Below are 72089 nucleotides of genomic sequence, written 5' to 3'. Positions count from 1 at the left end.
TTCTACAAATCCATTCTAATTCAGTGTGTAAGGTGCAGTAAGATGCCTCTTAATACCTCTCTTGCTACAAAAACTCTCAAATTCATTGGAGACATATTCTCCACCATTATGAGTCCTCAAGATTTTGATCTTCTTGCAGACTGATTCTCTAGCAATGCTAAGAAATTTCTAAAAATAAAAAAATACTTGGTCCATATGATGCAAAGAATAAACCCACATCTTCTTAGAGGAATCATCTATGAAAGTCACAAAATAGCTAGCTGCCCCTAGAGACTTGGTTGGCATAGGACCACAAAGTCAATCTCTAGTGGTTGCAACCGCTTCTTATTCAATGGCGATGAGGTGTTCCTAGTTTGTTTACCATAGATGCAATTCTCACATATAGAAAAATTGAAATAACTTAATATACAAAAGTAACCAAAATGAGCCAGTGTTTTCTTTTCATTTTGCCTCATATGGCCTAGCCAACTATGCCACAACTCAGTACACATCAACTCGTCCATGTATTTTTAATCATCTTTTACACACGAGAGAAACATAGAGTAAAGCATTCCATGCTTTTGACCCCTAAAAATCATAAGATTTCCCTTCTTGATTGAGCATGAATCATTCCCAAAGGTGTTCATGTAACCCAAGTCTTCAAGTTGATCAACGAATATCAAACTCTTCGGTAGCTTGGGGACATGTCTGACATTTTTGACAGTGAATTCCATGTCATTATGCATAACTAACTTGATGTCTCAGATACCATGTATCTCAAGCTCATAGACATCATCAAGTGCCACTTTACCTCAAAATATGTGCATACGTAGAGAACCATTCTCTATGAGGTGTCACATGGAAGCTGTCTCTAGAATCTATGATCCAATTCTAATCAAAGCTAGCATCTTGTGTGATAAGAGCATAGATCTACTATAATGACTAGAATATTTGAAGAATTTTAGACCTCATGCATATCTACAATCTAAGGAGACTCTAGCACATTGAGCTCCTCGACTTCTTCACTTTGCCCTTGGGGTTGCCGCTGTCCTTGGGGGGGGTCACTATTTATACATTGTGTATATCACTTACGTTCAAGGACTATTTATAAAAGGCCTTATCTTGAATTTTTGTTAAATAAACTACACGTTTTCCTATTCAATCTGTAATTTTTTTCCCTAATTCCATTTTACAAGACCCTCCTGTATGTGAAAATGTGAGAAAATATTAAATTTCATAATCCCTTCTACTGCACTCACGTGATAGTCATATAATTATTAAGTGACCCCCACGAGCCTCCGTCATTGTCAGGCTTCTCGTTGTCTTGATACTTTTTCTTTAAATGTCCTTTCTTGTGTCAATGATAGCACTTGACATTGCACAAGAAACTTCTAGATTTGCTACGAGAATATTTGCAATCCTACTTTGGCCCCAGTTATGAGTCTGACCTCTTTGACCTTTACCATCTTGCCTTGTAGGCTCCAGAGACTTCCCGTGCATATCTCTTCTGATAGACTACAAACTACATCATAGGCCAATTTGTCCTTAGGTGCAGAGTTTCTAATTGCTATGAAAAATTACATTGTGGTGACTTTCTCAACCCACATCCTGTGTTCTCTCTCTCTCTCTCTCTCTCTCTCTCTCTCTCTCCCCCCCCCCCCCCCCTCTCTCTCTCTCTCTCTCTCTCTCTCTCTCTCTCTCTCTCTCTCTCTCTCTCTCTCTCTCTCTCTCTCTCTTCGCACATGCACTGCATTTGCACGCTATGATACCAATTGTTAGGATCTAGGCCAATTGGTTGGACACCCATCAGAATGATGGTACTAACCTTATTTATTGTTTGGTTAAGTATGTTGGAAATATGGTTGTAGGGAAACACACATATCTTGGAGAAGACAAAGGAAGCTCAAGGCACACAAAAGAGAGTGTATTGCTTAGGGCACAAATGAAAGATAAATTAACCCTAGAATGATGGGCGTTTATACAATGCACGGGGAAAAAAACCTCCTAGTGTTAACCCTCACGGCTCACGGACACCATATCACTTACGAAAAACGTTGTATTATTTACTTGGTAGAGTCAGGTACCGGGCTTGTCGGTCCAATAGGAAAAGGGTAAGAGTGATCGCCGATGAGAGGCGCACTCTAACTGGAACATTCAAGGGATTAGTTGGCTAAGCATGGGCGCCTAAGTGTGAATGGGGTGAGCTCATATAAAAGTCAACTAAATTTAAAATTCACCCATTCTCTCATTTGTGCAATTGAAGAGTGCTCTTGCTCCATCTCCTTCTTCTTCTTCTTCATCTCCTTGTGTGTGTGTGTATGCATGAGAGAGAGAGAGAGAGAGAGAGAGAGAGAGAGAGCATTGCGGCGGCACGACGGCGGCGAGGCGGTTGAGCACAGCATAGCGGCGTCTCCCTCTTCTTCGCGGCGAGGAATCCTCCACGAAAGCAAGCGTAGAGCGGTGAGTGACACACCAACACCATCTTTGAGCTTACTAGTTTAGGCTTGTTGTGTGCTTGGAGCCATTTGTGGCTCGTACGCGGTGTATCAGCAAGTTCCTTGCATTGACACGTGCGACATACGCGCACATTTTTGGCGCCGTTGCCGGGGAATGCCATACACTAAGCTTGAATGGCACTCTGTGCTTCTTTTCTGGTGCAATTTCAATTGTAGGAAAGGTAAGGAAGGAGGGTGTGTGTGTTGAGAAGAGGGATTTGGTGTTATACTGTGTGTTTTTTTTGTCAATGGAGTTTTCAAAGGTACTGTGTTTATTCTCTGTGTATTAAGGTTGTTAGTTTTCTTTGTTAATGGAGTTTTCAAAGGTACTGTGTTTATTCTCTGTGTACTAAGGTTGTTAGTTTTTTGTGTACAGTAAGTAGGAAGTAGATCTGTGAGAGTTAATAGAGTGTGTTAGTGTGTAACAATAGGTGTATTAGTTAAGAGTAGGTAGATAGAGTGTGTGTATGCCTCTCGCGCAGGCCGCGACGACCTTATCCTTTAAAAAAATATAAAATTTAAAATAAATAAATAAATAAAAAATTTAAAGGTAGGACCGGGATCGGGAATATCTCCCAGACCCAAGCCCAAGCTCACGCTCAGGCCTAGGCTTAGTCGCCTTTTAAAATTACGAATTTTAGCTTCACGCTTAGCTAAAAATTGATTTTTTGAGGACCAACGGAACTTCAGATGCCCGAAAACTGTGCTGTAAAGCACACGGCGACCCTCTATGTGATACGGTCGTTTCGAGCTATCACACACTTTAATAAAAAAATCAAACATTAAAAAACATTAAAAACGTAAAAACCACGAGTGAAAACAGACGCTTAAAAAAGTAAGCGATTAACCTTCGAGGTCATTGGCCGACGCTTGAAGGGTGCCAAAGGCACATGCATCTGCGCTCTAATCATGTGCTAGAGACGGAGCAACTAGAGAGAATTTCGACTTACGGGAGTTCTCAATATCCATCTACTTTAGGTTCCGGGCACTCGGCGGGGACCCAAGGTAGTAAAAACCAAGACCCGAACATAGCGGCTAGTGAATCTTCCTCTGACTACGACGTCATGAAGGGTTTCTCGATGCCTAATCCCGATAGCTCAAGCCAAGACATGCATGCCATGGGCCCACGGTCCGGGCCGAGTGTGCTTAGCTGCCTAAAGAAAACCTTTAGTAGAGCCACTCGCTCCGAACATGGAGCTAATGATGTAAATGAGGGGGGTGGGGAAGTAAATTCTCCATTTTCGTGACCAACGTAGATCCTATACCGTTAGAGAATGTGCACGTGAATACTTCATTCACTGCACTCCTGACTCTTGAGAGTTATTTCCCTCCGAGGTCATATTACCCGATGGTAGAAGCCTTGCCGAAGTTGAAGAGGTTGACCGATATATCCTTGCAACAAGGGAAAAGGAAGTTGAGAGCTTACGTAAGGCGGAGCAAGGAAGAGAGTTAAAAGTGAAAGCCCCTATGTCAATAGCCTTGCTAAGAGAGCAATCGAGTGCTCCTGACTTAGCAACCGCTAAGGGCCAACCCCTAGAAAGCAACATTGCATCTAGCTCAAAGGACACCCCTAGCACCTCAATCCTAGATGGAGCGTTCCTAAATGAGAACTGGGAGTACGAACTACAAACAGAGACTCTGACCGACCTATACACACGTCACACCTATCACGTGGGTTGGTTAGATGTCCTACAATCCACAACGGGTGCTACTAGTGTGGAGGATCAACAACAAAGCGTTTGTGAGGTCATCCATAGGGTTATCGAGTTAGAGAGACAGAACAAGGGGATCAACATGCCTTCAATAGGTCTCATGAGATTCTTAGATACAGGAAAGGCTAAACAACCGACCTTATCGCAAATGGAGACTCCCTCGGTAAGTCCGATGGATCCTCCATATGTTGTTTCTCCAGGGGTCTCAATGCAATCTGAGCCCACAAGTGATAGCTTCACCTTTCCAAGTCTACCTCATCTTTCCCTTGATGACGCCACGGCTACCATGCCTACCCCAATGATGGGCACGTCGAGAAACACGCCATGGACCTCATTTGTTAGTAAAGCACCGCTACATGGTAGCTCAATGCCTGCAACAGTACCTACAAGTGTGTACCAATCGTATGCACCTATGGATCCTCGTACTCATGTAGTCCCTACCCCTCCCATTGTCTCAACTACCTATGCTCCACAACCACAACACCCAAGTTCTTATTTTCATGGGACTTTACCGGCTAGCATTAGCATGTCACATCTGACGTCTGCTATGCCTAGGGCCACACATATGAACTTTGGACCACCACATTGCACAACATCGTACCCAACGTGTAACCCAAGGGCTTCCTATGCGCCAAGCCCGATGCCAATACCTACTCCACATGTAGTCTCTGGAGCACCTCCACCCACGGTACCTGCTCACTTAGGTGACTTGGCAACATTTGCTCAAGCTATCGGTCGATCTATTGCTGAGAATATGCGTAATGCGCCTGATAGAGAGCCTAGAAGTAAGGCAGTACAAATAGCCAAGCTCACAAAAAAATTTAGTGGAGACGGGGATGTGAGAAAGCATATCGAAGTGTTTGAACAAATATGCGATTCTCTAGGAGAACACAATGACCTACATAAGAGCAATGCTTTAAGCCTAACCTTAAGTAGAAAGGCTGGGGATTGGTATAGAACCCTAAGGGTGGAAGAAAAAACAATTTACCCTACTCTTAGGAGACTGTTCTTAAAAGAATACATACGAGAGGGAGTACTTTGGGGTGTAGCCTCTCAGCTCTAGAAAGCCCAACGAGAGGAAGGAGAGTCGGTGAGAGACTTTATAAGTCGCTTGAAGCATTTGAATTCTTGTTGTAATACAAATGAGCGCTTCAACAATAACCAAATGCTTGATAGATTCATTAGGGGATTACGACATGAAGATATCTAAAATGGCCTAGTCATTAGAGGTATCACCACTTGGGAAGCAGTCACCACCAATGCGATATTGGAGGATAACTTAATGATTCAAGGAGAAAGAGTGTCTGTTGAGTCTAAATCTATTAGCTCACAAGCATCGGGGCATCAGCCAATGACCCTAAAGCCTATTGCTAAGGAGCCAAAGATATCTGAGTTGACTTTAGCAGATCTCGCCAAGGATATTCAAGAGAGTCTTAGAGAAAGTCGTGCTCCACAAAACAATCATATGTATCCAAGAAGGGAGCAACAATGGTGCTAAGTATGCTATGGACAGCATAGTACCAGTGAATGTTCTACTTTTAGAGTAAAATTCAATGGGAATTGCAATGCCTGTGGGAGGTATGGTCATCAAGCTAAGGATTGCGTAGTATTTAAGCGCGCGATGGCCAATAGACCAACCTTAGCATGGACAGACACATCTCGAGTGCCTGCATTGATGCCGGCCCCACTCTTGAACAAACAACACAACACATGGTCCCTAGGGTCCAAAATATTGTTCAAACAACACCTTTACCACCTCAAGTGCTAGGACCGCAACCACCACATTCGAGAATCACTTCTGTGAATCAAGTGGGTTGTGAGTCATCTATTGCTTGTTTGGAAGGCTGTGAGGAAGATATAGATCCTAATATTGACTATGGGATGGATGTGCTTGAAGAAAGTCCACAATACTACTTGGAGGACTATTGGGGACAAGTCAAACCTGTATATCAAGTAGCTGCTCTTGCGGCAAGAGGTCAAAATATCAATTACACTGCTAAGAGACCACCTCTTCAATGCTATGAGTGTGGAGGCCCACATCGTGTAGGCGAGTGTCCTATTAGGCTACAAAAGAACGCCACACTAATGCAAACCAATCAAGCGAGCACGTCTACAATGCCGATACTCATGTGTAATCGATGTGGCATAGATCATTTGATTGCCCAATGTCCAAATAATCCAAATGCACCAAAGATCACACCATTAAACTTGATTGAAGTTTCCGAGGAGCCATCACAAAGTACACCTGTGGTACCAATAAACGTACTCACATGATCGATGCTCCAAAAACAAAATTATATTCTTGAGGAAAGAGACACGGCATCAATTGCCCAATCTCAGAAAAAGAAGAAAACACGAAGGAAGAGATCACAAAAAGCAGTGACATAGGGACTGGTGACGACCAACATAGGGACTGGTGACGACCCCGTATATATGAATGACGTTGAAGAGGATTTTGATTTAGGAGAAACCATGGAGACCAAAACCACCACTAAGATAGAAACCAACAAGGATGATCTTCATGAGCCACAATGGCCAGGATCCAAGAAGAAGATAGGAACTTATCCAAACCCTACATAGGAGATTGAGCGAGTGAAGCAATTAAGGAGTTTGGTAGAAGATACCCAGAGGGATCTAGAACCAACACCTAGGAAGATCCAGATTACAGACACCGTGTTCCCTACGCAACAACAACCTCACCAAGACCATAGACCCTTAGCCATACCTAGTGTCATCCAAGAAGAAAGTGACTTAAAGTCATGGGAAAGTGGGCGTACTCACTTCTTGATGGAAAGAATGTTTACAGAGGGACTACTTGATCCTATCGAAGAAATGGAGATCCCATCTTTCCCACGTCAAGGGACTGAAGTCCAAAAGGTGCCGTTAAACATTGCCAAATTGATGGATTTCATGTCTTCAGAAGTTAGAACCACCATCATGTCCAAACTATATAAAGACCCGGAGCTAGTCTCAGCTCTTCGAGCCTTCCTCAATGGAGAACTAAAGTTTGGGCTACCACAATTTGCACAGATGGCTGGAGTTGGGGAGATGCCAATAGAGGAGGAACACTTAGATCCACAACCCAACCTAGATGAGAACCTTGTTATAGAAATACCTGTTAACGAGTTGGGACAATACTTTGAGGGTGATGAATCCAATGCGACCATACCAATCACTACTAAGGGATTAACTGTGAAGGGAATCCTTGATGGTGGCGTTGGGGTTAGCATAGTGACTAAAATTGCTGGGAAACTATGGGAAGACCTCACCAACCATAGTAGTGAAGATGGCCAATGGGTCTATCGTTAAACCTATTGGGATGCTAGAAGATCTCAAGATCAAGGTCTTTGGACATAAAATAAGGATTACCTTCATTGTTATGGATTTCTCCAAGCACACTATGGCATCGGAGATGATCTTAGGACGTCCTTTCGTGAGGGAAGAAAAAATGGTGCATGACTGGTCTAAAAACCATGTTTACTTGCAGTTCCAAGATTCTGTCATTCGAGTGGATCTTGTTACTGGTCGAGCACATCCTCTAGGAAACAAGTTTATAATGGATCATAGATCTGACACCACAGTTCACTCGGCCCCATTGCAGTATTGTTATACGTGAAAAGAAGACACCGATGTTGGGGAAGATTCTCCTTATATGGATGCACTACCTAGAATGACTGAGTCGGACAATGTGGATTGGGTCCACCTAGCAGCAACCATAGACACTTGGGGAAATAGGGGGACGACCTGGGTAACACCTGAGGGGGATGAAATGCGACCACTTGTACCCTTAAATATGCTAGAAGCAATGCATATAGCTTCTCACAAGACTCATCCTAATATAACAAAGAAAACATACAAGTGGGTCCCTAAAGCTTCTTTAGCGACCATAGCTAGTGCTAAAAAACAGAAGCCTTATAAGAAACGTACCACTCGCTCCAAGAAAAATAAGAAAATGTTACGATGGATTCCTAAACGACTATTGGAAGCCCAAGGCTACTATGAAGGAAATGATCAAATCTGGGTGCCAAAACGTAGATTGTGTTCTTACTTATCACCGGGCCCATGTGAGCTTAATCCTGTGGCTCCAAAACAAATTGAAGATCGTGGAAAGAAAAAAATCACTGAATGCTACATACCCGCTCGAGAGCTAGTTTGGGTACCAAAGAAAGAACGATTTGTTCCACCTAGCTCAGGAAGGGGGAGTCCCATGAAGCTTCTAGCTCCTTATGTAATGCATCCATTGAGGTAAAAGCTTCTCCACAGCCTCCACCTACAATAGTGGACCTCCATGAAGCTACAAAGGAATCCACACCTCCCAGTGTTCAAGAATCACCTGATGAACCACTTCAAGTTCGATCCTGGGAGAGTACCTTACCACCCTTGCAACTCGACGAGGCACCTAAGGTAATAGAAAACTAATGGAAAAAATCCCCACCTATTACCAACTGGAACAATTGGTTTCAAAGGGTGATGAGCACATTTCAAACGGTATGATCTACCCAAGGAAGGGGGGAGTGTTTGCTGACAGTCATCATTCACTCATTCCCCTCTCAACCTTCCTCCCTGACCTCTCAATCTCCCAATCTTAGGGAATGTACATATAAAGCCTTATACTCACAAAAAAAAGAAGAAAAAGAGCAACAGCAATTAGCAAACGAGTATGCACAATAAAAGTCAAAACATTGACTCAGACCTACACATTTTCATCCGATACACTGAAACAAAAATCTATGCCATAAAACACCTTTGATCCTCATCACTCGAGTGATGGAGGGTAGGCAGGATTAGTACGATAGGAGTGTTTCTATTTTAGAGTTGAGTGATTAGCAAAGTTCTTTCTTCCCACTGATGTGCCTCCTAGAGGTATTGTTTGTGTTTCCTAGTGTGTACAGGAACGTGTTGCTGTGGTTAGGATTTGAACCTTCAGGGGATCTTTCTCTCGTTCACACTTCAAATCAAGCGCGACCATCAACACAAACAGGTGTTTCTTGTCCATTAGCATTGCCCCTTATCTTTTTTGCATCCATGTTTGTCTGCTTTGATTGTGATTGGTAGCATAATATTCAGCGCATTTGCTTAGTACCAAACATTAAATTCAATGTAATTTTTTGTCATAATCACTTGTCTAGGTTTAAAAATCAAGCAGTCCGACTAAGCTAGTTTGACCAAGCTAAGCGTTAGAGATCTTCTCTTAATACCATGGGGAATGCCTTCCTAATAATTAATGGTTACTTAGGTTCTTAATCCGATTTATGTAGCATTGTGTGAAATGTACTTGGGCTTTCTAGTGGGCTTAATCCCTATTGACCTTTAGCTTAAGTATTATAAAGGGAGTTTACTAGTGTGATGAGCCTGGGGAGGGTAATAGTGTTATATGACCCCCCAAAGTTACAAAGTTCAAATGTTGAAAATGTTTTTTAAAAAAAGAATAAACAAAAAAAATCAAAGTGCCACAATGTAAAATCTTAAGCTGGAAGAGAAATCTCAGCTTGATTTGGTACTTCACGCTCATAGCTCACCGAAAAAGATGCTGTCCCCTACAATAACGTGAAAACCATGGCAACTTAGTTGGACCATAATAGAATGTGAAAATTAATCACATCTAGGTACCAACGATACAACATGTTCATGAACTGAACATAACAGAAGTACATGTATAAACAACCATCTATATAAGTTGTTTAACAACATTTGTAAGCTTAACAAGTCTTGCTAGGTATCCGACAATTTTTGGCGCTGATATTGTTCCTAATACGATGTGCTCAAAATGGTCTAAGAAATGAATTTGACCAGCACATGGGGACTTTGTCATGAAACATAATTGAAATAATGAGCACTAGTGTTAGTGCTAGAGACTTATATTCTCCACATGTGGAATATGTCTCAGATAAAGATGTCCAAAAAAACAACATCCTTCAAGTACGAGATGTACTTGTGTGTGGAGGTAACTGTAAATACTCTACGATATGAGTGAGAGGGACACTCATTATCCTTGCTCCACATTGGCTAAACCAAACTCTATGAGTTCCTAGACCATGTTGCTCCTCTTGTGACAACATGTGCCAAACAAAACTCTATCATGTAGCTCCTTAGCTGCATAATGCAAAAATGTATCCAAGACACTACATCTGCCAAAGACTGGGTAGGGCAATTTACTTAGATGGGTATATATGCGACCCATTGCCCCCATTGTATTGCATCAATTATTCATTGCCAAGATTGATTGGTTTAGGATACTCTCTCTCTCTCTCTCTCTCTCTCTCACTCTTACTCTCTGTGGTCTCTACGCTTCCACATCATGAACTTTGATAAACATATGCTTAAACACATATGAGCCAAGTCATCGCTGAACCATCTTACGCATAGATTTGTATTGCTTGTCTAAATTTATATCATAAATGAGAACCTAGTCACCTTTGTAGATATCACTTGGCCTTAACCTATGCCGTTTTCCAAAAGCATCCTTGTTCATCAAACGAGCATTCTTCAAATTTTCCTTTATAAAATCCATGCAACCACCATCACCTCCTCTATAGGCATAATAGGCATCTAGCCATACATAAACTATGATGGAATAAAACATGTAAATGTGATGTGTATAGTGTGGTGCGGTCCCCTTTAACTCTTACCATTCCCTTCTGGATTGTATGCAATAGTAAGGACTAGCTTGATACCCATATGAGCATAAAAGACTCTTGCTTCATCGGCATCCAATTCACCCCTATCTGTACTAATTTTTTCAACATAGCCATACATGCATATTACATCATCAAGCAAAAACTTGCATATCGCACTTGTAGCTTTGGTTCACAAAGCCCACCCTTCAACCTGGTTTGTCAAATTTTTTTTGGCAAGCACGATATACCTCATTACCCATAAACCTATAGGCATGGTAACCAAATCGACAACCCCCTTGAAATGCATAGATAATGGATATGTTGGATGTAATCCATCATGACGCTTTACATTTGAGTGCATTTAACATACAACACAAGTTTCAACAAATTGCACCAAATCTTTTTATAAACCTTTCCAACAATATTTTTCTTTGATTTTGGAAAAAGTGACACAAACCCCCCTATGACCTACCCATAGTGATTCACAATTTTTTTAAAGTATGTGTAGCTACGTTGCCTATTCGTAAACCACTCACTAAGGTGTTCGCCTTTGCTTCTTTAGATGCTTTTACTGGAAACCCTCCTGTAGGAAATACCCATAAGCCTTCTTGTGGACGTGCTTGAACTCTAGTTTGCTTGATTCTTTAATGTACTCAAATATTCCCTACAATCATAGACGCACCAATGAAATAATCCTTGTTGCACCTCAGGGTAGTTGAAATGCCCCAAAGTTCTTTTTTCACCTACCACTCTACTCTTTTCAAAGAACTTAAGACCTTAGCACCATATCTAATAGCATATCTTTTTTCCTACTCATCATTTTGTGTAATATCCCATTGTCCAAAAACAACATATCTACTGATCTTGAAAAGATTTAGGTAATAGTTAATTTTCCTAGACCAACCACGATAATAGAGGTGCAAGCCTCATGGCCACTACAAATATTATCGGTGATTCATCCACATATATGCAATCATTGTGAACCCATTTAGTTGTTGATCACTAACCTTGATTGGATAGAAGATTGTGATGTATCTTTCTAAAGCTGAATAAATACCCCATCTCATCCCCTATCTTAAATTGCCCAGATTGACCAAAGATCCTTCGTGTCCTTAATCAATGCATCGGCTTACACTATTGGATGCATATTGGGTCAACCAAGAGAAGGAAACATGGAATTTATCGTTTGCTATGTCAGTTGAAACAACTAAACAATGAAGAGAAGACTATACCACCACTAAGAGAGAAGGATTGGGAATGATTTATACAGTAAAGAATTTTTGTCATTATTTATATGCCAATCATTTCACATTTTTTGTAGATCACCAACCTCTCTTATACTTGGTGAATAAACCTTGCAATAATACATATGATTTATTGTTCTACTAGAAGTTGACTTCATTGTAGTAGTCAAGAAGGGCGTCACCCATCAATGAGAGGACCATCATTTGCGGATGTTTCATGGAGAATCACGTGAAGGAATAGATGATGACTTTCTTGAATCATATCCATTCAACACTAAAATGGTGCCAAAATGAAGAACGCTTGATTCCTTGTTTAACTCAAGGAAATGAACTTCAAGAATACGGCCCACAAGAGATTGAGAAAAGCAGTCCTCTTCTTGTATTGGCAAGACATTTCTATAAGCAAGGGTACTGGCATCAAATCTTGTACTTATGCATTGAACCAGACGAACGACGAACCTATCTAAATCAAGCAGATATTCAAAGCATCAAATTTCACAATGACTCTAAACAAACACACCAACACAACTAGGAGTATACTGGCCAAATATGCAACTCTTCTTCTAGGCATTGTTGGTCCACTTGCATCTCATTGTTGGATGCAATCTGATCTTGTAGAGCTTGGTAGAAAGTTTTTTCTTCTCTTATTTTTTTTTGTTCAAGTTCAGCTTGTAAATTTATTTGGTCCTCTTGTAAGCACTCTATTTTCCTTTGTAGCCTTGCATTTTTTGCTTTTGTTGCATGTGCCTCATCTTTGGCATCTTGACCATAAGCTACGAAACTTCCCGCTGGCATTTGAACTGGAGTTTGATGCTTTCTAGATGTTGATCTAGGTCAAACTCTCGTATCAATCTATCTGCATATGCAATCATCACTCTTAAGTGTGGTGACAGTGGGCCTCTCTCTTGAGTGGTTTGTTGTTGGGAGGTCCTAGGCATTGACTCCTTTCTTTGTTGTTGATCAACTGCTTCCTCTTGTCCTACCTTCTTGTGGTTTTCATCAATTTTTACAGAGTCTTCTTTCTCAGTCTAAGCTTGTTCTTGGCTCTCTTGATTCTTTCTTGTCTCCTCGTTCCCTTCATTAGTAGAAAGTGGTGTTGCCAGCTTAGGTGAGACTTGTTGATCAGTCTCTATCTCAACTTCCTATTGTTGATGTGTACCAGATTCATCTCTTGGTGGTTATTCTTGCGTAGTGGCCTTTGGGAGAGTCCACCAAAGATTCTAGATCATCTAACTTTTGCCTCTTCCACTCGTGTGCTTCTCATTGCTCAGCTTTCCTCTTGAGCACATCATGGATGTGTTGTCTAAATGTTCCAGTCAGCTTTGCATCCTCAGTTGCTTTTCTTCGTCAATATTGCTTTATCTTCTCCAACTATTCCGGTTTCCTTTTCTCTAGCTTTTTATCAAGATCAAGATCGTTTTCATCATTCGCATCAGAGTCCGCTTCATCTATCTTCTTCTTTTCTTCTGCTATTTTTTTTAATCTCTCTTCCTGGGACCACTGATGTCATCCTCCTCCTCCTCATCTTTTGTAGATTGGAATTCTTATGGAATGTCTCTACTGCTGGGCTTTATCTTGATTCTTGCCACTAAACTCCACATCAAATCATGTAGCTTCGCTGTTAGGGGTCTTTTCCCTCTAGCTTTGCTCTCTTGTTTGTCTTTTGTTTGGTGTTGTTGATGAACTGCCAACCTAGCAGACTGAGTGCTTTGCTTTATGGAGCAATTCCAACTGCGATTGTGCTAGTGGTAGCTGATCAATCATACCAAGGGCTTGATATGCAATCTTGGTGAGCACAAGGCCTCTGTTCATGTATGTCTTGTTCTTTTCACTACCTTTCAAATGTGCTTCAACCGGATTTTGTAAGATGTAGTTTCTGAGGTCGCATTGGATGACCCTTTGTTCTACCAGTCCCATGGCCATGACCACCGACATGTGCAAGTTGGGCTCGATGTAGCAGGGTAGCTTGTGGACCTTGAGGTGCTGGGAGATCAATATCAATGGCAGCTCCATTTTTGTGTAGATCAAGTCCTTGTAGGTGAACTTGTGCCCTTGTTGCTTGTTAAAGGCTTTGTCATTGACGACGACCTTTGTTTTGTGCAACAGATTGTGGTTTCCAGTTGGTATGTGAAGTGCCTGATTGATCAGATCATCAGTGATTTTGACCTTGACTGTAGCACCATCTTTATCTGTCAATGTAGCTTCACCATTGTATTGTATGGTGCTCATGATCTCATGGGATCTCTAGAAGTTGGTACCCCAAGGCGGGAGTCAAAAAAATGTATCAAGTTGCAAACATCTAAAGCCTTCAAGGTGTAAGGTCCATAGTTCCCTTGGGAAGATGGTAGTATTGGCTTTTATGCCATATGCAACTTGGAACTTGCCAATAAATACATTTGATGGAATGTTTGCCAGCTCCTCTTCCGACACCTGTGTTTTCTCATTTGAGGATATGTCAATGACTTCAGAGGGAGCTGCTTCTCACTTTTTTTGAGCTCTTCTTTGAGGCATTTGGTATAAAAAAAACCAACTAATTAGCTCCTGAAATTTGTCAAAAAGTTGTTGAGAAAGTTTTTAAAAAAGCAAACTTGACCATAAAATGAAAAAATGAGCATAACTTGATCAAAACAAGCCCAAATTTGACCAAACTTCACCAGTGCATCTAAGACAACTACATGCGAGATTTGTGTCAGAGGTATATGGATTGTGATCCATGTTGAAACACTTTTTGAACTTCTGATGATACCATCTAAAAAAGAAGGATATGGGGATGCGATGGTCCAATTTTTTTTGGATTTGGATCACTGGTTTGAGATTTATGCCAATTCTTGGAAAATTTCCGCAGACTTAAAGAATTTTGGCACTTTGGTTAGGGTTTTGGAATCCAAATGACTTGATACTTTAGGGTTATGCTTTATTTGGAAATTAGGATTTGATGGTGAGGTTTTGGTCTAGAAAAGTAAAAAAGGTACATGACGATCCATGTTTGGCAATGTTTTGGGTTGAAACTTGGTACACATGTTCCTATAGCCTATCCTAGTACACTGGTGAAATCTTTTCAGATTTGGACAAGTTTTTCCTAAGTTTACCCATTTTCCTAGTTTATGGCCCAATTTGGTCCAACTTTGCCCTATTGGATTTTTTATCCCTTTGACCTCTCCTTGTGGTTGTATTGTTTGAGATTTTGCAAATGTGATGATTGAAAGTTGAAGTTCAACCTCTATCCTATCTATTTGTCCATTTTCACAACTGTTGGGGTTTGTTTGACCTTCCCAGTCTTGCTGGCAATTTTGGTCCATTTTGCAAGCATTTTTTGCAATATTTTTGATACACTGAGCATACCGTTTCCTCCAGTACATTAACTTTTGCCAGATTCACTGATTCTTGCACCTGCACTCTGAAACTGCTTAATTTTGACACATAACTCACTTTATGCACCAAAACATTGAAAAGTTGAAATGTTTCTTTATAGTTGACTTGTACCATCACTTTGCACTCAATTTTTGGCAATTCTGTTCTGAGGGTAGATGAATTGCGATCCATGTTTGGTGACTAATTTTGACCAAAATTTAAGGGATGGATGTAGGCATGTTCCCTATGCTATTGGTCAACAATTTTTTAATTTGGATCAAATTTACACTTCATGGATCAAAATGACCATTTGCAGACTGATTTTTTGTTTCCCCATGGTTTTTGGGTGATCATAGGTCCATTTTCTCTAAAATTTACACGGCACAATTCCCAAGGCCATATCCAGTTGTGTGTCCACTTTATACCACTATCTAGCAAGTTGCGGTACATGGATCACAATCCATGTTCAACAACATTTTTAGATTGTGATTTAAAAAGTGTTTAAGCACTTTCAAGGGGATAATTCTGCACAAGAAATTCTTTGGCTTTAGAGGTGGGGAGATATGGATTGCAATTCATGTTCCACCACCTTTTGCAATTGTGATCATATGGGTAGATTTTGCCCTGTAAGAGGAGTCCACTGGTGATTTTTTTTTGAGTTTTGACCCCATTTGGTGCCCCAATGGGCCTCTGAAAGTTTGAGAAATTCCTGTGTTTGATTTGATTGGTGCAATTGATGCGATGATGTTTGGGAAAATTTGACCATACACAATTCACCTTGCATAGATAAGGATCATACATGTGAAATTTGGTAGGGCAAGACAGTCCCGAGGGTTTGTAGCAAGTTGAAATTTGGCACAGAGCTCTCAGTCACACAAGCCCTCTCTCTCTCTCTCTCTCTCTCTCTCTCTCTCCTGACTGCATGCAAATGAGGTCTAACTTGCCCAGTTTTGCCTATATGTCCCCAAGCGCTGAGTGTATACTTACCTTGTTTGCACACATTTTCCATGGCATACCACTTGCAGCTCAGATGGCTCATCATTTAGATGCTCGATCAGTAGTTGCCCTCAATTTTGCAATTTTGGTCCGTAAGTTGGTCCGAATTTTGACTTGTGCCAAATCCTTTCAAACTTGACATACTCGAAGCTCTTGCTTTGTAGATTTGATGTTTGCTTACAAAGCTTGATTCTGACTTTTTTTGGCTTTGTTTATTAATTTTTTATTCTTATTAAGTTAAGAAGGAAAGAAAATTACTAAAAATATCAATACTTAGCCAAAAATTTACTAAAATTATTCTTTACACTCTTATGTACATACGCTCAGTCTAGGCATCATGCCCATCAAAATTTGTCATTATGGCTCCTTATTGTGCCTAATATGTCTTGAATTCTACTAAAAAGCAATAAAAAAGAAAAAATTTAAGCACAAAACACACTTAGTACATTGTTTTTGATGTCTTGCAGGTTTAGATATTGTAATAAGCTGCTCTAGCTACTCTTACTCCCCCCTTTTCATTTTGAGTCATCCCGGATGAAGGTTTGTGCAATGTACATGGGTGCGAACTGCATGTCTATGCAAGGCCGTGGAATTGTTGGAATTAGGGTTGCAAGAAAACACACATAGCTTGGAGACGACAAAGCAAGCTCAAGGCACACAACAAAGAGTGTGTATTACTTAGTGTGCAATGGAAAGACAGATAGCCCTAGAATGATGGGCGTATATACAATGCACGGTGGAAAAAACCTCTTAGTGAGGGAAAAAATTCCACGGTGGTCCTAAGTGTGTTCACACACATATCTACCACATATGTATAGTAACAAATCCCCCCCTGAGAGTCATGCGATGAATGAGAGTTGGCACACAGAATATAGGGAAGTGCCATGCCCTGAGTACATGATCAATCCACAAAGGGGAGTAAGCCCAAAGCTTTGCAAAAAGTTTTGAACTTCTCACGAGACAATGCCTTTGTGAAAAGACAAGGTTATCCTATGTTGGCACATAAGCCAAGCTGACCTCTCCTGCCGAAAGCCTCTCCTTGACATAGTGGTAATGCACCTCAATGTGCTTTGTGCGAGCATGAAAAACTGGGTTCCTTGCAACTGCCAACCAATGCACTCTGACTGTCAGTGTAGATAATGTTGGTAGTGTCTTGTCCAACACCCAAATCAACCATAAGGTGTCTGAGCCATACACACTCAACCGTAGCTGTGAAGACTGCCCTGTACTCAGCCTCACAACTAGAAGTGGCCATAGTAGGTTGCTTCTTGCTCAACTATGATATACATGAACTGCCAAGCATGAAACAAAAACCACTTGTGGACACTCGTGTGTCAAAACAACCAGCCCAATATGAGTCTACAAAAGCATGTAACTAAGGTGGCAATGATCCCCCCTTGGGATAAATCAAGCCAAATGTAAAGTGCCACTGAAATAACAAAAAATCCTCTTGACATCCTGCCAATGCTTAGACCTTGGGCTATGCATAAATCTGATGATCTGTGAGACTGCAAACAGAATATCTCGCCTCGTGTTGTATACATAAATGAGGCATCCAACAATAGTTCGGTAAAGAATGACATCTGCAAGATCACTAGCATCATGAAGACTCAATTTCAAACCTGTTTTTCCATGGGAGTGGCAATAGGTTTGCAATCCTCAAGTCCAAACTTACATAGCAATGTCCCTATGTAAGTTTTCTGACACAAGGCAATACCACCATCACACTGCTTAAACTGTATCCCCAAGTAATGATGCAACAGCCCCAAATATTTCATCTTGAAAGTAGCATTCAAATCAACCTTAAATTCAGCAACATGTCTCTCATTTGGTCGAGTGATCAACAAATAATCTACATAAAGAACCACAATGAGAAATACATCACCCTCATGCTTTACATACAATGTACTTTTCTGTTGGACTGTTACGAAAGCCTCGTTTGACCAAATGAGTGTTAGCCTTCTCATACCAAGCACGAGGAGATTGCTTCAACCCATACAAAGCTTTGTTACATTTGCACACCGTATCCTCTTGTCCTTTCTTGACAAAACCGCGAGGCTGCGTTACATAAACTTCCTCAAATATGTCACCATTCAAGAAAGCAGTAACAATGTCTGATTGATGTACATCCCAACCAAAATGAGCTTCCAATGTACATAGAAAACTCATAGTAGTCATACGACAAGTGGGAGAAAAAGTCTCTTCATAATCTATGCCTTTTTGGTGTGCATAACCCTTTGCAACAAGTCAAGCCTTATAGCGATCAATCTCACCATCCAGCTTGCGTTTCAACTTGTAAACCCACTTCGTACCAATGGCCTTTTTTCCAAGAGGCAAATCACATAAAGTCCATGTGTCATTTTCTATAAGTGTATCCTATTCAAATTGCATGGCAGCCATCCAATTTTTTGAATTCTGTGCTTCATCAAAAGACAGAGGTCCCTTAACACTACGCAAGCTAGACACAACCAAAGCATAACAATCTGATGCATAAGATGCATGGCAAGAGCCTGAACGAGTGTGACTAGACAAAGGTGCATCTAATTTACTGTCACACAATGTATGAACCAACCATTTTGGCATACCTCTTTGAGCCCTTTCCTCATCAAGTGCATCATGTACATCTGCATTAGTAATATGCTGATCTGTAACATTTTTAGAAACCCCCATAGGCGGTACATTTGCCTCATTGAAATTTACATTTCAACTTCAAAAAAAAGAAACCCGAGATTGGATTCCCTTAGGCTAAGCATAAGCCCTGGAAACACATCAATAGACATTCCACTAAAAAGAGGCAAGAAAGTGTCATAAATGTCCTGTGAGCTTACATTACTCTCTCTAGTACGTGACAACAAGGGATAAATAGAATCTTCCACGAACACAACATCTTGAGAAACCAGAATACACTTTGTTTGTGGATGATACAACCTGTAAACTTTGATCTCAGCACTATAACCAACAAAAATACATTTGACAGCCTTATCATCCAACTTTCTGTGCTGTGTTTGTGGCCACCAAAGCATATGCCAAACAACCAAAAACACGCATGTGCTCAATAGAAGGCTTTCTATCATGCCATGCTTCATATGGAGCAATAGACCACAAAGCTTTCATAGGACACATGTTCAGTACATAAGTGGCACACATGATGGCCTCAAGCCAAAAAGAACGCAACAAAGCTTGACTTTTGACCATACATCGTGCCATTTCCGTAAGTGACATGTTTTTCCTCTCAGCAACACCATTTTTCTGAGGCGTATAAGGCACTGTACATTGGTGTTTTATCCCACAACTAGCAAGAAATGCATTAGATTCATGAGACATATACTCCCCCCCCGATCAAAACGGAGGGTGCCCGTAGTACATTTCGGGACATTTTCAACCATAGCCAAAAATTGTTTGAAGCACATAAATACTTTGGACTTTGATTTAAGTTTAAATACCCATGCATTCCTAAAGTAATCATTAATGAAAGTCACGAAGTAAAGGTAATTGCCCAAGGACGAAGTTTGCATGGGCCCTCAAACATCACTATGCACAAGCTGCAACCTGCATGTGGCCCTAACTAGACCATCCTTTGGAAACTTAGAATGCTGCATCTTACCCAAAATACAGCGTTCACAAACATGTTTGACATGTGCTTCAAGAGACGGCAAAGAAGCAAGCATATCAGATTTTTGCAAACACAACAAATAGGAAAAATTTAGATGACCAAACTGTGCATGCCAAAGTTTTGCATCTGAAATACCTTATGATTCCACAATTGCATTTGAAAATTTTTGCCAACACTTGTTATATAAAGTGAGTTTATACAGCCCACGAATAAAACGGGTCGACCAAAGCAAGCTAGGGGTTGCTTAGGGGGGTATACTCTCCCACACACACTCACACACACTCTCATTATGCATTGTGAAAAGTGCAAGAGCTCCCTCTCCTTCTCCAAACAAGTAGATGTTGAGAGCCTACACCAACCACTCTTGGCTATGGAGTGCAAATCCAACCAAGAGCCATGCTTCAATGCTTAAGCTTGCCATCTTCTCCATCTTCATTACTATGCTATTATGTATGCTAGCAAGAAGAGTTATGATGAGTGAGGAACTAATTCTTTCCCCTATGAAATGTTTCTTCTTCCTCTTCCCTACCCTCATTCCCTGCTAGCTCTCTCCACCTTCAAAGGTGTTTGAGGTCTGGGAATGAGGCTTGGGATAGTTAAAGCTTTCTCCAAAGTTTATGTTATGCTTGTGATGCATGAAGCTTTCCATCTTCATTGCATCACCTAGGTTACAAGGACCACAAATATTGTATTATAACCAATCTCTTTTAATGGGAGAAATCATAATACAAATGCCTATTGGAGGGGGGACGGGCTCCACATAAATCCGGTCCTCAATTGTTGTCATGTTTTTAAAAACTCTCTCTTGCAAAAGTATTGTTCATTCCAAGTTAACTAAATGCTATGTTAATGTTGCTAATATCAATTATGTTCACCTGCTATGCTCACAAGGTAATTTCTCAAAATTACTCTCATTAATTTTTGCTACTCTCAAGTTAATAGGCCAATTACATTACAAGTTGTGATGTTTATAACCGCAGAAGCATAAGTGACCAAATCACAGCCTCCTATTAACATTTAGAAGACATGAAGTTAAATATGTGAGATATCATCTATTTTTAGGTGTCTCATTCCATGGGACTCAATTTTCTATGGAGGATGTGGCAAAATGCTTGACTTACTCATGAAACTGCTGTTTTGGGGGCACTTGAGAGACAATGTAAAGACCTACAATTCTAGGGGCCACACACAAATCTATGGTTGTTTACCACTTTGGTAACTCACACTCTTGTCTATGGAGGATATATATGAGGACCTAAAATATACTACTAAATGAGGACAACATTCGTTGGTTATGATAGTAGAGATAGAGGCTATTACGATGGATGGGAGCATCCAAGTCGTAATAGTTCAAAAGATTGCACATAAAATAAGATGTAATCCATCAATACCACATAAGATTTTTAGGAAAATGATGAGAGATGCTCTTTTTGTGGTCACTGAGGTGCTGCTAAAATTTGTCAGTTTTCTCCGTACACTATGAGAGTAAACAGAACAAAGATATCCTTGTTTAGCACTAGTATCCTCCGAGAAACTTGCTCATGGGGAAGACATCAATTGTTGGTATGCTCAAATGCACACATGGTTGCCATTACTTTTATTGAGTATTATACACTCCCCGAGATACCCATAAAAACATACCCTTGTTTTGAAAGTTTTGAAATTTTGGGTTAAATTTTTCAAGTTTAAGAGGTATATAGAAAAGTTTTGAGATTTGCAAGTTTCCCTCTTCCTCTTCCTCTCCACCACCCCCATCCCCCTCCATACAACCCCCCTCTACCTATACAATAAACATTGGGAAATAAGTGGGGTTTACCCCTATTGTATACGCTTATGGCACCCCTATTTAAAACCCACCTCCCTTACACTCAGGTGATACCATACGAAACTTCATAGTGAATCTCCCGGGATCGCAATAATGAATTCACCTTGTGCATTATTACTTTAGCTCTAAATAATTGATACCATACTAGGTGTCTAAATAATTGATTCCATATAATATATGTCCTTGTTTCTCCCATACTGGGTATCAATTTGAAGTTCTCAAGACCTATAAGATTACAATCCAATCGTTAATAAGCTAGGGAGCAAATTGCAACCAACTTGAAACTAACTTATCGTCCATATGCTAGGTCGTGGTTTGAAATTACTGCATTGTATAAAGATTGGAGCATGCAATGTGATATCTTTGCTCACAATCTAGAAATATGTCCCTCCTGCACAACGGCATATCTCACATATACAGTGATTTACGAGGTCGAGGGAAAAATAAAATAGACACTCTTGTTGCCCTCGTTTCTATATTATTGTTGGGCGCTTTGCCATCGTAGCAGCAACAACAACACTTAGAAACATTGCATCTATAGTCTATTAACAGTTCAAGATACCAACCACGAATCAACAGTGTAACATTTAATGGTTTAGTAACTTGTGTGTAGCGGAAAATAGCATGAACATAGTGAGCATTTCATTAGAATAGCTTCCTAATGAGAATAACAAGAGTGATTGGGTGGAGAGAGCAACAAAAAGTATAACACCTAGTTAGATAGCATGAACAATACTTCAAAAGAGAGAGAAATTAAGTAATTGACAACAGTTGAGTACCGGATTTGCATGGAGCCGGCGGTCCCCCCTCCAAAAGGCTTTGTATTATGGTTTCTCCCATCAAGAGAGACATTTTACAATACAATCCTTTGTGTTCCTTCAATACTATCTAGTGCAATGAAGATGGAAACTTCAAGCACTAAGCAAAAAACTTATCAAACACAACATGAATTCCCTCAGGGTCTCAGACCCAAGACCTCACACACCTTCGAAGATGGTGAGAGCTAGCGGGGCATGAGAGTAGATTGAGAGGAAGAAGGAGTATTCTACGAGAAAGATATACATCTCCTCACATAATCACTCATATTAGCTTAGCTTAGCTTAGTAATTAGCATGGTAGGGGAGATGAGCATGCATTGAAGCTTGGCTCTTGGTTGGATTTGCATCACAAAGCCAAGAGTTGTTGGTGTAGGCCTCCCTTCTCACAAGCTTGGAGTAGGTGGTAAGCTTTCTATTAAAGCTTGAGAAGGAGAGAGAGAGTCTTCTTGCTTCACACATCAGATTGTGTGAGTGTGTGTGTGATAATGCCTTCCAAAAATCAGCCCCCTCCCTCTCTTGGTCGACTCCCCTTGCTAAATGCTCATACTACAACCCTATTGGACCTCCCCAGGCCTAGCCAATGGAAATTAAGCAGCATAAGTGATAGCCTTCTGACATGTGTCCCCCTTTCCCCTTTTGTGAGAGCTTTAGGTAATTAATAAATGCAATTAAACTCTCACTGGACCCCTTTGTCTCCTGGCCAATAGGAATCAGGCAAGCCATTGGGCTGCTGAATGCTCGGGGAGACTGTCCAATAGTCTTTTAGAGAGCTTAATTATTATTGGTTCTTTTATTAAATGTTTTTAAATTGATTAAACTAGATTTACTCTAGCCTAATTCTCATTGGTCCACCTCCAAGGTCATCCAATAGGATTTGAGTACACCTTGTGGGCATCTGGGCTAGGGAGCTGACGTGTCTCCCTCATTCCCTTTGTGTAAAGGGAGCTTATGTGTGTGTGTGTGTGTTTGAGTTTCTCTCTCATCTCCTACAACTAGGGCTCGCCCCCTCCTATGTAGGGATGCATGAAGACTTTTGGGACACACACAAAGCATCCAATTCCCCTAATGTTTGACCTTTGGACACAACCTTTGAATTTTGGAACCTTAGCATTTTGGAAGTCTTAATGGGCTGAACCTTAGGGTCTTTTAAGCCCATTGTTGCACATTTCTCTTTGCAGATGGCCCCCCCTTTGGATCCCTATTTTCCCTCCTTCTGATCCCTACTGTGGCCGGTCTGCTAGCTTAACCAATATTCTAGCTTTTTCTCCCCTGGCACTTCCCCATATTAAATGATCAGTTTAACATGAGAAAATCATTTAGGAGAATTAGATATTGATTATTATGACAAACATTATCCCCTCTCTATTCATGAGAGTGATGAGTGATATTTGGACGTAAAAGAGGCAAATATTATAATTATGGACAAGCTCTCCATGTTAACCCAAACGACTTTTGACCTTATCAAAAGACAAAATGTGAACGTAACAAGCAGTATGTCCCTACGATTTTCAAAAAGTTCCTATAAAGGGAATCTTGCAAGATCCCGCTTGAATAGGCGCACATCAAGCTGAGTTGCGGGAGGTAGATGGCGACAGTGATGCGCAGCAGCAGGAGATGAGGATGTGCAAGTAGGTTGAGGTGCAGGAAGGAGATGACGCACAGGTAGGTTGAGCAGCTAGACGAGGTTTGCGACTTTTTTAATAAATAACACTCGCTTTGTAAGATGCGAACAAATGCGAGTGGTTAAACGAGGCGTAAATGTGTCAATTTTTTGCTTGTCTGTGTTCGAACATCGATGCTGCGTTTTGGAGAAACTTAAGAGCAAGGGGGTAGGCAGGGAAGCAAGGGAATATGCGGAGATTCCGCTAAATAAACGAAGAAGCTACCAGTATGTCCCTTCAACAAGAAATGTGTTCTCTTGCTCGATGATCTTGCCCAACTACCCCCCAGTTGTAGTCACGCATAGGAGCTTTGTAACACATGCCATAACACAAACTCGGTCTACTGGCTACATGCAACTTTGTACAGAATGTCATGCTATATAAGACATGCAACGGACCCTGAATTGCTTGAGTTCTTGACCATTATTCGTGAAAGAAAACCAGCCGTAATAGCTGAGATCAATTGTAACTTGGGTGCACGTATTATAGATGAGGCGCATGTGCATGACTACATCAACAACTCTACTACGATAATCTGTACTCATAGATCAGACGTTCAACACTATAACAACCTTGCCTTGAATAAGTTGTACAATCAAACTGACATTACAAAAGTTGAAATGAAGACGAACGCGGGTAACATAATTGTCCTTCATTAGTGGGTCCTAGATCCTAAGTTCAATAAGCTGGATTTGATCGTAATTGGCGTGCCAAAGTAGTCATTCTCTTGTTCCCTTCAGTTCTAGATGCTAACTGTCAATTTCCATATGTCTTGTTATATTCTATAGATGTTATGTAGCAAGGCCCACCTAGTTTTACGTTCATTGAGGTGACGCCTCCATCAACCCGTCCCTCTTTGTGGAACCCCTCTCTCCATCATAATAATTAGAAATTAGAAGATTAGATTAAATTAGACGTAGTCAACGCAATCTATCCATGCAAAGTACCGAATTGTGGGCACACGTGTCGACTTGTGGTGGGTGCGCACAAAATGAGCAGTCGATGCCGCGTGGGGGATGGGAGAGAGACGTGTCTGCTTCCCGTCTGCATGGCCCGCCCTTTATAATGCTTTCATTACAGCAGACTGCCATCGGATCAGTCACATTTCACTACTTCGACACTGCACGTTTTTGAGAGAGCTTGTTTAATCCGTCTACGATGGCCGACCACGCCCAGCACGCTCGTGATGCAACCGCTGAGAGGGCGGGGCAGGCCAAGGACACCACCGCCCAGAAGGCGCAAGAGACGAAGCAGCTCGGCGAGGAGAAGGCGGGAGAGGCGCAGCACCATGCCCAGGTACTACACGAACTTATTCAGAGAGAGAGAGAGAGAGGCTATACACGGAAGTTTGTGGTGTTTGTAGAGCATGACGGGAGCTGCCAAGGAGAAGGCATCGGGCGCAGCTCAGGCAACACAAGAGAAGGCTGCGCAGGCCAGGGATGGAGCTGGCAGCGCGCTGCAGCAGGCAGGTGATGCTGTGAAGGGTGCCTTCAATAAGGTCACTGGTGGTGGTGACGCTGGCAACCATTAATTGCGCCCCTCCAATGCACCTGTTTTCTTTCTGCGGGAGGAGAGTTCGAGAGATTTGTCACAATTGTACAAACCATGAGACTATTTTCCCCAATCAAATAATGAGGTTAATGGGCTGTTTGCTATCTGAAGTTTTGAGAGAGAGAGAGAGAGAGAGAGACCCTTTTCTTGACATGTATAATTTATTGGTGCAAGCTGTTCGATGGAGCCGCGAGGCTCTCTTGGCCCTCTGCATTTCAAGAGGGTCAAATAGTAGAACAGAAAATTTCCCTCGAATTGATTCCATGTACTTTCATCATGACTGATTTTTCTGAAAGTCAATTGTAATTTTGAGAGGTAGCACATTTGCCATACGATCTCTTGAAATATCGTGACTCCCATCATTCGTGTCTGGTGAGAGATGACACTCTTTGGTTTCAAACGTTGTGTCTGATACTGCGAATTGGGTGGCTCCACCAAGATATTATTCAAAGATGACTAGGCAAGAATCTTGATGTCTTTATGTTTTAATGCCCATCATCCATGTCTCTTGGCAAAAGTGTGCTCGTCTCTTGGCAAAAGTGTGCTCTCTCTCCCCCCCCCCTCTCTCTCTCTCAAGTGAAGGTGACTCATGACTATTGTACGGTGGTACAGCTATACCTTGCCTCCAAGCCTTTACGGGGATAAATAATCTCCCCCCCCCCCTCTCTCTCTCTCTCAAGTGAAGGTGACTCATGACTATTGTACGGTGGTACAGCTATACCTTGCCTCCAAGCCTTTACGGGGATAAATAATAGAGACAGTTGCTACCATTGCAAGCATGACAAGCAAGCTACAAGCCCACCAAGATGATGGTTGCAATTGTTGGGATTATTAGCTCAAATGGTAAGCTTACTACAATGCCTCTTATTAAGGGAAGGCGTGGATCATGCATCATCTTGATGTCTTTATGTTTTAATGCCCATCATCCATGTCTCTTGGCAAAAGTGTGCTACTCTCTCCCCCCCCCCCCCCCCCCCCCTCTCTCAAGTGAAGGTGACTCATGACTATTGTACGGTGGTACAGCTATACCTTGCCTCCAAGCCTTTACGGGGATAAATAATAGAGACAGTTGCTACCATTGCAAGCATGACAAGCAAGCTACAAGCCCACCAAGATGATGGTTGCAATTGTTGGGATTATTAGCTCAAATGGTAAGCTTACTACAATGCCTCTTATTAAGGGAAGGCGTGGATCATGCATCATTTGGTTGGTTGGTTGGTTTGTAGCGTGCTTTAACATTTCGAACATGATGTATTTCTTATGGATGCAAATTTTGATTGAACTTTGGTTAAGTTATCCATTTGTGGGAAGGGCCATGGGGAGGATCTCTCCTACTACTTTCCCAATGCTTGATTTAATTCAGCATGCACCCCCCTACCTGGTGCATAAGTTGCCCCAAAGATTCCCCAAAGGGGCATATCCTACAGTCTGTGCACTTCAAAATACGATATGTGCATGAAGCTCTACGGCCAATGAGATGCGCTACGGTGGACGTGGACTAGCTCACCTTGATGCCCAAAACAATCTTCATGCTAAGTCATGGGATATTGATTCTATTTTGAGCACAATGCTCAAGTCAGAATTGGAACTTGCATTGGCTCTCTACACCATAGCTGAGGACCGGCCTTTGGAGATTTTGCATGGAACATATTGGGCTCTTGTGCAGCTCGAGCCTAGAAAGTAAATATAGGCGCCATGGTCTCTCTGGTTCAATCTATGCAAAAATCTTTGCAACTATGAAGCAATGGCAAAAGGAGTTCTTCAAATGGCCCCTTGATCATCATGAGAGCGGGTGACACTAAAATGAAGGTGAAGAGTAGGTTTGTCATGGAGATGGTTTGCATTGCAAACATAGCCTTTGCATTGGATACATGCGATGGGCTTCCCTACGCTCTGCTCCCAATGGCATGGAAAAATAACTTCATGCTGTAATCTCGGCAATGGACTTGGAAGGTCCGATCGGGATGTTGAAAAATCAGCTTGTTGCACGATGAAAATAGCCTTGTCAATGCTTGTTGGCCCTATCCTTGTTGGGCTTGTCCTCCAATCAAAGCATGCATGCTCTCGACCAACAATGTCCTGCGGACACTTTCCCCCTTCGCCAGATATATCATCATGAATTTGGTTGCCCATGCTAGCTTCATGCATAATGTCGTGTGCCTTCAAGATGTAAGTATAGGTGATAGCTTCATGGGAGAAACCCTCACTCTGCACATGACTAAAGTGATGCCATTCTTTGCAAAGATCTACCTTTAATTGGCTACTGTGATATACATGTCAACCAAAGCAATGTCCAACATGTCCAAGATTGGTCATGTTGGACATATGTTGCAATAATATTAATTCGAGAGTTGATTCTCGTTACATGAACACAATTAGAGCATCCGTCGTCCCTGCGTATCAGATGACAATGACTTGTAGTTTATTTGTTGCAATGACTTGTAGTTTATTTGTTGCATCCCCACGTGTGATATACCCGTGAACCCGTTGTGCTTCAAAAGTAAACAATTTGAAATACATGACAACTTTTGCTTTGCCAAGCAAGATCTTGTCCCCAAATGTCCCTCACTATTAGTCTGTTCACAAAAAAATGTCAAATATAGAGATATTCGAGAAAAATTTGGGCTCAATTTAAGCACCAAAGTATACCCACGATACTTCTATGCTATGGGAACATGGACATGACCAATGCTTAAAAAATTAGCTTTTCATTTTGAGAAAAATTGGCATAAAGAAAAATATAAGATAAGAAAAAAAAAAGGAAAAGAGAACATAAGAATAAGGTGAGCAAGTAACTTGTTGAATTTTTTTTTTATAAGTAAGATAAGTTATCAAAGAAGTATAAGTTATCAAGATAAGGAAAATATAACCTATCAGGATGAATGAAAGCATTTATAAAAAATGTGCATAAAAAGAAGGTATTTTCACTTCTCTTCTCCATTTTTAGAATGCATCAGAGAGTAAGTTGTAGAGAAGCTTGAGGAACCCATAGCCAAGCCTCTTGAAATACACACGTACACACATACCTCCTACACACCTCCTCTACAAGAGAAGCCATGGCCAAAAAACCATAACCATGCTTCAATAACTTGATCTTGTTCTTCCTATTACACTCTTATAAACCCTAAGATTTTCGTAGCTTGAATCTCTCTTGCCTCTTTCCATTCTCTCCTTCTAAGTAGCGTAATTGGTGGCCTTGTAGAGGGGGAGAGTTGACTAATCAACACGCTTCTTCAATCACCCAAAGCAAGGAAAAGACTTATCTCACAAACCAAGGTAATGTTTTCTTGTCATCTTCTTGCATACCTTAAACATTGGGTTACTCTTCATTCTACATAAATTCACACTTAAGATCTCACGTTTACATAAGCAAACTTTCCTCTTTCTTAGAAGAACAAATTATTAATTTTTTCTTTGTTAACTAACAACGTTGTTAACCACTAACTACAATATTATTTCAAGTTTCGTTATTTCAAGTTCTTAAGAGTACCATATTAATATGGCTTAGAGAGAGTAGAAAACACTCTTTATCCATAGGTGTCTCGAGATCATAACTAAATAGTATGCATGATAAATGGTGACTAATATGTATAATTATCCCTAATTTTTCTCAAATATTTGGTTGATCAACTTTTAAGTTACTCTCTTACTCTTGTTCTTTAAAGTTACTCTTATTTAAATGATTGATAAAGATAAAATACCATAAATCAAAGGAAATTAAATATTGGAACTAACTTTAGTTTTCCAAAAGAGGCAATATAATTTCTCTAAAAGAAATGCTCTCATAAAAAGGCTCATAACTTTTTCTTCATGTATTAGTTAAATAAAGAAAGAATCGTTTTTGTTTCTCTATAAAATATTTTTGTTTCTCTCTATAAAATATGTGCATAGCTTTTTTGGCAATAATTATGTTAATATCTAATTCTCTCAAGAAGAAGTTGAGTCTTGAAGGATAACTCTATCATAAACAAGGGAGTTTTTTTTGTAAAAAGATTCTCATTGTAAGTAAGGTTATCCCTCACTTGCTAATTGAAAAATCCCAAACCCTTAAGCCTCTCCTAGAACTACATAATTAATCCTCTCAACGGTAGTAAGGTATGTCTAAACCCCTCCTTAAAGAATAATTTGTTAATCATTCATACACTATTACATGAGCATTTTTCATTACACTAGCATGTCGGAACATTGTAATTTTTTTTCACTTACACTACCATGCATGGAAGGGTTTCACTCTTGTATAAGCAACAATGCCCATGTTGCTTGAATATAAAACTCTCATCGCTTCCATGCAGATGTTCCATGGATGACAACTCATGCAAAGAAAACATATGGGATTCGTTTATGACGGGGTTAACTTGAAACTTACGTCGAGACAAAATCTTAAACTTTCAAGAGACTCGTTGTTCTCTTAAGATCTTATTTGAGTAAACATAAAAAGAAAATAGGATTAAGAGATTATAACTTAAGGAACTCACTCTAAATTTTAACTAGGATTAAAACTTTACCGAAAATATTTAACGTGGATTGCCTTAGCATAACATTTAGGTGTAAACTTTGTCTTACATGTTTGGAAAAGGCCGACACAGGTGTTTACCTATGGGATGCAACGAGGGATGGTTCTTTTCCACTAGAACTGATAACAATTGGTCTATGTTCTGAGCTCGGGTTCATTCATTGCCCTGTAAATGGGATTTAATGGGAGTGAGTCCCAATCGGTGACAGGGACCTCCGGATGCGCTTGAAAATCGGCCTAGTCCGGATAGGCCTGATGCCGACGGAAAAATGGATAAAAAAACATTGGATCCATGAAGGATTCAAGAAAAGGGAGGAGGATGTGGTTTAATTAAAGCACTCTTCTAATTGTTTGGTAAAAAGAAACCTTGGAAAGGCTAGGAACCTAAATGGGCTATTTCGCAATTGTCCTCATCAGCAGTCAAACCTTTGCTCTGCTTCTCGGGTTATTGATTTAAAAAGAACCTAACGTAGATTATCTTTAAAGCCTTTTTTATACAAGATAAAGAAAAATAAGAATTGAAAATTGTGTCAAGACGTCGCCTCCACATATGACGGAGGAGACACGATACCCAGGTCCTTGGACGATGATAGGGATATGTCTGGAGGAGTATAAGTGGATAATTTTACTAATACTAAAGAAAAAAATAAGTAAAATATTCTTTTAAAAGAAAAAGGTGGGAACGACAGTTTGCTTGTTACTTTCAAATGCTTAAAATATATTCTTGGTTTGACATGATTTTAATACTGTTTTCTAGTATCATAGTACTACCTAGGAAGGTGCATTTACCAAACGGTTCTGTGGGAGAGTGGATTTCGGAGGGTTGATTGTTGGCAGGAAAGTTGAACCCAATTTTATGTTGTCCATTAAGTTGAGTCAAAAACGGGAAAAGAGATCCATATCTACCGAGCGGGGATCAAACTTGAGAACGAGGCCTTTGTGTAGCTAATTAATACACTCATCTTAGGGGAACGTTGTGACGGTTGTGCTCGGCCATAACCGAGAGAAAAGCGTTAGTGACCTTGAGCCAAAGGTGAACTAGAGAACACCCACCAATTGACCTTGGAAGGTTGAGTTCACATTTAGTCTGATGACTTCGACTGAAAATTTTAAAGCAATAAGGATATATATTTCGGGGTTAAGGATTTTATAAGAGAAAAGCGAATGTTACGACCCCTTGAGTTGGCATCAAAGAGTGAGAGGAATCCTGTCTTGATGTTGGTCTCAAGCGGGAGGGATGTCAGAAATCGTAGTGTATCTATTTGGATATGGGACACCCGACAGTCCTTGGCATGGCTCTCACAAGTGGTGTCAGAGCATAGGTTCTATCCTTCGTCAGACAAAGATTTTCAGTATGAATTTTGTATGAAGAGAGTGAGGTATTGACAAAAATGACATGGGAATATCAAGAAGAGAAAGTTCTCCACTTTGTGTAGAATTGTAGAAAAGAATTGTTAGCACCAAGCTAACTCGGATAACATTTTTCGGAGCTTTTATTGTAAAAACACTTATTATTTTGATGAATCGGAAATGTTGTAACTCCTACTTTTCAGATAAACAGTGTGATTGATGAGCCGGGGATACAAGCTTCTAGATTGTATCAATCTATCTTTACTTAGAGCTCACAGATTATTAGTTTTGACAACAGAAACCTTGGCTAAGGTATAAAAGCCAATTTTTGTAAGTCTTTGGATAATAGAACACAGTGTGAGCTAACGACGCTCACTTCTCTCCTTCTTGTGCTTCTGCTCTCTTCTCGGTTGTCACATTGCAGTGCCGTCTGTTGTGTTGCAATCGCAGGTAAGAGCTCTACGCATTGACGTAAGCATTTCATGGTAATCCGTAGCTTTTGACATCGCGGATTCATGTCCTAATTTCATCATAAGTAAGAATTTAAGCGTAAAAATCATAAAATAAGTATAGGCGGACGGGATATTGGGACATCATTGCTAAGCATTTAGATGCATTCTGGGTCGAAAACTACTATGTCAAAAATTCACTGCTGTTGATAATCGCGATTTTTGCACTTGACTTAAAGTGAGAATTGAGACCATAAGCATGTGTGCTTAGGTCTTATAAACATGTCCTAGAAGTTTCGTAACGTTTAGATGTCAATTGATGTTGTAACGATTATGATTTGTTTGCCGATTTAACGACTAGCTTTTGGTGATTTTTGTCATTTGAGTGTAGTTTGAGTTAGATGCGAGTTGTTTGTTGTTTTCCAAGAGATTGAAAACCTCTTGTAGCCTCTATATACTAGTCAAGTCAGCTTCGTCCCATGGATTGACAATTATATTCGTGGTTCTTGCTATGTCTTCAACAATAAGATAGGAGTGAAGTTAAACACCCGTCCCACATTTGGCGCCGCTGCGTCGGGTATCGAAGATACTTAAAGTAAAAAAAAACATGAGCATCTCGTGTAGTTGTCCTTTAACTTCCTCTAGGATCACCTAGAGTCAAAACTTTCTTCTTATAAAAACCGCATAGCTTAAGATTGTCGTCTTTTACTGTGTAGAGGTAGCATGGAAGTAAGTGTACTTGCTAAGTACCTTTTAGGAATGTAGGATTAGATTGAATTTTGAGAATGATTGATGGATGAGACAAGTCTTAAGATCAAGGCTCATAAAACTATAAAAAACAAGAAACCGAGTGTTTGTGGACACTTTTCACAATCCCATTGCAGTAGAATGTAGGAGTAGGATAAGTAGAATCGGAGGTGGCTATCTCCAAAAGAATCAATTGTGAGTTGTTTATATGAAGTTGCAGAATTTTAGGTCTACAGCTAGAAACAACACCAGAAGACTGTCAACCATTGAATCTAGCTGGAGATTATGCTTTAAAAGTTGTATGAACCAGTGGGTAAGCTTAAGGACGCATTTGAGGTAAATTTTAGAGAGTTTGCAAAAACTCAGATTAGTTACTTTTTCTTGACATTTTAGGCTGAATTAAGCTTTGACTTAGCTCAGAGGCTTAAAATAGATCATAAAAACATTGTCCACTGGAAAAGTTAAAAAAAGTGCTCATTTTAAGCCAAAAGTAAATAATCTCGATTATTTATTTTTAGCTCAAAAGTGGCCAAGGCTGATACCGGAGACTCTATGCATGTGTACAAACAACTTTTGTAAAGGCCCATAGAATTTGGATCACCAAACTGACCAAAACCTTGGTAAAAACTGAAATCTTTACTGATTGTCGAGAACTTGAGTGTAAATTGGGAATTTCTAAGTGTTAAACAAGTGTACATGCTCTGTTTACCAAAAAGATGTAAAAATTTGCCAGAAGTACGATTATTTACTTTTATCAAAATTTTCAACTTTTTTGACAACTTAACATACCACTGGTTTTAGCATGTTATATTAAGCTCACAAGTTAAATTTGGTAAGATTTGGATCATTAAAGTGAAAATTGTGGCCAAATTCGTAAAGCCAGTCTGCAGACACAAAACTGTTGACCATTTGAACAGTGATTATTCAAACTTGACGAAACTTGTATGGGGAGCTTAAGTTGAGCTGCTTAACCATTCTGTGTCAACATTGTGGTAAAAAGTTGCATTAAAATACCAGGAGTAAATAATCGTGATTATTTACATCTGCTACAAAATTTGTTTGCACATTTGAGTATACCCCAAGGTCAAGCATATCAAGTAGACCACACAAACCAAATTTGGTGAAATTTAGATCACAAAAGTTAGACTTAAGCCAGATTCTTGAAACTGAGTCTGCGGACACGAAACAGTTGATAACTTGGACAAATTTTGTTCAAACTCAGTGAAACTTGTCCAAAGACCTTAACAAGTTGAATATTTGGCAAAACAAGCCAAAAAGTGTAAAAATTTGAGAAAGTTGAATAATCACGATACATAGATGTTACCGTATACATGTGGTAGTGATGTGTGTGAACACACTAGGACCGCCGGGGCATTTTTTCCCTCTTTAGGAGGTTTTTTCCCCCGTGCATTGTATATACGTCCATCGCTCTAGGGCTATCTATCTTTCCATTGCACACTAAGTAATACAATCTCTATTGTGTGCCTTGAGCTTCCTTCATCTTCTCCAAGCTGTGTGCGTTTCTCTACAACCCTAATTCCAACAATTGGTATCAGAGCAGGTTGCATCCTCTCGGGCTTCGCCAGCTGCTCCAGTACACGCCTGCTTTACTTTCTTTGATTTCAGTGAGCTTTGGCGAGAGTTCTCAGGTCGACAAATATTTTGGGAAGACTCGTAGAGCTTGGTCTGCTCAGATTTTTGATTTGCACTCATTTCGGCCACCATTTCCATGCAGTACTGCACAGGCTATTTCGTCATTTTGTGCAAAATTTTTGCCAGTGCCATTTTCTGCATAACAGATGCCTTAGTCTTCTATGGTTTGTGCTACATAGCACGTGTTTTTCCCGCTCCATTTCTCCTATTTTCGAGTAGTTTCCACATCAGGTGCAGCATTTACCATGGCTGACAACAACAACACAAGATGTGTTCAAGATGTTTGTTGTTGAGGACAGGTTGGATGGGGACAACTACCCTATGTGGGCTTATATGATGCAACATGTTCTTGTGTCAAAGGGCGTCTGGAACATTGTGCAGGGCATTGATGTATGTCCTGGTTCTGAGGATGTAGGCGATGTTAAGGATGTTGCAGGTCTTGCTGCAAGGATTGCTGCTGTTAGAGTTGTTTTGCCTACGGTAGAACAAGCTTGTTGGGATGTAAAGGATGCGCAGGCTCATGCATTGATTGCGTTGTCTGTGAAGCACACCATTGTTCCTCACATTCGTTCAGCAAAATCTGCAAAATAAGCTTGGGATATTCTAGCAGGTCTTTATGCAAGCCGCAATGAGGCTAAAATTGCTTTGCTGCGTAAAGAGCTAGAGTCAAAGATTATGCATGAGGAAGATGATATGGACACTTTCCTTGCTAGTGTCAAGGATATCAATGAGCAACTTATTTCTGCAGGTGAAGTCATTTCAGACAGTTCCCTTGTGCAGACTGTTCTTGATGCCTTACCAGATTCCTACTAGACTTTTGCTAGTACTGGACCCAAGGAAATCGTGAAGTTGTCAAGTTTGATGCATTATGCACATTGCTGTTGCAAGAGTCACTTTTTAGGAAAGACAGAACTAGGCAGCGTGTAGTTGAACAGGATTTCATTGCTTCTCAAAGAAGGGCGGTAACAGTAATGCAGCCACTTCTTATGGTTCTGCTACGAGTGGCAAAATTCTGTTGCTAATGCTTCTGCTGGCAGCAATTCGTCTGGAAATTCTGGTGATAAGGACAAAAAGAATATGCGTTGCCATTATTGTAAAGCTAATGATCACTTGATCAAGTCGTGTCCTAAGTTGAAGGCCAAAGAGGCTAAGAAGAAAGAGGGTGGTTCCACTGCAAATGCTGGTTCCACTACAAATGCAGCCATTGTTGAGTCTTCTCTGAAAGGAGACTGTAATGCTGATGTTGATGCAGAATGGGATTTTAGCGCAGAGTGCACTTACAATCCTGCTGTCCATGATGCATGCTTGTCAGTTCTGCAGATTCACATGTGTGGTATTTCAATAGTGGTGCTACAAAGCACATTACTCACATCGTGAATTTTTTACCTCTCTTGAGTGTCCCTCATGTGAATTCAGTCACTTGTGCCAACAATGCCTCTTATCCAGTTTAGAGAGTTGGAAAGATTGTGCTAATTGCTGCTAATGGCAGTTCTTTCACACTTGTTGATGCACTTTATGTACCTGGGATCAAGAAGAATCTCTTGTCTGTATCTGCACTTGCTACACTTGGACTTGTAGTCAAATTTGTGGATGACAGATGTACAGTTCATGATCTTAGTTTTGGTGATAAAATTGTTGTATCTGGCCTTTCGTGCCATGGGCTGTATAAGCTCACTTTTTATGACAAGTGTGGATAAAATTTTGCAAATGCTGTTGCAGATTCAAGGGCTATTTCAGATGCAAAACTTTGGCATGCACGTTCTGGTCATCTGAATTTTGCCAGTTTGTTGCGTTTGTAGAAATCTGATATAGTTGCTTCTTTGCCGCCTCTTGAAGCACCTGCCAAACATGTTTTTGAAGGTAGTATTTTGGGTAAGCTGCAGCATTCTAAGTTTCCAAAGGATGGTTCAGTTCGGGTCACATGCAGGTTGCAGCTTGTGCATAGTGATGTTTGTGGGTCCATGCAAACTCCATCCTTGGGAAATTACCTGTACTTCGTGACTTTGATTGATGATTATTCCAGGCATGCATGGGTTTTTTCGCTTAAAGCGAAATCCGAAGTTTTTGTGTGCTTCAAACAATTTCTGGCTATGGCTGAAAATGTCTCGAAATGTACTATGGGCACCCTCCGTTCCGATTGAGGGGGGGAGTATATGTCTCATGAATTTAATGCATTTCTGGCTAGTCGTGGGATAAAACACCAATATACAGTGCCTTATACACCTCAACAAAATGGTGTTGCTGAGAGGAAAAATAGGTCACTTACAGAAATGGCACGATGTATGGTCAAAAGTCAAGCTTTGCCGCATTCTTTTTGGGTTGAGGCCATCATGTGTACCACTTATGTACTTAACAGGTGTTCTACAAAATCTTTGCAGTCTATTACTCCATATGAAGCATGGCATGATAGAAAGCCTTCTATTGAGCACATGCGTGTTTTCTGCTGTTTGGCATATGCTTTGGTGCCAGAAACACAGCGCAGAAAATTGGATGATAAGGCTGTCAAATGTATTTTTGTTGGTTACAGTGCTGAAAGCAAAGGTTACAGGTTGTATCATCCGCAAACAAAACGTATTCTGGTTTCAAGAGATGTAGTATCTGTGGAAGATTCTGTTCAGCCCTTGCTGTCATGTACTAGAGACAGTAATGTAAGCTCACAGGACATTTATGACACTTTGTTGCCTCTTTTCGGTGATGGAAATACGAATGTAATTTCCAATGAGGCAAATGTACAGCCTATGGGGGTTTCTGAAAATGTTACAGATCAGCCTATTACTGATGCAGATGTACATGATGTACTTGATGAGGAAAGGGCTGAAAATGAGTAGGCTAGAGGTATGCCAAAATGGCTGGTGCACACTTTGCGTGACAATAAATTGGATGCACCTTTGTCTAATCGTACTCGTTCAGGCTCTTGCCATGCATCTTATGCATCAGATTGTTATGCTTTGGCTGTGTCTAGTTTACATGATGTTGAGGAGCCTCTGTCTTTTGATGAAGCACATAATTCAAAAAATTGGATGGCTGCCATGCAATCTGAATATGATGCACTTATAGAAAATGACACATGGACTTTATGTGATTTGCCTCCTGGCAAAAAGGCCATTGGTACGAAGTGGGTTTACAAGTTGAAACGCAAGCCGGATGGTGAGATCGATCGCTATAAGGCTCGACTTGCTGCAAAGGATTATGCACAGCAAGAAGGCATATATTATGAAGAGACTTTTGCTCCCACTTGTCATATGACTACTGTGTGTTTTCTATGTGCATTGGCAGCTCATTTTGGTTGGGATGTACATCAATAAGACATTGTTACTGCTTTCTTGAATGGCGACATATTTGAAGAAGTTTATGTAACGCAGCCTCACGGTTTTGTCATAAAAGGACAAGAGGACAAAGTGTGCAAATGTAAGAAGGATTTGTATGGGTTGAAGCAATCTCCTCGTGCTTGGTATGAGAAAGCTGACACTCATTTGGTGAAACGAGGCTTTTGTAACAGTCCAACAAAAAGCACATTGTATGTAAAGCGTGAGGGTGATGTACTTCTCATTGTGGTTCTTTATGTTGATGATTTGCTGATCAGTGGACCAAATGAGAGACATATTGCTGAATTTAAGGCTGATTTGAATGCTACTTTCAAGATGAAAGATTTGGGGCTGTTGCATCAGTACTTGGGTATACAGTTTAAGCAGTGTGATGGTGGTATTGCCTTGTGTCAGAAAGGTTACATAGAGACATTGCTATGTAAGTTGGACTTGAGGATTGCAAACCTATTGCCACTCCCATGGAAACAGGTTTGAAGTTGAGTCTACATGATGCTGGCGATTGTGCTGATGTCACTGTTTACCAAACTGCTGTTGGCTGCCTCATTTATATATGCAACACGAGGCCAGATATTCAGTTTGTAGTCTCACAGGTCAACAGATTCATGCATAGCTCAGGGTCTAAGCATTGGCAGGCTGTCAAGAGGATTTTCTGCTACCTTAGTGGCACTTTACACCTTGGCTTGTTTTATCCCAAGGGGGGATCATTGCCGCCAGACTTACATGCTTTTTCAGACTCAAATTGGGCTGGTTGTTTTGACACGTGACTGTCCACAAGTGGTTTTTGTTTCATGCTTGGGAGTTCATGTATATCATGTTTGAGCAAGAAGCAACCTAATGTGGCCACTTCGAGTTGTGAGGCTGAGTACAGGGTAGTCTTCACAGCTACGGTTGAGTGTGTATGGCTCAGACGCCTTATGGCTGATTTGGGTGTTGGAGAGGACACTGCCAACACTATCTACACTGACAGTCAGAGCGCATTGGCAGTTGCGAGGAACCCAGTTTTTCATGCTCGCACAAAGCACATTGAGGTGCATTACCACTATGTCAGGGAGAGGCTCTCAGCAGGAGAGATCAACTTGGCTTATGTGCCAACACAGGACAACCTTGCAGATCTTTTCACAAAGGCATTGTCTTGTGAGAAGCTTGAAGCTTTCTGCAAAGCTTTGGGCTTACTCCACTTTGTGGATTGATCATCTCCTCAGGGCATGGCACTTCCCTTTACTCATGTGCCAGCTCTCTTTCACCGCATCACTCTAGGAGGGATTTGTTACCATATACATGTGGTAATGATGTGTGTGAACACACTAGGACCGCCGGGGCATTTTTTCCCTCTTTAGGAGGTTTTTTCCCCCGTGCATTGTATATACGCCCATCACTCTAGGGATATCTATCTTTCCATTGCACACTAAGTAATACACTCTCTATTGTGTGCCTTGAGCTTCCTTCGTCTTCTCCAAGATGTGTGCGTTTCTCTGCAACCCTAATTTCAACAACAGAGAAAAATTTTTGGACTTTTGAGCTTGTACAGTGTTAGAACAACATAATACAAGACCACCGATCAATTTTAGGTTCAAGCGGATCCAAATTAATAGATGTACGTTGAGTTTCGAGGTTGCAGATTATTCCTTTGGATTTTTACAAAATTAGAATATGAAATTCTCAATTGCTGACTCACTTAGCTCAAATTGAAGTGATATACATAGACCAACCACAATAGTTAGCAAAAAATTATACAGTCGTTCTGAAAGAATAGCTAACTTGATTAACATTGATACAAGAATCAGGTTGCAGACAAGGTATTGAAAGCTTGACGGGAGTTGCAATCAAGTCAAGTGGAAGAAACTGATAACAAGTCAATTCAACGGTAAGTACTCTATCCAGGGCTTCACAAGTCTATATGAAGCTTAGATTTGGTTTTTACTAGCAAACCAAGGCATATTTTGAGAGACCGCTAGTAGAGTATCCACCGAAGAGAGTGTGAATCAAGGCGATCACTTGGACACTATCTTTAAAGAAGTCTCATACACTTTTTTAGAATCAATATCTAAATTTCATCCTATTCGACTCATTCAGGAACCGAAACGACAGTGCAGTATAAGCACATACTCACCTTTTATAAAACTAATGGCCATGGAGCTCAAGTTTACCCGGATACTAATGAAGAGTATGCCATTCGCATTGATGACCATGACATAGAGTTTGAAGAGGAAATTAGGGCAGAAAAAATGTATATGGATAAAAATGAAACTCAGTATTTACAAGTTGAAAACCCTGATGTGATAGACAAATGGGCGTTAGAAGTAAATACCAAAATTCCAAATATGGCAACAAAAAAAGAACCATCAACTTTAGAATTTGAGAGATACGATCAAGTTGATTTGAAGCCTTTGAAACGGCTCAGCACGGATAATCCTAGGATCGGAGTCTATTGTTGGGAGGATAGAAACGTTAAAAAAGATCTTTTATGGACTTCTCATGCCGAATTAGGACAATTAACACCCATGAAGATCAACTATACCTTCAAAATCAAAGTCAAGGGTTCAACAGATCTACCAATCTACCTATTTAGGGATCATTATAACAATAACTTTGTTATGATGAGTCCTAAAGAGGTGGAACAAACCAAATACCAAGGGTACTCCATAAGAGATTGGATATTGGGCCAAGGACTAAAAACTATTCCAAGAGAGGAACTCCGCGAGAGATATTTTGGGAGTAATTTTAAAACACCCAAACCTACCTCATCACGAAGAAAATCGAGTGACACTAAAGACAGTCCAGGGCTACATGAGTCACTATTTCCAACAGATTGGTTTGAAGGACCCAAGACAGGATCAACTACTAGGAGACCAGGAGTTGAACCAAATAGACGTGTCAAACTAGCTGATTTTTAAAAATGAGTCAAAAAATACAGTGGATCCGGGGATCCATATGACCACTTAACAAGCTTTAAGCAAGTGCTAAGAGCAGAAAACATATTTGATTTCTATACTCAATTTGAGGGATTTGGAATGACATTAGAAGGAAAAGAACTGACATGGTTCCAAAACATACCACTGAGGTCAATCATGGACTTAAATACATTAGATCAAGGATTTGTAGCTGCATGTTGCAAAACGAGGATCAAACATAATACGGTAGCTCAAATCTATAGCTTCAAACAGAAGCAAGGTGAGTCTGCTAGGGATTGTGCAAATAGCAATGAAGCAATACATTGCAAGATTCCCATAACTAGAAATACCAGCAAAAAAAATATTAGTATCATTGTTTCTAGAGGGACTGCTAACCAAGGAACTTCATGCTATATTGTATAGCAAGAAACATATGATCCTAAAATAGTGTGTCTCAGATGCTATTGACTTGGGAGACAATTATGATATTTTCAATGAAGAAGATGTCCCTAAGGATAATCAAAGTGAGAAAACAACATCCACCAAACCAACACAAGTGGGAACGGCTGCTGCAGCACCGATTACAGCCATAGAAGACATGCTCAAATGGATGACTTCTTGAGTTCTTGTATCAGCTAGGTTGAGTGGCTGATCAGGAATTTCCTTTGGTTAGGGCAAGACACTCTGATAGCCTGGGCCAAAGTGGTTTGGTAGGTCATAATTCTTCCTTGTTCCCAGGGAGGGCTCGGGATCATAGACCCAGCACAGCAGAGCAGAGACCTTCTTGGGAAGTTCATCATCCGAGATCTTCTTCCAGGTGAGTAGCCCTGGAAGGAGTTCTTGTTACAACGACTTTGTGCTAGGGTGCCTCAGGCAGGAGGCCCTTGGCAGCCTTCGACCAGATGGATCTTCACAGAGATGCGTAGAGTTGGTTTGAGCAGGAGAATGGAGGATTGCTTTGCTGTGGGGTTGCTACGATCTTGGGAGCACTTGCGGTGAGTCCGGGAGCAGCGTTAGCCTACTTGCATGGAGGAGCACCTGTGACAGTCCCTTGTCTGGAACCCCATGGTTAGTACTCAGAGAGGTTGCTCGGTTGGTAGTCAGCCTCATGTTTCCCGGGGTTCCATGGCAGCGGGTCCAGCATGCTCTTTAGGTGACTGGTTATAGTTTTCAGGCTTGTCAGAGGAGCTTCAGGGCATGAGAGGGGTGCAGAGCATGTGCTAGGACATCTTAGAGGCAGTACCAGCTGAGTGGCTCACACCTCTTGAGTCAGCATCACCCAGATGGATGGGAGTCTTCATGCGACAGGAGGTTCTCATCTCTATCCACGCTTGCTCAGAGATTGTTCCCTCTCTATTTTTTGAGTTACAAGGTGTCGGACGCTTACAACAAGTTGCAGTAGAGACCCGCAGGTGGCAGAGTGCTATTTTCAAAGGATCCGAGTGGTGGGCATCTGTGCGAGGACTTGTGTCATCAATCTTGACCCAACTGCTCTTGCGACTGGAAACTGGAGGCTGTGGGCTTGGGAGTGATGTCCACTGGCACGAGTACAGTGGGATCCTCAAGAGTGGCTCTGGAGGGACCCCTTCTCTTCTGCAAACCACCCAGGTGTCCCTTATTTCAATACACTGCTCAATTGGCATGTCACATACTGGCAGCACAAAGAGAGGCTTGCCCTGCTGTAGCACATCATTGGCAGGATGAGGGTCTCACAACCGAGTTCTTGTCAGATTTTTGGGAGAGGTTGTGGGACTCCAGTCTGCCAAGGCAAGTCACTTTGTTTCAAAGGCTGGTCGCACACAGAGCTACAATAGTTGGGAGCTGGCTGGTGCATAGTGGCCTCTCGTCCGCATGCACAGCTTGTGACCATCTTGTGGAGAGTCAGCGTCACTATCTTTGGGACTGTCCCTTGGCACAATAGGTGTGGCTACATGTTCTTCGGCTTATTCCTGATCTCTCCACGGCTTGGTAGTACACTTGGGGGGCAGCTACTTGGTCCACTCTCACGGGCCCGACACTTCAGTTTGAGCTATCATCCACCAGCAGGATGATAGTGATGCAGGAGCGGCGACCTACGCTCTAGCCTGCCATAGAGATTACTCCACAGGAGTGGTGCAGTGAGAGAGAGGTGTGTTGGGAGCTCATCAGTGGCTTGACACTCTGGTTCATCTGGCGGGCCCGTTGCTTCCGCATTTTCAAGGCTCGTCGTGTACCACCAGCAGAGACTGTTCGGGATCTTTGGCTTGAGCTGGTTCATACTCTCAGAGGAAAGTTCAAGAGACTCTAGGGCAGTTCTGACCACATATAGGAGCGCATAGAGGCTTTTCTTCGGCTTTGGCGTCCTGGGCCATTCTTCACCATGTTCCAGGGTGTGCTCCGATGGCACTACCGTCCACCTATGTGGCTCTTCCCTCCTCCCATCCCCTGATCTAGCCTCATTGTACATATGCTATTTTTTCATTGGGAGAGTCTCCCCATCATGATTGTTGTAGTCCTCTCTTGTAGAGGAGGTTGTAGCCCTATGGGCAGTTTCATTAACTAATAGAAGGATCTTTTTCTCGGAAAAAAAAAACTTGGTGGCCAACTCCGTTGATATGAAGTTGTGAGTAGAGCCAGGGCCAAACAAGATGAAGGCATCATGCTCCCTTACCTTTCCCCAAGCATAGGAGAGAGATGATCTTTGCAATGAGCATCCTCTTTTGGAGCTTCAATGGTGGAAGCCCTAGGAGTCTCATTGCTATTATTTTTCTTGGAGCAAGAACGATAGCCATGTCCTTGATCCCCACACTTAAAACACTTATGGTCCTTGCGAAAAGCTTCAAGATCTTCATGAGAGAGTTTCTTTTACCTTTGTAAACTCCCTTATCCTTGGAACTATTGTTGTTGTAGGAAGAGTCTTGGGAAGAATTTTGGGCATTGGTTTTCCCCTTTGTATCATTTTTGTTTTTGTTTTCCATGGGTTTGACGTTCGGTCTAGCCCCTTGTTGGAAATTGATGCGGAAAGCAACCATGGTGTGGTGAATTACTTCGATGATAGAACCAGGCCGGTGGGAATTGACATACTCGGCCATTTCTTTAGGTAATCCCGTAAAACATTATTGCTTTTGCTCGGCGAAGTCTATCTTTTGGAAGACAGTAGGCTTGATATGTGAATCCCAAAACTTGTCTACATATTTGTGGATAGACTCATGAGAGAGAAGCTTCAAACTACACCATTCGATGAGCACTTTGTCCTTTGCATCGCCTGCAAGGCATGCTCCATGTCTTTGGGGCTTCATTGTGGCTAGCCCGCCATTGACAAGTCGGTTTCTGGAAGTGAATAGCTACATGGTGTAGCTTGGAGGACTCCGTGAAGCCCTCATCTCCAAAGGCCGCATCAAATTGCTGGATGAAGGCCAATACTTTGTTGGTGGCACCAAAGGTGCCATCATAGGTGAGAAAAGAGATACTCTTTCCTCCCTCTTTGAACTTCTTGAGCTTTTGTGATCTTTGCCATGCAAGGTATGATTTGCGATGTCCTCCCCTCTTGTATTCTCTAGGAGAATAGCCATAGCTTTCGTTGGGAGAGGAGGAAGGTGAAGAAGAAGGAGAAGAGGGTGACCTCTTTCTTGACGTTTTCTTCCTTTGTTTCCTCTCTTCTCTTTCATAGTGACAAGGAGAAGGACTGTGTGTTGACCATTTCCTCATGGGAGGAGTTAGTGATCGTCTAGACCGCCGTCTTCGTGGAGCCACATCTTCAGAGGAACTTAAGGATTCATTATTTTCTTGCTCTTTGGATTCCTCCTCTCGTATGGGAGAGAGTCTTCTTTTGGGGGTCTCATCAAGAGGCCTCCTAAGCTCTCTCTCCTCTTGGAGAGGAAGGTAAATCCCATAAGCACGAAGTTGTTGAGTAACTTTGGCTTGCAAAGTAGGGTTGCCCATAGCTTGATGCAACCTAGTAACAAGATAATCGATAAAGATGGGGGCATCATCATTAGCACCTTCGTGTATCAATGTTCATTCTACTCTCTTGGTTATTGTCAACCATGCTAATTATGCTTATGTGTCTACTTCGTGTATTCTTTGGCAATTCAAAACCTTAGTTGCTACTCCTCTTAGTCTTTGAAAATAAGCACTTAAGTATCTACACCCAGGGCTTGAATTGGTTAATTATAGAGAGTAGTGGGGTGGGTCTAACATAGCAGAATTACCAAGGGATAGCTCCTTTTGGACTTTTTATGGTTCAAAAATGGTAAAGCCGTAGGCAGCTCTAAAAGGACCCAATTATTAAGACCAAAGCTCTCGAGGTGTGCACCATATCTCACATAGTGGACTAAAAAAAACCAATAATAGATCCCACTCCCACTTACCCTTATATAATTAACAAAATCAACCATTAATAGGCTACTTAAGGACCTCTCTTCTTAAGCAAGAAAATAGAAACCAAATGCTCTGATACCAATGTAATGGAAATGGCCTATGAACTTTGAGAATAGCCGAACTAAGAGAATTAAAGTGAGCATTTTGGTGAGATTACGCTCAAAACATAGGGGGTGAACTTAATTGATGGTAGCAACATAAACATATTAGTTAATTAATTTGGCATGAACAATATTTTTGCAAGAGAGAGAGTATTAGAGAACATGACAATAGTTGAGGACCAGATTTACTTAGAGCCTGTCCCCCCTCCAAAGGCGTTTGTATTATAGATTCTCCCATTAAGATATACTTGTTACAATACAATCTTTGTGTTCCTTGTGACCTTGGTGATTCTATGAAGATGGAAAGCTTATGCATCATGAGCATAATATAAACTTTGCAAAAAGCATTAACTATCCCAAGCCTTAGTCCCAAGGCCTCAAACACCTTCGAAGGTGGAGAGAGCTAGCGGGGAATGAGGGTAGGGAAGAGGAAGAAGAATCATCCATAGAAAAAATAAATAGCTCCTCACTTATCATCACTCTTCTTGCTGAGCATAGCATAATAGCATAGTAATGAAGATGAAGAAGATGGAAAGCTTAAGCATTGAAGCATGGTTCTTTGTTGGATTTGCATTCTATAGCCAAGAGTGTTGCTGTCGGCTCTCCACTTCTCAACAAGCTTGGAGAAGGAGATGGAGCTCTTGCCTTTGCACTCCACACAATGAGTGAATGTGTGTGTGTGTGTGGGAGAGTATACCCCCCTCTCATGCTTGGTCCACACACCTCTCTCTCTCTCTATAGTAATATTTAATTATATCATTTGGGACATGTGTCTTCTTTTTCTTCTTTGAGAGAAAGAACTTAATTATTTATTTTTATGCATCTAAATTCTCATTGGACCCCTTTAAAGACTATCCAATAGAATTCAAGCACATTATGAGAGCCACATGTGGAGAATTTTTCCATGTGTCTTTTATGCTTCTTAAGTCATTTGGTTTGAATTGAACACTTCAAGAACTTAGTCAATTAAGCATGGAAACCGTTTATGCCTCTTGGAAGTTTATCTTTAAATTGAATACTTCAAGAACCTTAGTTATTTTAAGCATAAAAATCACCTCAAGCTTTGGGCAAGGTTCCCAAAAACACTTCAAGCACTTTTGTTAGCAAGCCGACAAGCACCTCATGCTTGGGTAGGGTTCCCACCTCAAGGTCAGCCCTAGCTTGCTTACTTTTTAACACTAACTTTTGGAGGTCTTTAATGAATCTAACCCTAAGGTCTTTAAGCTCCATTAGGTAGCATTGCTCTTTAATGTACCATCTCTCATGTGGACCCCTTTAACCTTGACCCCGTGTTGAGACAGATCCATAAGCACATGTCTATATTCTAACCCTTGTTTTTTCTTCCATATTAAATGATCAATTTAATATGAGAAAATCATTTGGTTGGTTAGATATTAGATTTTATGACAGAGAATGTGTGTGAACAAGCATTATGGCGGCATTGATGGCTGTGAGGCAGCTGAGCGCGGTGATGACGGCTCCCTCATTTTCACGACAGAGGATCCTTCACAACGACAAGCATTGAACGGTGAGTGACACATCATTTCCCCTTTGAGCTTACTAGGATAGTCTAGTTGTGTGCTTGCAACCATTTGTGGCTCGGACACTGTGTTCGGCAAGTTCCCAACCTTCGACACGTGCAGTAAAAGCACACAACTTTGGATGAGGGTGAGACAAGGGATAGAGAGATCGATGATTCGAATCCTAGCGCCACCAATCTTAGTGATGATGATTTCCATGATGAGAATGATGAGATGGAAGATGACAAGTTCGAGAATGATGAAGCTGACAAATTCACAAATGACAATTCACTTTCTCTCTTTATTGATTTAGGAGCCATGGGTTTAGATTTAGAACAAGCTACTTGTAGGGATATTTTGGAAGATGATTTATAGACATTTTGTATATTTTCTTCTAACAAAAGTTTTTGTCGTGTCACCCATTCATGGCTTTCTCTGACTCTCTTTCTCTCTCTTGCTCATTCTCATTCTCTCTCTCTAATTTTTTCAAGCATGCCTCCTTCCATTTGCAAGAGAATGAGGAAGGTTCTTGCAAAAGTGCATGCCACTTGCACATTGCTGCAAGATAGAGCTTCAAGAAACTAACATCAGTACTACCATATGATAAAATGTGGGCACACTTCACTCTATCATGATGAAAATTGAAAAATGTGGGCTCCAAAGGGACACTGAGTAAATAGCACCAGGAATACCTTCAAGGTGAGGATGCTTTGTTGAACGAGGGGCTTTGTGATTCATCACAAAAGAAAGACATATCCAAGCTTGGAGGGTGTAGGTAGAAGACAAGGGGTTCCACTTGTAAAACAGGCTTGTCTGTGCTTTTCTGTACCAGGATGAATAGGCTGCCTCAATTTGTGAGAACCAATCCAAAACATGATGGATGGATGCCGTGGAGGTCGCTCCCATGGGCATATTCAAAGTCTGACAAAGTAGTGCCCATGCCTCGGCAGACTATGTCATCCATGTTTGGCTTCTCATCTCCAATGGTGCTTGCTTTACATGGAGGTGCATGCATAACTCTAGGATGGAGCTTCCTCTTTGTAGATTCATGTTTATCCACATAGCCATCGTTTCATGTTTTAATATCATTTTTTAATTTTAAATAACATTCTTTAATTTTTATTCACAAGCAAAATAGAAGAAAACACCAAAATTAGAATGTTTAAGCACTAAAGCGAGGTTTGATAATAAGCGTGACAATACTTGCAAAAATATTAGCTGCAATATATGCGTGTGAGATTCCCAACCCACCAATACCAAGATTGGGATGGGGTCCTTGACAGGTCTCTAGGCCTATTAAAATTCAGAGTCTCTAAGTAAGAAGGGTCCAGGGAATAGACCTTTACCATTGACAATGGCTTGGGTCTATAGCCCTAGAAGAAGACCTAGTCCTGTCTCATAGCGAAAATGGGACAACATCTAAAAACGCTAAGACTGTTTCAGCCCTATAACTTCCACAATTTGGGCTAAGGTATTCTCAACCAATGCTTTTTCCCCCCTAGCAGATGTGAGGGCACAGCCGTTGGTGAACTCCTCTTCCAATTGGAGAAGCTTGCTAAATGTTTCTAATAGGCGGGAGTGGATAGTTACCTGACTCATCGGGTCCACCCGTCCATGATTGACAACCTTAGTCAATCCCCACTTACCACCCCACACTTACACATGATCCTTTTTTTCCTAATTACTACCACACGTGTCTTAACATTTAAAATAATGGATTCCCTTTTAACTCTATGTCACAATAATTCATCAAAACAAGTCATTGAAATCAACATTGAAAACAAACATCTTTAGACTTAAGACAAGGTACGATCACTTATAGTATATCTTGAAAACCTGATACGTACTCCACTTGTCTCAAGCACACCTATACATGGGTGAAACAAATAGCACCCTTCCTTATTTATAAACATGGTGGAAACCCATCACCCACATTTTGGGGTGCCCATACGGCAAAACCAATATCCACAAACATACACATGTAGGAGGTACAGACTCCACGTACACGGGGAAAACTGAGTCATCCATGGCCGACAAGCCATCATTACTCATCACTTGAAGTGAAAATATTCCAAGGAATCAGAGGTGTCTTGAGACAAGTTGTCTTAAGGATGACCAATCATTCTTTCCTAAGTCAACCAATCCCAAACAATTCCTTCCTAGAAAATATGAATTATTTAAACTTAATTACAACGAAGACCGACCTGGGACTGGTCGGGCATTTGTTGCAATGCCGGGGCTTGAATGCTCTCATCAGTAGACCTACTACTAGGCCCGGCCTCGTCGGCATGCAACACTCTAGCTCTTTTAGGAACACTATCCTCATTATCAGATTCAGGATTGGCTCGGGTCCTTTTTGGTGCCATCACTTTTTATCCTTGTAAAAAAAGACGTCTATTTATTAGGTAAATCATCCAAAAACTTGACTTAACCTTAGAAATTTAATCTAGTTCCTCATTTTAATCCAATTAAGGTTAAATTTGTAGTCCTAGAGGATAATTTTTTAACGTAGTAATTTCTTAATTACTTATATGGACAAGATAACTTTATCAAAGCTTCCTTAAGGGTTTTCTAAGCTCCCAAACTTGATTTCCTTATGAATTTCTACATATTTTTTCTAATTTCTCCATCTTTATTAAGCTTGAAATATGATTTTTTTTCTTAATATTTATTATATTCACTATCTCTTAAAGATTGAATTTCCTCGGCTTCATATCAATGGTTTATACTTCTAGTAGTTTTCTTAGAGACTTTTAACAGTAATTTCTATTTATCTTAATTAAATTTAAGCTTAAAATAGAGTTTTTTATTTACTGCACTAACTTAAACTATTTAACTAATTATGATATAATTATCACAGATAGATAATGATATTTTCTAACTCTCCTAATTACCTTGTAATTTCCAAGTTAGTTATCTAATTTTTCCTTTTTATTTTTAGCAAAAATCAATCTATTTTGGCTCGATTAAATAGCTAGATTAAATTTTTAACCATAAGCTAATTCTGATGGCTTACGTATGATGTATAGTAGCTTTGATAAGTCGCACATGGCTATCTAACTTGATCAGCTGATTTCTCCTATTTAGTTTTAGCTAAAATCAATTTGTTTTGGCTCAATTAAATAGCTAGATGAATTATCTGACCATAAGCTAATTATCATCACTTACTTATAATGTATACTAAGTCTTATAAATAACACATAATTATCTAGCTTGATTAGCTAATTTTCCTTATTTAGTTTTAGCTAAAATTAATCTATTTTGGCTTAATTAAATAGCTAGATTAACTTTCTAACCATAAGCTAGTTATCACATCTTAATTATGATGTATACTAACTTTGATAAATGACACATAATTATCTAACTTGATTAGCTGATTTCCCCTATTTAGTTTTAGCTAAAATCAGTCTATTTTAGCTTAATTAATTACTTAGACTAATTTTATGTTAATGAGGTAATTACTCTATGTTTCTAACAATTTTTACTATCTATGATAATTAATGTAGGAATATTTGAGTTAATTAAGTAGGTTTTTTATTAGTTTTTTATTAAAAGCAGCTAATTTCTATCTAATTAATTACAAGAGCTAATAAAAAAATTATGATATAATTTTTCTAGCTTCTTAACACCCTAATAAAGCTTTGATAATTATCTTGTACTAATCTAAGCTTAATTAGTACAATTATCCTTAATTTAATAATAAAAAGATTAAATTCAATCCTAATATGGTTTGATAATAAATTAGATTAATATCCCTAATCTTAATCTAAGTAGTCAATAGAATATTAAGAGTTAATAAATTAATTTATAATGTAAAGAAGTTTAATCTTCTTAGCTAATTAGATAAATTAAGAAAATAGAGATAATTTAACATAATTTTACTAATTAAAATGAGATTAGGCTAATTATCGGTGATAATCAACTAGAGTGTCATAAAATCTAATATCTAACCAACCCAAATGATTTTCTCATATTAAATTGATCACTTAATGTGGGAGAATAAACGGGAACAAGTGTTAAGATATAGATATGTGCTTATAGATCTATCTCAACACGGGGCCAATAGTAAAGGGGCCCAAATGGGAGATGGTCTATCAAGAGCAAGGCTAACCAATGGAGCATAAGACCTTAGGGTTAGCTTCATTGAAGACCTCCAATAATGTGTGTAAAAGTCCTTTGACCTTAGGTAAGCTAGGGCTGAGCTTGAGGTGGGAACCCGGCCCAAGCTCGAGGTGTTTGTCCTGCTTGAGGTGCTTGATTAAGGTACTTGAGGTGCTTGACTTACTCCATGCTTGAGGTGCTTGACTTGCCGCTTGATTAAGGTGCTTGAGGTGCCTTGACATGCTTGCCTGAGATGCTTGTGGGAATACCCCCTAGTCCAAGTGCTTTGTCATGCTTGATGACTAAGGTGCTTGAGCTCCTAAAGTCAAAAGCATCCCTACAAGAGGGGGGGCGAGCCCTTTTCCTAGGGATTAGAGAGAGAACACACACTCACACTCACAAGGGAAGCCCCAGCTTGAAGAGGCAGCAAGGACACATGTCAGGTCCCTACCCATGTTACCTTCATGTGTTGCTTGAAGCCTATTGGCTAGGCTTCAAAGGGGTCCAATGATAAATTACTTGAATTATCTAATTGTTTTTGCATTTATCAAGTCCTCTCTCTCAAAGGGGAAAGGGGGACACTTGTCCCAAGGCTATCCCTGTTGCTTGTAATGGCTTCTGCTTGTGATTGGCTAGGCCTGGAGGGGTCCAATGAGCTTCAAGCATGAGCTACAAGGGGGGGTCGACCCAAGCAAGCTAGGGGGGTGCTTAGGGGGTATACTCACCCACACACACTCACAAGCACTCTCATTGTGTACTATGCAAAGTGCAAGAGCTCCCTCTCCTTCTCCAAGCAAGTAGAGGTTGAGAGCCTACACCAACACTCTTGGCTATGGAGTGCAAATCCAACCAAGAGCCATGCTTCAATGCTTAAGCTTGCCATCTCCTTCTTCTTAATTACTATGCTATTATGTATGCTAGCAACAAGAGTATGATAAGTGAGGAACTAATTCTTTCTCCTACGAAATGTTTCTTCTTCCTCTTCCCTACCCTCATTCCCTGCTAGCTCTCTCCACCTTCGAAGGTGTTTGAGGTCTTGGGACTGAGGCTTGGGATAGTTAAATCTTTCTTCAAGTTTATGTTATGTTTGTGATGCATGAAGCCTTCCATCTTCATGGCATCACCTAGGTCACAAGGAACACAAAGACTGTATTGTAACAAGTCTCTCTCTTTATGGGAGAAATCATAATACAAATGCCTATTGGAGGGCGGACCGGCTCCACATAAATCCGGTCCTCAACTGTTGTCATGTTCTCTAAATTCTCTCTCTTGCAAAAGTATTGTCTATGCCAAGTTAACTAATTGCTATGAGTATGTTGCTATCTTCAATTGTGTCTACCCGCTATGCTCACAAAATCATTTCTTAAAAGTACTCTCATTAAATTCCGCTACTCTCAAATTGAATAGGAAAATTCCATTACATTGGTATCAAAGCATTTGGTTTCTCTTTTCTTGCTTAAGAAGAGAGGTCCTTAAGTAGCCTATAAATGGTTGATGTTGTTAATTATAATAGAGTAAGTGGAACTGGGATCTAATATCGGTTTTGTTAAGCCCACTATGTGGGGGATGGTGCACACCTCGGGAGCTTTGGACTTAATAATGGAGTCTTTTTAGACTTGCCTACGGCTTTACCATTATTGAGCCATAAGAAGTCCGAAAGGAGCTAGCCCTTGGCAACTCTGCTATGTTAGACCTACTCCTCTACTCTCTATAATTAACCACTTTGAGCCGTGGGTGTAGATACTTAAGAGCCGATTTTCAAAGGCTAAGAGGAGTGGCAACTAAGGTTTTGTATTGCCAAAGCATACACTAAGTATAAACATAAATTTTGTTAACATGGCTGACAATAATCAAGAGAGTAGAATGAACATTGATAGCTTTGATTTTGCACATGAAGGTGCTAATGATGATGCTCCCATGTTTGTGAATTATCTCGTCACTAGGTTGCAACAAGCTATGGGCAACCCTGTTTTGCAAGCCGAAGTTAATCAACAACTTCGTGCTTATGGAATTTCCCTTCCTCTCCCAGAGGAGAGAGAGCTTAGGAGGCCTCTTGAAGAGACCCCCAAAAGAAGACTCTCTCCCATTCGAGAGGAGGAATCCAAAGAGAAAGAAAGCAATGACAGTCTAAGTTCTTTTGAAGATGTGGCTCCACGAAGACGGTGGTCCAGACGATCGCCTACTCCTCCCAAGAGGAAACGAGCAACCTATAGTCCTTCTCCTCATCACTCTGAAAGGCAAGAGAGGAAACAAAGGAGAAAAGGGCTAGGAAGAGGTCACCCTCTTCTCCTTCTTCTTCACCTTCCTCCTCTTCCGATGAAAGTTATGGCTATTCTCCTAGAGAATACAAGAGGGGAGGACATCGCAAATCATTTCCTGCATGGCGAAGGTCACAAAAGCTAAAGAAGTTCAAGGAGGGAGGAAAGAGTATCTCTTTTCTCACCTATGATGGCACCTTTGGTGCTACCGACAAAGTGTTGGCCTTCATCCAGCAATTTGATGCGGCCTTTGGGGACGAGGGCTTCACAGAGTCCTCCAAGCTACGCCATGTAGCTATGCACTTCCAAAAATCAGCTCGTCAATGGTGGGCTAGCCTTCGTGGCAGTGGAGAAGCCCCAAAGACATGGAAAACTCTACGAGTTTCCATCATGAAGCAATTTCTTCCAAGTGATACTAAAGATAAATTTCTTACCGAATGGCGCGGCTTGAAGCTTCTCTCTCATGAGTCTATCAACAAGTATGTAGACAAGTTTTGGGATTTACATCTCAAAGCTACTGTCTTTCAAAAGATAGACTTTGCCGAGCAAAGACAGCAATTCTGTGCGGGATTACCTGAAGAGATGGCCGAATACATCAACTCTCAACGGCCCGGTACTATTACCAAAGTAATCCACCACACCATGGTTGCTTCACGCATCAATTTCCATCAAGGGGCTAGACGTAATGTCAAGCCCATGGAAAACAAAGATAAAAATGATGCAAAGGGGAAATCCAATGCTCAAAATAATTCCCAAGGCACTTCCAACAACAACAATAACAACAACAACAATCGGTCCAAGGAGAAGGGAGTTTACAAAGGTAAAAACAAACTCTCTCCTGAAGAGCTTGAAGCTTTTCGCAAGGACCGTAAGTGTTTCAAGTGTGGGGAGCAAGGACATGGCTATCGTTCTTGCCCCAAGAAGAATACTCGCAATGAGACTCCTAGGGCTTCCACCATCGAAGCTCCAAAAGAGGATGCTCATTGCAAAGGATCATCACTTTCGTATGTGTGGGGAAAGGTAAGAGAGCATGATGCCTTCATCTTGTTTGACCCTGGCTCTACTCTCAACTTCATATCAATAGAGTTGGCCACCAAGTTGGGCATTCAAGCTTTTGAGATGGGAGATATAGTAACAGATGATGCAGCTTTCAAGGGACAACAAGCCTCCGTTACTCCCTTGATTGGGAACTTGAGGCTTCATGTCCAAAGCTATGTCAACAAAGAAGACTTCTTCATCTCTCCTCTCCAACATCAGGATGTGATCCTAGGGGCACCATGGTTTGATCGCATGGCTGCCAACATGAAGTTCCCTGAAAGGAGAATTTACTTCACCTACAGAAAAAGAACATGTATATAGATGCTAGTGAGCGTGGTCGCACTATTCCACTTGTAAATCCTCTTTCTTTTGATAAATCAATGAAGAGCTCAGTTTCTGCCTACATGATTTATGTCAAAGAGTCTCTAAAAGCTAATAATGTTTCATCAAATGAAAATGATAGGAATCAAGAAGAGTTAGACTTGTCTACTTTTCTAAAAGGATTCCAAGATGTGTTCATCGATGATATCCCTATGGACCTACCTCCAAAACGAGGGGATGATGACTATCGTATTGAGCTCCTTCCAGGAAGCTCACCGCCTAACAAACCTCCTTATCAAGTCTCACAAGCTCAACAAGAGGAGATTATGAGGCAAGTACAGGAATTGGTAGACAAAGGGATGGTGAGGCCTAGTTCCTCTCCCTTTTGTTCTCCAGTCCTTTTAGTGCAAAAGAAAGATGGTACATACCGTATGTGTGTGGACTATCGAGCACTAAACCATATCACTATCAAAAACAGATTTCCCGTGCCTCGGGTAGAAGATCTGTTTGATAAGCTACAAGGCTCTACCTACTTCAGTAGGATTGACCTTAAGAGTGGCTATCATCAAATAAGGATAGTGGATGAAGATATCCTAAAGACCGCGTTTCGCACAACATTTGGTCTTTATGAATATCTAGTCATGCCTTTTGGCTTGACTAATGCACCAGCTACTTTCAACCGTCTCATGGAGAAATTTTTTAGACCATATCGTAAATTCACTGGAGTGTTCTTTGATGATATCATCATCTACTCCAAATCTTTGGAGGAACATAAGCAACATCTCCAAGTGATTTTTCAAGCCTTGAGGGAGAACAAACTTTTTCTCAACCAAAAGAAAAGTGAATTCTTCCTTCAAGAGATTCAATATCTAGGTCATATTATCTCTCACGATGGTATTCGTATGGATCCATCAAAGTTAGAGGTAATAAAATCATGGCCTAACCCAAGGAATCTACATGAGCTAAGAAGCTTTATTGGTATGTGTGCATACTATAGACGCTTCATAGCAAAATTCTCTCAAGTAGCAGGACCACTACACGACTTAACAAAGAAGAACGTTAAGTTTGTATGGACTGCTAAGGAGCAAAATGCTTTTGAAAAACTCAAAGAGAAGCTTACTTCCCAACCAGTCCTCGTGCTTCCGGATCTCTCAAAGCCATTTGAGGTCCAATGTGATGCGTGTGGTGATTGCCTTGGAGCGGTTTTGCTTCAAGAAGGGCATGCCATAGCATATGAGAGACGAAGGCTCAATAGTGATGAACGAGCCTTGGGCATTTATGAGAAAGAGCTTTTAGCTGTTCTACATGCCCTAGACACATGGAAGCACTACCTAATGGGGACTCCATTTATCCTACGAACCGACCACCAAAGTCTCAAGTATTTCATGACGCAAACCAAGCTTTCCGACAAACAAATGAGGTGGGCAAATTTTCTTTCGCAATTTAATTTCCATATTGCTCACATAGCTGGTAAGCACAATCAAGTTGCCGATGCACTTTCACGAAGACCAAAAGTTAATGCGGTGTCTATAGCTACTCACAATGATCTATCCTCTATGATAGATGAGTATGCTATTGACCCTGACTTTAGAGACATAATGTCAGCCCTTGCTTTGGGGAAGAAAGAGGAACCATTCACCTTGCAGGATGGTTATCTTCTCCACGGAAATAGGCTATGTGTTACCCATTCCCTTCGTGAGAAGGTTATGTATGAATCCCATGCTCCTCCATATGCAGGGCATAGAGGTATTCAACCTACTCTCCGAGGAGTAGAGACGTATTTCTATTGGCCTACCATGAAAGTGGACATACAAGAGTATGTTTCAAAATGTGTAGTATGCCAAAAGACCAAGTATGATAGAGGGAAGCAACCTGGATTACTCTAGCCATTGCCTATTCCAAATTCACCATGGGAGAGTATATCCATGGATTTCACCTTTGGATTACCCAAGTCTATCCATGGGAATACAGGAATATGGACAATAGTCGACAGGTTTAGCAAGCAAGCACATTTTATTCCTGTCAAAAAGACTATTAAGGCACATCAAATGGCAACTCTCTTCATATCTCAGATTTTCAAGCACCATGGATTACCCACATCCATTGTGTCAGATAGAGATCCTAGAATGACCAGTAATTTCTGGAAAGGTCTCTTTGAAAATCTAGGAACAAGATTGAATTTCTCTTCGGCCTATCACCCACAAACGGATGGCCAAAGTGAGATAGCCAATCTTACGATACTCGATCTACTCAAGACTTATGTTACCGAAGTAGATCAATGCTCACAATGGGAAAAGTATTTACCTCTAGTAGAGTATGCATACAATAATACTGTACATACTTCTACGGGGAAAGCACCTTTCGAGATCATAGAGGGGAGACCTAAAAGTCCCTTGCTACTCAAAGTACATGGGAAGATCTTCGCCGCCGATGAGTATAGCCGTGACCTACAAGAATCTTTTCAAAAGATTAGGGAGGCTATAGCCATCTCTCAACAAAGGCAAAAAGCTGCTGCTGATAAGCACAGAAGAGCCTTAATGTTCAAAGAAAATGATTGGGTCTTACTCAAGTTTCCTAAGGCTCGATTAAGACAAACGACGGGAAAAAATCCTACAGGCCATCAAAAGTATTATGCTAAACTAGCAAAAAGATACTATGGTCCTTTCCAAATCTTGAAGCCCATCACTGAGACGGCTTATCAACTCAAGTTGCCCAACCATTGGCTTATACACAATGCCTTTCATGTAAGCCTACTTAAGCCCTACAAAGGAGATCCACCAACTGAACCAATTATTGAAGATCCTCCCGAAGTTGAAGACCAAGAAGAGGTGCTACAACCCGAAGCTGTCCTTCGGCATGAAGACAAGGTACTACGACATGGTAAGATAATCCGACGGTATCTTATTAAGTTCAAAAATTATCCTTTTGAAGATGCTAGATGGATGCAAGGAGTACAACTTAAGGATAGTATGAACCTTGTCAATGCTTACAATGCTACATTAGAGTAAGCAAATGTATAAATTTCTTTTAAATGACTCATGTTTTTGTCTTATAAGACTAGTCCTCTTTTTAATTGTGCACAAATTTAATTAGTATGCATGCTTAGAATCATGTTTGCGACGACGACGTCTCTCAAACACCAAGTAGAATTTGTCACTCTACTTTGGGAGAATGAAATGGACTAAAGAGCAGACATGCTTGCGGCAGCTATGTCTCCCAAGCACCAAATGGATTAGTCATCCATCTTGGAAAGATGTCGTAGGGTAAAAAAGGGATCCTTTACCCGCTAAGTACGATTGACTAATGACTAAGGCTTTATCTCTTCTACCTCATAGTCGAGGACGACTATGATTTCAAGAGAGAGGTAATGTCATAAAATCTAATATCTAACCAACCCAAATGATTTTCTCATATTAAATTGATCACTTAATGTGGGAGAATAAACGGGAACAAGTGTTAAGATATAGATATGTGCTTATAGATCTATCTCAACACGGGGCCAATAGTAAAGGGGCCCAAATGGGAGATGGTCTATCAAGAGCAAGGCTAACCAATGGAGCATAAGACCTTAGGGTTAGCTTCATTGAAGACCTCCAATAATGTGTGTAAAAGTCCTTTGACCTTAGGTAAGCTAGGGCTGAGCTTGAGGTGGGAACCCGGCCCAAGCTCGAGGTGTTTGTCCTGCTTGAGGTGCTTGATTAAGGTACTTGAGGTGCTTGACTTACTCCATGCTTGAGGTGCTTGACTTGCCGCTTGATTAAGGTGCTTGAGGTGCCTTGACATGCTTGCCTGAGATGCTTGTGGGAATACCCCCTAGTCCAAGTGCTTTGTCATGCTTGATGACTAAGGTGCTTGAGCTCCTAAAGTCAAAAGCATCCCTACAAGAGGGGGGGCGAGCCCTTTTCCTAGGGATTAGAGAGAGAACACACACTCACACTCACAAGGGAAGCCCCAGCTTGAAGAGGCAGCAAGGACACATGTCAGGTCCCTACCCATGTTACCTTCATGTGTTGCTTGAAGCCTATTGGCTAGGCTTCAAAGGGGTCCAATGATAAATTACTTGAATTATCTAATTGTTTTTGCATTTATCAAGTCCTCTCTCTCAAAGGGGAAAGGGGGACACTTGTCCCAAGGCTATCCCTGTTGCTTGTAATGGCTTCTGCTTGTGATTGGCTAGGCCTGGAGGGGTCCAATGAGCTTCAAGCATGAGCTACAAGGGGGGGTCGACCCAAGCAAGCTAGGGGGGTGCTTAGGGGGTATACTCACCCACACACACTCACAAGCACTCTCATTGTGTACTATGCAAAGTGCAAGAGCTCCCTCTCCTTCTCCAAGCAAGTAGAGGTTGAGAGCCTACACCAACACTCTTGGCTATGGAGTGCAAATCCAACCAAGAGCCATGCTTCAATGCTTAAGCTTGCCATCTCCTTCTTCTTAATTACTATGCTATTATGTATGCTAGCAACAAGAGTATGATAAGTGAGGAACTAATTCTTTCTCCTACGAAATGTTTCTTCTTCCTCTTCCCTACCCTCATTCCCTGCTAGCTCTCTCCACCTTCGAAGGTGTTTGAGGTCTTGGGACTGAGGCTTGGGATAGTTAAATCTTTCTTCAAGTTTATGTTATGTTTGTGATGCATGAAGCCTTCCATCTTCATGGCATCACCTAGGTCACAAGGAACACAAAGACTGTATTGTAACAAGTCTCTCTCTTTATGGGAGAAATCATAATACAAATGCCTATTGGAGGGGGGACCGGCTCCACATAAATCCGGTCCTCAACTGTTGTCATGTTCTCTAAGTTCTCTCTCTTGCAAAAGTATTGTCTATGCCAAGTTAACTAATTGCTATGAGTATGTTGCTATCTTCAATTATGTCTACCCGCTATGCTCACAAAATCATTTCTTGAAAGTACTCTCATTAAATTCCGCTACTCTCAAATTGAATAGGCAAATTCCACTACAAGAGTTTTTTCTCTCTTGTTATTTTTTAGTAGAGTTTCTTTTTATGTGAGAGAGAAATGGCCAGGTCTCTGACTCTAAGTGAAAATGAGAGGCCTAGGGTCCTATTTATAGTTTTTCAGGCACACACAGGCTCTCTCTGGCTGCATCTGGCCGTTCCTTGCTACTCAAGCATCCCCCATCCTCAAGAAGGCACCATCTGGTGCTAAATTAGTGCTTGGCATCTCTTGCTATCTCCTCCCACAGCCTGCTTGATAAAAAAAATCAACCCTGCCAATTTTCTAGGCCTTAGTAAAAGTCTATGCTTAAATAATTATTGCAACCATCCAATTGTTCTTAGCAAATTAATTGACATTGAATCTTTCGGGTGACTAGAGGGGTCAATTTTTGTCCAAACTTAATTCTTAAAATTTCTAGCCCTGGGTTTGCTGTGCTTAAGATTCCAAAATTACCTTTTTTAATTCTTTTGAGATAGTGTTTTTACCTGTTTGTATGACCAATGCTTTCTCCTAAAGCTTTGAGTTCATTCCCGGCAGCTAGAAAGGTGGAGATCTTACAATCACCCCAACTTAAGAATTTGAGATGCCCTCATTTGAACCAAAATTGGGAAAGTCTTTGAGAAGAGAGGTTTCATCTTACCAAGTGGAATTTTCAGTGGGATAATCTCTCCACTTTACCAAATGTTCCCTGATTACTCTATTTCTAAGAGTTCTTTTTCTAGTTTCCAAGATACAATTTGGCTAAAGTTCCAACACTCCTTGTTGTTGCATTACAATCTATTCATCCCCCAATGCATGGTTGGGATTTGGGATGTATGGTTTTAATAGGCTGACATGAAATACATCATGAACTTTGATGTGTTCAGGCAGCTTTAATTTGTAGGCTTGATCACTGAGGACCTTGATTATTTCATAAGGACTAAGTTTCCCAAAGATAGATTACTTCTTTTTGGACGCAATTGAAGAAAAACCTTGTCTCCTTGTTTGAAAATTTGTTCGGATCGTTTTTGGTATGCATAATTCTTTTGACGATCCTTACCTACCTGAATATCTTGTCGTATGGCTTTGGTTTGGGATTCCATTTTCTTGGAGGCTTCCTACCCATATAGTCGGGTCAAAAAAATTCAATGGTCATATGCATTCATTCCCATATAGAGCATTGAAAGGTGACATCCCAATGCTTTTATGGAAAGATGAGTTATAGGCAAAATTCTACCAAGGCAAGAAATTGAATCCACTTGCAGGGTTCTCTACTGCAATAAGCTTGAGGATATCTTCAATTACTTGGTTTATTCGTTCTGTCTGACCATCTGTCTGAGGATGATATGCAGAGTTGAAGCACAGTTGTGTTCCTAAAGCTTCAAATAGAGCCTTCCAAAACTTGGAAGAAAACTTTTCATCCCTGTCACTGATAATTCTCTTTGGAAGCCCATGTAGTCTAAAGATCTCTTTAACAAAGATTCGGCTTATATCCGATGCGGTGTAAGTGGTTTTTACAAGTAGTAGATGAGATGCTTTAGTAAGCATATCCACGACTACCATTAGGGATTCATAACCTCCCTGAACCGTAGGAAGACCCGTGACAAAGTCCATGCTAATGAATTCCCACTTCATTTGAGGTATGTCTAAGAGTTACATCTTTCCTGGCATCATCACTCGTTTAGCCTTGTTTCTTTGATAAGAGAGGCATTGTCTGATTTATTGAAGTACATCCCTCTTCATTCCGGTCCAGAAGTAGATTTTCCTCAAAGTATTAAGAGTTTTTGCATATCCCAGGTGTCCTGATACTGGAATATCATGACCTTCATGAATAATTAACTGCTTTAAGGAGGTATCCTTAGGAATGTAAAGTCAATGTTTGTAGTAAAGAAGGCCATCCTCCATAGAATGGTCCTTAACTAGGGATTTTTCCCTTTATGTTACATCTTCCTGGCTGCAAATTTGAATGATTGAAGATATGAGTCATCTTTCTGTGAGCATTCCCTCACCTTATTCAATATTGGGTTGTTGGTCATGGAGATGGCTCCAAGGAAGGCTTTTCTACTAAGGGCATCGACAACCACATTTTCCTTTCCAGGTCTATATTTTATTTGGAAATTGTATTCCTGAAGAAGTTCTATCTAGTATCTTTGTCTCATGTTAAGGGTTGGTTGGGAAAAAATGCATTTTAGACTCTGGTGATTAGTGATCAACAGAAATTGGCGTCCCAATAGATAATGTTTCCATAACTTGAGGGCATGTATAACAACTAAAAATTACAGTCATGAGTTGGATAGTTCAAGTCATGAAGTCTTAATTTTTTGGAAGTGTAGGCAACTGGTCGGCCTTCCTGTGTTAAGACTCCTCCTACAACAAGTCCACTTGCATCCGTTACCACCTCAAAATCTTGAGTAAAATCTGGTAGCTTGAGTACGGGAGCAGAGGTGAGGTATTGTTTCAGTTGTTGGAAAAAATCTTCTTGTTCCCTCTCCCATGTAAGCTTAGAGGATTTCTTGAGTATCTAAGTCAAGGGTGCAGCAATGAGTGCATAATCTTTGATGAATATTCTATACCATCCTGTAATACCTAGAAACCCTGTAATACATACAGTAACTGCTGCAACAACTCCGAATCAAACTTTCCTTGATATAAGATGTTATAGATGCTGTTAGATAGGACACTATAAGCGAAACTGTCCCCAAGGGTTAGAGCATAGAGCTACGACTAGGCCTAACCGCCAACCTCAAGTCAACCAGGGTAACTTACAAAGAGGAGGAAGAAATGGAGGACGTGGCGGCAGGGGAAGAGGAAGAGGAAGTGCAAGAGGTGCCCAAGCTTATGCAGCAGTAGGAGAGCCTACTCTAATAAATGAGGAAGATGAAAGAGCAACATCCTTGTTTGCCACAATTGACAATCCTGGAGCACGCCAACAATATGCGATCATTCAAACTACAACAAATCGACAAGGTGAAAAGTTTGAATTACTTATAGATTGTGGTAGCCCCCATTCTTTTCTTTCTCCAAAATGTTTAAGGAAGCTTAAGTTGAATCAATACCCAAACAAAAGAATGGTAGTGCAATTAGCAAACGAAAAAGAATTCCTTTCTCAACATTCAACCGAAAAAGTAGAATTTGAATTAGGAGGAGTTTCTACCTCATCTTACTTTTTCACCCTATCTGTTGGAATCTACAATGGTATCTTGGGAATGGATTGGCTAATCAAAAATCAAGCACACATTCACTGTGCCGAGGTTATCCTTTAGGAATGAGCTAGGGGAGGAAATTTTAGTTAAGGGACGTAATCGGAAGAAGCCAAAAGCCCATCTAGTTAAGGCTAGTAGACTTATTAAAAGTCTATGTAGGGACAATAAATCTTCATGGTCAAACTAAACAAAGCCAAAGATTCAGAGGCTAACCAACTTTCGGAGTGGCTTAAGAAATTTTCAGATGTGTTTCCAGAGGACCTCTCAAATTTACCTCCCCCAAGGAACATAGACCATGAGATAGAAACGGTTCTAGGTAGTGAACCTATTTCCAAAAGACCTTACAAAATGTCTCTACCCAAAGCCATAGAACTCAAAGAACAGCTTTGACAACTAATCGAGCAAGGGTTCATCTGACCAAGTATTTCTCCCTGGGGCCCTGTTTTGTTTCAAAAAAAGAAGGATGGATCCTTACGCCTTTGCATAGATTACCGATGTCGTGCATTCCCATGCAAAGAAAGATGCCATAAAAATGCACATCAAGCTTTTTTGAAGCTTATATGTGTAATGAACAATGATTAAGGGATGGTTGCAGGCCGAGTTCAATGCTGAATGTATGTCAAATGCGGTTGAAAGGGCCAAAACATGCCTTAATGATGCTAAAACGTGTTATGCTTGAAGTGGACACGAAAGGGGTATTGTGCCCTAGAACTGCAATGCTTGATGTGCTCTACCGGCTTGTCTTTACGGCTCGTCGATTGGAGCTACGGTGAAGAAGTTATGGTAGTTTAAAGTTCAAGTCGATTGCAGATCCCCTCATCATCTTGTTGTGGTGTTCCCTCCTCCTCACAATCTTCAAGCAATTCTTAAGCTCCTCATAAGCCCTTAAGCTCAAAAATTCTAAAGCTCCTCTTAAGCTCTTAAGCTTGTTAACCTCCCTTTTGGCCTCAAGCCATCCTAAATCTCTCTAATCTCCTAAGCCTTCATTAAAAACCTCTTAAGCCATCTTTAATTGTCTCTTAACCTCACATACCATCAATACATTATGGGAAGCCTCAAGCTTAAGGTCATAAGCTCCTAATAACCTACTCTCTAAGCGCTCTTAAGCGAGTGCTTAATTTTTGGGAGCTCCTAATTTAGAGCTTTTAAAAAAAGATTTAGGTCTTTTCAAGTTGTGGGTAGAATTTGGAAAAATATCATAGTTGTACAAATTTTTTTGACTTTCCAATTTCATGAGACTTTTTGTTTCCTATATTATTAATCTTCACTTTCCTAATCCATGTTTAACCTTCCAATTTCCATAGCCTTCTAGTTTCCACCAATGTCCCGTCTCTCAATGTTTTAGGCTAAAGTAATGAATTGTTTTCTTTTAAATTGTAGTGAATTTGATGAGCTCTAAAAACAAACAATATACTCCCCATATTTCATATAATAGGTTTTGAAGTTACACGTTACCCAATAATAACAGCATTTTCTTTAGAATCTACATACGATGTGATTAGATCGAGTGTTGATCTAATGGACCATATGCATCAAATTTGGTAGCATGGCATTGAGCACAAAATTCCAAAGAATCCTTGACTTGATAGTGACCTTGTTTGCAAAGAGAAAAATTGTCTATGTACTAACACAACCATCTCTTTAGAGGAAACATACTCATCTAGGGTCGAGTCATCATCATTAATATTTTTGGTTTTTTCATCCATAATATGCAGCATAGGGTGGTTACAAAGCACATATTTTTATCTCTAAAGACAACAAATTGAGGAAATAAATTCTCATGTACGTAAGGAACGCAAGAAATGGAGATCTAGCATGTTAAGGTAACAAACAAGGGGTGAGAAGTGTCCAGAGATATGCACACAACTAGATTGAGGAGATAGGTATCAAGTAAGATTGTCATTCCATTGTCAAGATTTATCACCTAAAATCACTATGGGATGCAATTGAAGATGAGTCTTTCTCCATTTTGAAAGGCAAAGGACATGAGAAAAGACATCATCTAGCTAGTTGAAGGCAAATGGCTTTCTCTTTTGGAGGGGCCCTTAGACTTGATTGAAAATGGCTTATTGTGGTAGCTCTTTGAGGTATTCTAAATGATAGTCACAATATTTACAGTCTAGAGTCTTCCTTTATCGAGGTAAAAAGGAAAAGTTAAAACAAATATATTTTCTGAATGCTACTAGCCCATTAAAGCATAATTGATTTAGGTTAGTTTCAAATACTCTTGTAGCAATTTTTTGACATTTCTTATTTGTTGGTGTGTTCTGATTCTTTTTTAGACGGCTAGAAGGGGCAAACCACCCCACCATACAAAGTATAAAATTATATGAGAATTTACTAGGTAGGACAATACATAAAAAAGATACAAAGTCAAAGCCTAAGAGTTTTAAACTAAAGTCCTAAGTCCATGTCTTACATGTATACATCTCTTTCCATATGTGTGAAATGATGGATATCATAGATTATTTATCTTGTCATTCCAGTTCTATTCCACTATGTATGTATTCAATGTTTTATTTATAATTTTGTTAGAACTACATCAAGTGATCAAAACCATCAATTGCTAGAGTGGCATGCAATGTCATTCTCGTTGCGGCTATCAACAACTTTTTAAAAAAAATCCATACTAACAATTGTTAGTGAAGATGTTATATTAACTCAACACATAATCAACAACGAGCCTTACGCACTACAAGTGCCTTAAGGAGCCAACACTTCTAAAAAGGTGGTGTACAATTCATAAGAAAAAGACCATGTTTATACTTATATAGAAGCTTTAGCCAAAGGAAGCAGTCTGTTTCCCCCCTAGAGGGCACCACCCAAGTAGTTGATGTAGTGCATGTTTCCATTCCTAAACGTGCACAATTGTCTCTACGGTTGACACTATTAAATATATAAACTTAGTTCTTTCGAGCATGATATCATTGAACTAAGCTACCATAGAGATTCTCGCAAATACACAAAGGTTCAGATAGCTGTATCTCGCCATTTGTGTTTCTATGTCCTTTGTGCCCATCTGCAAATTGACCCTGTGAGGAAGGGCGATCTTTAATTAGATGGAGTCGTGATCGATTGGGATATGGTTGACAAAGGAGAAACATTGTCTCAAGGAGGCTAAAGTGCATGAGAGAATTATAGCTCCAAGAAAGAATTTTTGAAAGCATGGGGGTTTGCATGGGAGGGATACTAAAAAAAAGCAACAAAGTGGTATCATCACTAGAATGGAGAGAGACCTTAAAATACTTCAAGTGCCCCATATTACACTGGTCCCTTGGATCTCCAAGCTATGAGGAGGATCCTTAAATACCTTTTGGAGGGAGCTTGGTGAGTAACAAAGGAATCTCCAAGCTGGCACATTTCTAGAATGATGGCGACTAATTGGTCGTGCAACATAATTTGAATCTAAAATGAAAGGCTAATGAACAATGGAGTCTTAGAAATTATCATTTGGAGGGTTCGATCATTTTTAGTATAGCTGAGACAAAGATGTAAAGATACAAGTGGATGTGAACCAATTGCAAAGGGTAGTAGGGACAAGCATGCAACCCTTTCTTGATTGATCTTTTCACTTCAAGCATTCCTACTATACTACGGCCAACAACTTAAACATGAAGGCAGGTAGCAAGAGCATATTGAGTTTTAAAAAAACAGTTATCAACTTGAGAGAAATTAATGTTATCAAACAAACTATCCTTTGTTCTTGTGCATGTGAAACCATTTGATCCTCTAGCGATAGGAAAAAGGGTTAGAAACCTACCTTTCTATTGAGCTCAAGGCCATTTTCCTTGGCATCCTACATAACAATTTCCTCCCAAACACGTTTATCATGTGTAAGTAACCTGGTTTGGTTCTCTCTCTCTCTCTCTCTCTCTCTCTCTCTCTCTCTCTCTCTCTCTCTCTCTCTCTCTCTCTCTCTCTCTCTCTCTCACACACACACACACACACACACACACTCACTAGACCCTAGCAAAATGGATGTGTGTGTCACAAAAAGCAATTACTAACTTGTTCGATTTCAATTTTATCAGTAGGAATATTCTCAAATTCCAGTGTCTCCTCCCCTTTGCATTCCAATTAAGCCCACCCCCTGCTTATTGCCATCTTCCCTTGCACCACCCATCTCCTACCAGCATGTCGTCCGACAGCCCCTCACAAGCGACGATGGTTCCTACCCGTTCCGCCACAACCTATCGCATTTCTCCTAGGCAGTGTGAGACACACATTCCTCCCAATGAGAATGCCCCTTTCATCAAGCACAACCACATGACACACACACACACACACACACACACACACACACACACACACACACACACACATAGCAGGGATTTTGTGGCATGTGCAGATGTTTGAGAGAGAGAGAGAGAGAGATCTATCTCCAAACTCAGTCACCTCCTCCCCCTTGGATTTTGACCTTGGCTCGCTCGTTGTGACCAATTCCTATTGTCTCGGGCTTTGACCTCCCCCTAGAGACACGCACATGGCTCCCATGTCACCTTCCCCTAGCCACCTATCATTGTCTTCCTTTTTATTTCAAACCCACACCAAAGATCTCCTGTTATTCTGCTTTAAAAAATGGGTCCTCCCCTACTGGGTGATCTCAAACATCAAGTCGTCCCTTATACATCCAATAGTTTGTGCTGCCTCTAATAGCCTTCCAGTAGTTGTAATTTCTAGAAGAAACCGACAAGGGCAATGAGCATGCAAACTATCTACACACACGGAGTATGCAAAAATATGAAAAATATAGTTTTATATGCAAATTTTTTTTAAAAATGGAGCGCTTTTATGCCATGAAAAAATAGCTGGATAGACGGTTGAGCACGCAGTCCGTCCGCGCGCGCGGACAGATTGCATGCTCAACCGTCTGCCTGATTATCTTTTTATGACATAAAAGTGCTCCATTTTTTGAATTTTTTTGCATATTCGTACTATTTTTCTAGGAAAATTCAAGAGGAATTTTTTTCCCTCCCTTCTCAATCTATTTTCTTGAATTTCCAACTAGCTCAAGACTAAGCCTAGAGACGATTTTCCCCACCCATGTGAATCTACACCCACTCTGTGACAATATGTATCATTCATAGTTTGAGCTCACTGTTCGTCCGCGCGCACGCAGATGGACAGTGAGCTCAAGATATGAAAAATACTAGTCATTCTCAACAGCGATTGCTGATGCGCATTCTGGAGCATTGCTCTGCGCCCATGGAATGCATAAAGAGCAAAGGGAATAACGACATGGCAATGATTAATAGCTACAAAGGTGGGGTCTTCTGCGGGCGACAATGGTGTGCTTGAAGAGCTCGGTAGAGGAAGAAGCACCAGTGCCGGGTTGTTGTGAGGTTAGAAACACAACGAAAAGTTCGCCTCTTTGCCCTACTGTGGTCACGACGCAACGGAGCTCTATGAGACTTATGCTACGAAGGCTTCGATGATGCTGATCATATTGAAGTCGTCAGCAATAATAACAAAAGCTTCCGCAAAAGCTTCATGTACGATACCATGTCATAGCTACGTCTGCACTTTTCGCATCGCCATCATCGAGAGTGACGGCATCTGTGTCTTCACCAGGGTTGATGTCGATGCCGGTTGCAGGGTTGGTGCCCCTTGTGATTGCCACAATGATTTTGTCATTGTGAGGTTAGAAACGCAATGCTTTTCTTGGCTATGGTCCAGAAGATACTCATTTTGTTGCAGAGTTGAACTTCCTTCACCCCGTGCTCATTGATTGCCATGGTTCCTCTGCAGACTACGGCGTTGATACATACGATATAGGAGTAGGTTTCGGCCATTTTGGTATTGCAGTTGAAGATGTGGGTTGACTTATAAAGCTTTGTGATTTAAGATAATATGATTGAAAAGATGCCCTAGTTAGTTACCTGAAGAATGTCGTTGCATCTGATACTCTTATGTTGATGGAGCTATTTAGGTTTACAAAGCTGTAGAGCTTGTGAAGTCCAAGGGTGGTAAGGTTTCTCGAGAAGCAGGTCTGGTCAAAGGAGGAAGTACTATAATTGCATTTGTTGAAGATCCAGATGGCTACAAATTTGAGTTGATATAGAGAGGCCCCACCCCAGAGCCTCTTTGTCAAGTCATGCTAAGAGTTGGGGACCTTGATCGTTCTATCAAGTTTTATGAAAAGGTTTATAGTTTTATGAAAAGGTTTAGAGTTTATAGTTTATGCTAAGAGTAAAGGCTGTGCTAGTAATAACGGTTAAAGCTAAGCTCCTTTCTGGATTTTGTAGGCCTATGGAATGCAACTTCTTAGAACAATAGATAATCCTGATTACAAGGTTTGAACTTCTAGCATGTTTTTCTTTTTTATTGCTTTATGTTTTGTGTGTTTTACTCGAAGTTCTTTCAATGCTTGTTTCAATCAAACTGCCAGGATGTGGGGGTGCTTCTGTAGTGGTTCATCGAGCATTTTAAATGTTATTGTTTTTTGTGAGGTTGATTTGGAAGTTCTCCAAATACTTGTTTTAATGAAAATGCCAGGAATGTGGGGTGGTTTTTTTTCTTGATATGCAGTTTCTATACTTGCATTTGAACCTTAGAGTATAGATGTTCTTCCATTGATCTTCTTAGAGCAGAGTTTGGTTTTTATTTGGGGCGTGGATGAAATGGGTTATGTATGCCTTTGTGTTTTCCAGATAATTCGGTTTTGTAATCGTTTGGCAGGTTGGTGTTTTTTTTTACCCTCCAGATTGACGAGATCCTTTAAACTTACGCTAGCAGGCCAACCCTCCAGATTGACGATAGGGTATCATATCATGTTCATTTATAATCCGAGGTAGACAGCCCAATGCTAAAATATTTGAACCGAATATCTTCAAAACAAAAGGCCAGGACCCAGATTCCAGACCGCCACAAGATGACCTGATCCAATTTGACCATGTAAAGGAAAATCTTGGATTAAATAGATATTGCTCTTTGATCAAAAGTGTATTTGCCTCAACAATTATGTATGCACACTCACATAGGCATAAATAACCAACGTCCTTTATAAACTAAATTCATATGTGCATATATATGGCATGATGCACCCTCATTTGGTATGTGCATTCTTTTTATGTGTACCCAAGGAAATATTGTAGATTGCCTTACAAGTACTTGGGCATCCCGGATAGTCAAATACATCTCTATGAAGTGTGATTTCATTACAAGTTCAGGAAAGATAATTGGGCTACTAGGAGAAACTTGCCAAAAAAGGGATCATGGTGATATACATTGTCTCTACTGAACCTTGCTACAAATGCTACTAAAGTAGACGTGGGGCAAGTTTAGATGAAAAGCAACACCGAAAAAGCTACAAATTTCCACATTAGAGCCATTGAAAGGGGCTAGGGCCACAAACACATCCTCAAAACAATGCAAACAAATACGTTTTAAGTGATGACTCATGAGAGATCAAAGAGCCGCTTATGAGAAAACTTTTATAATTATGGGGCCTAACACAGTACTTGGCAAATGGGCCGTTGATTGTTGAGCATCTTAGGAAACGACCATGCAAGCATGTGCATCAAAAGATTGTTGCCCGCATGCGGGCGGTGCAGCATTTGTAGGTAATGTGTGTATAAAAAAAGCATTTCAATCAATCATGAACTACACACTGATTTCAATCAATGTTAATAGGAGATGAACTACAGATATTGTCAAGCTCAAATTTCAAGAAATCTGAATTGAGACAAGAAGCATAAAGCAATCATTTGCCTCAAGAAAAAACCACATATATGTACAAGTGGAAGGAATGGAATTATGTAGAACTTGAATATAAACGAGCAATTCATCTTGATACCTATACTTGAAAGTTGCTCATAATTTATTTTGTTTTATAGTGCTATATGTATGTCAAATTTCACTACTTTTGAAAGCACAGCATAACTCATTATTTAACAAACATTGCATACATTGTCTTCTATTAATGTTTCTTCTTCCATTCCGTATGGAAGATGGGTTTACACACTATGTTAAATTTTATATGAACATTACCAAGATGTGATAAAAACCTCCATGTGAAATTTTTTAGATGTACATGGATATATTTGAAGGTTTTTACACTAAATTTTGTATGTATTATCACCTTTGAATTTAAAATTCAGAGGTAAGGTTTTAAATTTATAGGTTGTAATAGAGAGTATCTATTGAATAAAATTTGAATATAAGAGAGAATCTCTTAAGATGCATACAAGGGTGACTCATGGTGTCACAGGGTGATGGCATGAGGGTATATTATAGGCAAGAGATGGCAGCAGGAGATAGGGGAGGAGGAGGGAGCATAGTGGCACAAGCGGAGCAGCAGCTATGCGGTTGCACATGCAAAGCTTTTTTATATGTAACCGAATTATACGCAAAGGTTTCAGTGTGGAATTGTGATGGTGTGGTTAGGCCTCCCAAGCTCTAGTGGATAACCAAGGTTCAAGCATGAGCTTCAGAGTTTTTCTTGTGATGCTCCACAAAGGACCTTGTGAGCAGAACCAAAGAGGATTTGAATAGATTTTGTTGAGTAATTATAAACTAGCTTGTAGTGGAACCTGTACGTGATTATGCTACAGTTGGGTTGTTTTATATAATTTTGATTATTTTTGTTTGCAAGTAGTGTTTGAAAAAACGTGTCTCAAGTTACAATTAGGCCGCTTTGAAACTGAAAATTTCCACTTGAGAGCAAGAGGAAAAGGAAAATCGTGTTTGGATTTTGAGAAAGCTAATGTAGAAATATACAAAATTAGCCTTTTTTTTTTGCAAACTCAGGGAAAGAAATTATGTAAGGTGTTTCCAAACTCTCTTTGTAAAAGATTTGAACTATTTTCTAAACCTAAACAAAACATATGCACAGTAACCATTTTCGAAGTCTACCACATCTCACTCTAGTCAACCTCAACTGCTCCTACCAAGAACCTCATTTTACTAGCAGTAATGCATCACATTTTTTTTATAGAAGAGGACTAGAACAAAACAAGGAGGACATGCCATAGTGAAACAAATTATTGATGAGGCATATGTGAATGCTTGTCCTAAAATTTAGAGTGGAGAAACTGTTAGTCTTAGGTCATGCTGAGTGGGATGTGACAATATTGATCAGCTTGGAGAGTAGTGGTGATAAATCTCTTACCATGTCTAGTGTCGGAGGAGGCATATCGATTCTAGAACATAGGTTTTGGTGACTTGGTATTTTACTTTAGAGCATACGACCCGCATACAATTTGTTTCTTGAGGAACACATCAAGAGTTCAAGACTCATGAGGTAGATCTTTGTGTGTGTGTGTGTGTGTGTGCGCGAAGAGTTCAAGACTCATGAGGTAGATCTTTGTGTGTGTGTGTGTGTGTGCGCGCACACACACTAGTGTTAGGATTTGACATGCACACTATAATTTGAATGACCGAAACACAAACCTAGTGTTAAGATTGTATTCCACTTGCAGCCAAAAGATCTAAATTTGTGCCAAAAGCTCTAAACCAAAA

General features: G+C 40.5%; 1 protein-coding gene and 1 long non-coding RNA gene across 4 annotated transcripts; both read left to right on the top strand.

The window, feature by feature from the left end:
* Positions 1-24983: 24983 nt before the first annotated feature.
* Positions 24984-25966, top strand: LOC147436836 (uncharacterized). Its single transcript, XM_086485787.1, has 2 exons — positions 24984-25607; positions 25675-25966. Exons 1-2 carry the CDS (start codon positions 25470-25472, stop codon positions 25840-25842), a joined length of 306 nt encoding a protein of 101 aa, XP_086341913.1. The 5' UTR covers positions 24984-25469; the 3' UTR covers positions 25843-25966.
* Positions 25967-26872: 906 nt separating this feature from the next.
* On the top strand, positions 26873-71187 carry LOC147436835 (uncharacterized). 3 transcript variants are annotated; one of them, XR_015184703.1, is made up of 5 exons: positions 26873-27013; positions 29065-29138; positions 68560-68772; positions 68876-68923; positions 70840-71187. It is a non-coding gene; the product is annotated as an uncharacterized LOC147436835 (long non-coding RNA). The 3 variants fall into 3 exon arrangements; XR_015184705.1 differs by lacking the exon at positions 68560-68772; XR_015184704.1 differs by lacking the exons at positions 29065-29138; positions 68560-68772.
* The last annotated feature ends 902 nt before the right edge of the window (positions 71188-72089 follow it).

Source organism: Adiantum capillus-veneris, chromosome 17 (assembly GCF_014529385.1).
Source record: "Adiantum capillus-veneris isolate H3 chromosome 17, ASM1452938v2, whole genome shotgun sequence".
NCBI classification, from domain to species: Eukaryota; Viridiplantae; Streptophyta; class Polypodiopsida; order Polypodiales; family Pteridaceae; genus Adiantum; species Adiantum capillus-veneris.
The sequence above is the reverse complement of the archived record's forward strand: the minus strand, read 5'-3'. Positions and strand labels throughout refer to the sequence as shown.

Coding starts and splice junctions, on each gene's coding strand:
- LOC147436836 (XM_086485787.1), top strand. CDS start 25,470: ATGGCCGACCACGCCCAGCACGCTCGTGATGCAACCGCTGAGAGGGCG. Junction 25,608..25,674: donor AGGCGCAGCACCATGCCCAG/GTACTACACGAA, acceptor TGGTGTTTGTAG/AGCATGACGGGAGCTGCCAA.